We start from the raw sequence: 59,443 nt of genomic DNA on the forward strand, positions 1-59,443 counted from the left end.
TGTTCGCAGTCACACACACAGCCGCTAGAGGAAAGGGTCATACTCGAGGCAGATGGCATCCTACCTGCTGCTGTTCACGACTGCATGGCAACAGGAGTCCTTGGCGGGATTTTTAAAGGGCTCGGGGTTCTGTCCAGCCGTGACATGCACTGCACACCCTCTGTGATCAACACTGCTAACGAGAAGTCAAACCATAAACCTGCCACAAAGGCAGATCTGTCACATGAGGAATTCCTGATAAATTGGGTGCTCCGTGGGGTTGTGCTTCTGGATGGATGCTTGCCAGCTGGCTTTCAGCTGCACCCAGGCTGCTGTCTTACTCTCATATGCCCAGACCCGGTCCCACATTAGTAACACACACGCTTGTGTGACCCTTCACAGCTTCTAAAGCCTCGATGACATCCTGTCCTCGCCCGAGTCTGGTCCGGTAGGCAGGCAGCCGTAAGAAAATACTCCAAGTTAACAGTGTTTCTCTCCTAAACGGCGCTTGGGATGCACATGTTCATCGAATATGCCTTCTGACCATCCCCTCAAACAGGCTGCAGTGTATAGAGCAGTTACCACATTCCCAGTGGAGCATGATAGGATATATGCTAATCCATACACCTTACAGATCAAAGAGCTGAGCCTTGAGGGGAACCTGTAGCTAGCCTAGTATCAGTCAGCCAGCCCAGGGCAGAGACAGGCTTTGTACATCCTTGCTGGCCTGGGAGCCACTGTTCTCCGGGGACTGTACCTTTGCCCTGGTGTGTTCATCTTAAAACCTGCAGGAAAGGGCAATCTTACCTCTTCTGTTCCTGATCTCATCACAGACCTTATTATAGTTGCTGGGTTCTGAAAACAATGCCCACCTTACGAATGGGGCAACCAAAGTGCAGAGAAGTTAATTATCTTTTTCAGGTCTACGTCCCCAGCTAAAACAAACCTGGAACTCAACTGAAGACTGAGTTCTACATGAGAACTCTTCCTATGGGCCATACTGTCACCTTTGTAGGTCTTTAGACCTTGTCCTGCGAAAGCACCTTTACTTATTCAGGCTCTGATGCCTCGGCCCACACTGTGACTGGATTAGCAAAGGGCTTCAACTCCCACCCCTGACTCAAGGTTGGCACTCATAGTTCCATCTAGGAAAACTACAATCCTTTGTCACAGAAATCAGATGTGTTTTGGAAATGATTGCTAAGGGGAAGAAGGAAAGAGGAACAGCTTCCCAAAGTATACAAGTCTCAAGAGCTTATATTGGAGTACCAAGTGCTATCTGACCAACCCTAAAATCTCAATGGCTTAAAACAGTATTATTTCTTGATCATGTGATAACGCCCTGGGTGAGCGGAGGTGAGGAGGGAGGCACACATGCAGGCTTTATTCCAGTCATTTGGGAACTGAGGCTTACTAGTCTGGCAAAAAGTCCATGGCCCCAAAGGAGGTTAAGAATCCCTGATCTAGTGGTTTCTCTAGGGCCTTGTAGGCTTCCATCAGTTCCTTGGCATGTAGTGGGCCGATGAGGGAAGAAACAGTGTGACAAATCACTGGTAAAGTTGGAGGGAAGGTAAGAAATGACTTATATTACCTCTCTTATCCTTATCTGATTGACTAGAACTCAGTAATATGGACCCATGTAACTGCAGTGAACACTGGGAAATGTAGTCTCTCTGGGTGCCCAAGAAAAGGAGATGAGGTTAGCAAACACACATTATCTCTGCTACACTGTCAAGCACACATTTATTGGATTATACCAACCATAACGCAAATACTAAATGATACAATGCTAAATGAGAGAATGACACGACATGCCACAAATACTGTCAATTTGTAAAAACGCAAATACAGGCATACCCTAGCTACTGCAGGTTCAGCTGCAGACTGTAATACAGCGAATATCAGAGTAAAGTGAGTCAAATGAGTCTCTTGATTTCCCAGGCATATAAAAATATTTACACTATATTGTGGTCCATTAAGTGTCCAACAGTAGAATGTCTAAAAAACCATCTATCTTAATTAAAAAATCATCTATTGCTGGGGCACCTGGGTGGCTCAGTTGGTTGGGCGTCCAACTCTTGGTTTCAGCTTGGGTTGTGATCTCAGCGTTGTGGGATCAAGCCCCGAATTCGGCTCCACGCTCAGGGCGGAGTCTGCTCAAAATTCTTTCCCTCTCCCTCTAGCCCTCACCGTGCTCATGCGTGTTCTCTCTCTAAACAAACACATAAATTTTTTGAAAAAATTCTTTTATCGTGAAAAATACTATCATCTGAGCTTTCAATGAATTGGTGGAGGGTCTTGCCTCAATGTCAATGGCGCCTGACTGGTCAGGGTGCTGGCTGCGGTAATCTCTTAAACTAAGATGATGGTCAAGTCTGCCACACCGATGGACTCTTTCTTTCATGAATGATTTCTCCATAGCATGGAATGCAGTTTGATAGCAGTTTCCCCACAACGGAAGTTCTTTCAAAAGCACAGTCAATCCTCTCAAACACTGCCACTGCTTTGTCAACAGAATTTATGTGATGTTCTAAATCCTCTGGCATCATTTCAACAATCTTCACAGTGTCTTCACCAGGAGTAGGTTCCATCTCAAGAATCCACCGTCTTGGCTCATCCAAGAGCTCCTCATCTGTTCAAGTTTTATCATGAGATCGCAGCAATTCAAATATAATAATGATGAAGAAGCCTCAAACACTGTGAAAAATTACCAGAATGGGACACAGCCACAAAGTGAACCAATGCTGTCACAAGAAATGCGGTGTCGGCAAGGCACGACGAAGGGAGGTCTGCCTGTACTGGAAAGATGCCAGGTAGTAAACTGTGTTTCACAAGCAGCACATGATACTCTCGCAATGGGAAATTATGGAACACCACCAATGAAACAAGAGCAAACACTGGATGGTTCGAGAATACCCAAACCAGACATCTGTTCATGGACAACGCACCTCCGTGCCCTGAGGCTGGTGCAGCAGAACTGTCTGGCCAGAGACAGCTGCAAAGGCCTGGCCTCGGGGTCCACCCTCTGCCCTGCCCCGAGACATGTTAGAAGGAGCAGCCTCACTGGTAGGAGAGAGAGAGGGCCGGCATTGGAAAGGGCAGTAACACTGGTCTCCCGTGAGCTGAGAAGAACAAGGCAACGGAGGGCTTTTTGAGTTTTTACTGAGGCTTTTGTAACAACTCCCCTGATGTTGTTTTCCAAAATTATCTAACTCTAAGGCACATTCTTTTTTCTGAAGTAATTCTTTGGTTTCTACGTTACCCTTAAATAAGTTGACTGATCGACTTGATGACCCAAGTGGTTAATGTGATCACTGGCGCCTAATTCCTTGGATAAGATGGCAGCTCCTTCTGCGGAGGGCCTGGGGCTTGCCAGTAAAATGAGAAGCCGAGGAGGGCTCAGAGGACCATATGCAGGTCACTGTTCCAGACTCTACCGCAAACCCACAGCGGTATGACCCTGAACCCTAGAAAAGTTAGATGCCAAAAAGGACTTTGAGGTCAGCCAGAGTGAGCTTCTTGACAGATGTGCCAGATCCTGATAGGACCTGTTTGGCCAAAGTTTTCTTCTTCTCTTGGAGGTGTAAGATCTTCTCTTCTACTGTTCCCTCACAAATAAATCTAAAAAAAAAAAACAAAACAGATAAGCAAATAATCAGAAACCCAAAAAAGCATATTTAATAACCTAATCAAACTTGTATTTATACTTTAGTTATTACATGAGATTTCTTAAGTTGTCTTAAGGTTTAGTTAAAAACTCCATGTTTATGAGAGCCAAACAACCTTGACTAAACATGTGCCCATTTAAAATGATGTGACTCAAATTATTTTTCATTTCTTTCTGAAGCGAAGGTAATTGGGAACGTGCCAAAATAGGTAAATGCTATCCCTATCCAAAAAAATGCAGAGATCCAGCTGTCACCCAAAAAGCTCAACCTTGATCAAGTCAGAAGGCCTCAGAGCTTATCAAGTTGCTGCTCTGTGTGCTGGTGTAAGTACAGTGTCTTATTTCTTGGCGAATTCACACTGAGAACAGGCTTTACCCCCTGAAGAAATGCCACTATACTCATTCCCTCATTCAGCAAGTACTGATTGAGCATTTACAATATTGCCAAATGCTGTGCTAGGTGCAAGGATGGAGAGATGCATACAGTCCAGTCTTGTGCTCTCAAAGAGAACACAGGAAGAGAGGCATGCAAATACACAATCACACGAGCTGAAAAGCGCTACAGTCATACGTCCAGTGTGCACAGAGTAAAAGGAAACATCTCCGGTGTTTAGGGAAGTCTCTGTTGAAGACCGAGTTCGTAATGTGTGGCCTGCGGGACGAGCAAGGGTTTGCCAGATGCAGCAGAGAGTGGGCGTCCCAGGGAACGGGAATGGAAAAACCACGGCTGAGTTTAGAACAGGATTATGTCAGAGGAAGATCAGGTGGTCCAGTCTGGCCAGGGCAAAAGTCAAAAGGACTCCAACATGTTGCAGAGCAATGACAGAAGCTCTGGAGAATGGTGGGGGTCAGATCATGAGAGGCTCTGCATTTCATGCGAAGAAATTCAGACTTGAAAGAGGGAGATGGCAGTGTGGATGGGAAAGAGATGGTTTTGAGACATTTCAAAAATAAAATGAATGGACTTGGTATGTGAAAAGGGAGAAAAAGTGAGGAACCCCATCTGTGGCTCTAGGATTGGATACAGGGATCCTATTCATGTAGAGGCGGTCTTCAGAAGCATCGAGAGATCGGAGGCGGTATCTCACTTCAGTCTGTGACATTCTGAGTTCCTGGAACATGTCATAGTACTTGCTCCATAGTGAACACTTGGCAGGTATCAGATTTAGGAGCTGAATGAGACGGGTGCACGAGTGAATGGATAATGGGTACACACTTGGATTCAGAGGGTTAGCAGAGATTTGAGTATCGAGGTCTGATGCCGGAGGCCTTGGTGATGCAGGTTCAGACTTTTGGACTTCCTGGAGCAGACAGGATTACTAGGGGAGGACCATACAGGGTGAGGAGAGAGCTAAGGACAGGGAAACCAGCATGCTCACTGTGGAATTCATGGATGATCTGTAACAAGAGCGGTTTCAGTGGAGCAACAGAGGTGAGAGGCTGAGGAATGAATCTGAGAGGTAAGCAAGACAAGACAGTCAGTGATTTCTAATTCTTCAGGAAACCCGGCCCTGAAAAGGAAGGAGAAAAAGGGGTCCTTTGCTAAAATGGATTGTAGCATTAACGCTGGTTGTGGTTCTTAAGGGAAAAAGTCCTGAAGTGACGGACATTCTATAAAAATTGCTGGCTTGTGCTCTTTGAAAATGTCAATGTCATAAGACACAAAGAAAGACTGACGTATGGTCCCAAATTAAAGGAGACAAAAGAGTCATGACAACTTAATACTACGCAGCCTCTAGGATTTTCCTTTGCTGTGAGGGACCTCACTGGGACAAGTGGCAAAACAGAATAGTCCACAGCTCAGATAACAGCACTCTATCAGTGTTAATGTTCTGATTTTGAGCCTTTTACTGTGGTTATGTAACAGAATGTTCTAATATAAAAATGCACCCTGCAGTATTTAAGGGTAAAGGAGCACCACGGCTGCAACCGACTCTCAAATGGTCCAGAAAGAAGTCTACACGCACACAGACACGTGCTACAGCACACGAGCAGTTTCTGGTATTATTTTTACAAACAAGATTTTGGGGGATATTGTTCTTTTAAGAACTCTTACATCCTTTTCTGCATGCCCGAAGTTACGTCAACATAAAAGTTAAAAGCAAAAAACTAATAAATAAAGAGTGGGGAGGAGGGTACTTTCCCTAACCCTAACAAACAAGCCTTTTCTTCTCTTGCAGGGACCAACCAACCCCAAGGTCACCCCCAAATTGCTTGTGTTCCCTTCTGGACTGTGAATACCAAGGGCGCCGTGACTCGGGAGCATCACTAGTCAAGTGATCGCCAAGTATTTTACATTCTATTACAACGGGACCCAAGAAAGACTGGCGCAAAAGGAAAGCCTGTGAAGGGGCCTAAGCCCCAGCAGCTCTTCACTTACTTGTGCACAACAACATCTTTCTGCTGCCCGACACGGTAAATTCGGTCACAGGCCTGATCTTCAAGTGATGGATTCCTGTGAAAAGAGAGGCAAGGCTCAAAGGTGCTGCCACCCTGGACTGGATGGTCAAGGGCCCTGGGCAGAGGTGGCCTGCAGCCATTTCTGGATGGTTCTGCACCTACAAATGGGGTTCACAGTTTTAAAGGGTCAGAAAAAAAATAAACAAAAAGCCCACAGTGAAGAATACGGGACAGAGACCCACGGGGTCTGTGAGGTCTAAAACAGTTACCATCTGGCCTAAAATATTTACAGAGAGCTTGCAAATCCCTGTCATTGGCTACGCTGGCCCCAGAAAGGTTAGTATCAGATACCTTCTTGCCCTCAAATGAGAAACTCAGGTCAGTTTGCCAGCAGAAACTCAGCACCACCGTCAGCTGACTTTAAGTACTTTAAGTAACATAGGTGAACCGATGCTCCAATTCGGTCACTAACCAGTTGGATGAACTTGGGCAAGTCACCTCACCTCAACCCTCTGTACTTGAGATTTCCCACTTGGAAACATGACAGCTGCCTAATGAGAGGGAACAGCTTTCTCTTTCTTTCTTTCTGTAAAGATTTTATTCATTTGAGAGAGTGAGTGAGAGAGAGAGAGAGCACAAGCTGGTGGGAGGGGTAAAGGGAGAAGCACTCTCCCCGCACTGAGCAGGGAGTCGATGCGGGGCTCGATCCCAGGACCCTGAGATCATGACTTGAGCCGAAGGCAGATGCTTAACTAACTAAGCCACTCAGGTACCCCGGAACACCTTTTTGATATTCTGGGATTCAACTAGAGACTTAATTTCTTTCCTTCTTTACAGATGCTATCGACACCAAACTAGTTTCTCATCTTACCTCTTTAAAACCTTGGGCAACATTTCTCCATTTCAGAAAACAGCATTTCTTTATTTTTTGAAGATTTTAAGTAATCTCCATACCCAACGGGGGGGGCTCGAACTCACAAACCCTGAGATCAAGAGTCACACACTCTACTGACTGAGCCAGCCAGGCGCCCCCAGAAATCAGCATTTAACTCCCACTCTGCTCTCCTCCCTCAAACGTATCAGGGAGTCCTAAGACCTAAACACATTCTCCCAAAAGATGGTACTGGGTTGGCCTGAGTGTGCCAATCTGGGCCGCCTGGAAACCCAGACGAATATGCAGCGATCTCTGCTTGGCATAACTGGAAAACCCCAAACTGAGACTAATTAGGACATTTTTCTCCTACCAACACACACATCATTTATCTTATTTCCAGGAAATTTGCGGTTACGCTCCCTATGTTGATACTACTCACGCAGCCAAGGGCCTTGTGTTAAGCATATTCCTAACATGACTAGAAAATTCCTTCTCCTTTTCCTTTTGGAGTAAAGCTTCTCCTTCTTTTCCAGGGCTGAGATTTCCTTGGATGTCCAGAAATGGTGTGAAATATGGTATTCTGAAGAGGTAAAACTGAGTGATGTGGCTCTTAGCCAGGAGAAAAAAACTTCTTCCCAGTTTCCATGGAAACAGATGTAAGATTAACAGTAAGGTGAATGCTATTTTAAGCAGTCATTTGAAGCCTGGCTTGCTCAGGAATTCAGGGCCATCAACAGCCCCACACCCTGTACAGACCAGGACCTGTGCACAGGTGTACAGCCGAGGCAATGGCCCAATACAAAAAGAGCAGCCTCTCCAAAGGAAGTCAGCACCCCCTCACCCCCGCCCAGCTATGCTAAGACAAGGCAAGATAAATCCAGAGTCATTACCAGTGCATGTCCAGAAGAAAAAGGTGGTTTCCTCCAGTCAGGTTTAGACCCACACCTCCAGCTGAGAGAGATATCAGCATAACCTTCAAAAGAAAGTGAGGCATTCCCTTTACACAGATCTGATCTCCTAATACACCTCTCCCTCTGTCTCTGGTTCAAACCCAAGATCAATACAGATAAGTACCACATTCCTATCAAATTTCCCTCTGCTGTCAAAAAACTCTTTGAGATGCACTCCCCTCACCTTGAAGAAAACTGTTCACTTCTGATGTTTTTGTGACTCAACCTCAAAACATGAATTGTACGCCTGCCAAAATACACAAACACTGCAATTTAGAGCATGGGGGGTGCCTGGCTCAAAGCACTTTCATGGAACTTTCCATTAATCAGATTCCGTCCACTCCCACGGTCTCTGCACTCTCCACCCTCCTGCCGCTGCTGCTCTTCCTGCCTCCCCAGGCCACCAGTGCTTTCCACATTCGTACTGTCCCTCCAGATCTCCCCATACTTCCTCATATCCAACTCCCACCTACCCTTCAAGGCTGGCCTCATCCATAGAGATCGCTTGAGCCAACGAGCTCTGCTCTTCCTCTGCTTTTAGCCCTGGTATTTTATTCTCTTTCAATTAGCTGTATACTTCGATACGTACCCCAGTAAATGTCTAATAAATTAAAAGTACGGGGAAGGATCAAGGCAACAAATGTGTTTACACTGCAGTTCTCGCCATGTAACTGAGAACAAGGTGCTCTCCGTGACGGGTGACGGAGCTCTTGTGTGACCAGCTCATACCTGGGGGCCCCTGGAGCTGTTAAAGGCCTCCACCAAGTCCATCCTCTGTTTGGGGCTGACAGAGCCATCAATGGTGGCGTAAGTCAGGCCGTGTCTCTGAAGGTGCCTCGCTACGACCTGCAGCATGCTGGTCCACTGGGAGACCACGACGCTGGAAGGAAGAACATAAAACATCAGCATATTGCTCCCCCGAAGAGATGAAACAAATTCATCGGCAGGGTCTCAACGCCCCTGTTACTCTTAAGACTCAGTCATCAAATGTGGATCCAGAAAGGCCTTCTGTCCCCTGAGGGGCAAAGACACATGCTTAGGTCACATCTGAAGGTAAGGATGCTTCCAGTTGTTTCCAGATCCAGGTTGTCATTTGTCTCATGCTAGATGAGCTCAGAATACAGTGGTGGTCGGCCTAAAATAAGGGCTGCGGCTTTCTATCATCTGGAGATCTGTGGTCCTGCAGGGAAGGGATGCACGAGCCGCCCTCCCTTTGCCAGCCCCTGTGAGCTGCTGGCACGTCTCTACCCTCACACCTTGTGCTATGTTTCAATTAGGGTTGGAAGTTTTAAAAATCAAAATATTCCACATATACAAATGCAGATCCATAACACACATGTGAGGGTAACAACGAATGGATCCATGCACCCGGCTCGAGAACATTCCCAGCACCTCGGGGCTCCCTGTCTGACCACACACCTCACCCTGCCTTTTGCACCTGTCACTCCCCTGCTTTTCTTTGTGGGCTTCGCTACTTTTAAACACTTCTCCAGATGCTTAGCTCATTCTGATCCTCTAGGGACTTCCTTCTCAATCAGTGCCACAAATAATTTAACTAGGAATCATAAAGAATGTGTGCTGTAACCTCAGTGCTTTCTGCTGAGGAGGATTCAAGGTCCTGGATTTATAAAAAGCTGAGATTCAGAACTATCAGCAATATCAGAGTTTCTGGACTCATCACAAACAATACTTGGATAATAAAATAACATTTACCTCTTCTGGGACCCTGAATTTCCTCGGATTGCCTCCAATTCCACCAACAGAGATGTAATCTGGGAAATGTTATTCAGTATACGTTAAGTTGTAGCAAATTCGCTTCTCTCCAGCATCCCTCACCTGAACTTCTGAATGGCCTGCCTCTGGTCTGACCCCACTCTAGGCCACTCTCCTCTCTGCAGCCCAAGGGCTGTTTCTAAAATGCCAGTCTGTCACTTTCCTCCCCTCCCGCAGGGCCTTCCCACCGAGGACCGAACCCAAGCTCCTGATAACGACCTACCAGCTCCGTGCTGCTCTGGCCTCAGCTTAGCCCCTCCTCAAATGATGCTCCTGTTATACCAGAGTTCTTCCTCTGCTAAGCCATGCTTTGTCTCCTCTTTGTCCACTCTGTTCCCTCTGCCTGGAACACCCATGTCAGATCAACATCACTTCTTAGGGGTCCTCACTAATCCCAAAGTAGGGTTAGGTGCCTATTGCCTCCCTGCTACTAGGGCTCCTTTTGTTTCTAGCATTGTCTTTTCCACACTACCCACTGTGTCTTAATCATCTCTTGCCATCATGGCCTGAGGTGCTGCAAGGAAACAGAGCGACAGAGGACTGGTTCATTTTGGTTTGTTCCCGTAGCGGCCAGCACGGAGCCAGAGCAGAGAAGGTACTCTCCTAACATTTGCAGGAAGAGCAAATCCAAGAGCTTTACCCAGTTTAGGGCCCACTCCAAAGGCTGTTAAAGAAGAGACCCACACACCAGTCTGAGCGACACTTGCTAAGGCTTCCCCCCAAAGCTCTCCGGGTATTTATCAAACCCCCTCAGAGCACATCTGAGTCCACAAGGGAGCGGTCGGTAAGAACCGTGCACATGAGCATGAGTTGGGAAAGCAGCTGGATTCATCCCTCCCAACTGCTAATGCAAAAGACATTTTGAAAGCCTCTAGAGTCCCTGGAGTTTGTCCCTGGGATGGTGGAGGAGGAAGAAAATGACCAGGAATCAGGAGATGAAGAGAGCTCTTTTGTTGTACTCCTTCGGGGCTCCTGGTGAAGAGCACGAATGCCTCATCACGGAAACAAGGGCCACCCCAGATGAACTCTGAGGTGCCCTCAGCGCTTATGCCTTGTACTGCCCTTGTTTGGGTGCTCACCTCTAGAGGCCCTTACCACCCACGAGGCTGTCTTCCGATCTCAACAAATGTGCTGGACAGGAAGTGAGGACAGCACTGGACCATTCTGAATTCATAGGGAGAAAGAAAGCAGGTACATGAGGCGCCCGGCATCTTGGCGACTTGAGGTTGTGGTAAGTGCTTGGACTGCCACATGAAAAAGCTAGCGATAGGTATTTTGAGAAAACTTCAGTGGAAGAGCCGAACTCACGGTCCATGGGCAGGGGTCCAACTCCAGGAACATTCTACATGAGGTTAGGTGTGTGCTGCCAAAACTCACTTCCCTGAGTAAAACAACCTTAAATGGTTTGAACCGCTATTAAGGGGCTCACATTAAAACACCCTGTGAATAAATACTACCCAAGTATTAGATGAGGCACACAAATTATGAAGACTCGAACTTTTAACCCAGTAGCTACTCTAAAGGTGCTACGACAGAAGTTTGTCTACATACGATGCCCTTCCTGTGTTTCTCTCAGTTACTAGTGGTAAAGACCTCAGTAGATATTGTGAAAGTTTAATTAAAAGTAATTCTTAAGTAACACCATTCCCTTGGCAGTGACCTCATTTCTAGTTACATTAAAAAAAAAAAGAACCACTTGGGGCCCCTGGGTGGCTCAGTGGGTTAAAGCCTCTGACTTCAGCTCAGGTCGTGATCTCAGGGTCCTGGGATCGAGCCCCGAATCAGGCTCTCTGCTCGGTGGGAAGCCTGCTTCCCCCTCTGTCTCTCTGCCTGCTTGTGATCTCTGTCTGTCAAATAAATAAATAAAATCTTAAAAAAAAAAAAAAAAGCCTTTGAAGAGAAGCTGAGGCTGGGAATGGCAGCTTCAGACAGCAGCCGAGAGAGAGGGCCTCGCCCCACTCTCAGGGTACGTGGACTAATGGCATATACTCCAAACCAGCCAACAGAAAGGCAGTCCTCAAGTTATAGCACACCTCAGCCTCCCTCTACTACAATATTTCAGCCTCTAAAAGCTTTAATGAAAATAGAACAACATGACTAATGAAGATAAAAGGCAATTTAGGAAATAATACTCACAGATGGATGCCTTTCAACAAGTCTAAGCAAGTGGCGCTCAGATGTATTACACAGTCTCTGGGGTCAAGTCTTTGTTGTTTTCCTTTAAAGCTTTCCCGCAACAAATTGCTCACTCACTGAGGCCCTGTCACTGGTGTAAACCTGATAGTCAACTTTCCTAGTGATCCATGACAGAAAATGTGCCTTGCTGCTGGGGCTGGCCCAAATCACTCTCTGAGAGCCCACTAGGTAATAAGACTTGTTCTATTTGTGAAATAAAATAAGAACTTAAGACTGGAGGGGCAATTGGACCAGCTCACATCAAATAGTTCTAGCCTCGCCATTCAATGGCTGTACACGCTTGGACAAACATGTCGCTCTCACAAATGGAAAAAAATGTGTGAGAAAATCCAAGTTTTTCTATCAGAACAGAGGTGACAAAAGTACCTTGCTGCTCGCTCTTGTGTTCTCAAAAAGCTCTGCCTTGAACCGTTCACCGTTAAGGGAAATGATGGGAGACGTTTCCGTGTCACAGAGTTCAGACAATGTCATAGCACTGAGCTGCTCTTCCAGAGAAAGGGCGAGGTCCTCGCTTTTCAGTTCTGCCGGGTCCAGGGCCTGAGGAGAATACAGGAAGGGGACAGGGTGGGGGGTGCAGGTGGACAGCTGAGGAAGCAAGCCACGTTATTTGCCAACGAAGTGAGGACTGTTTAACATTTCACACAGCAAAATGTCTTGTAATTCATCATTGGTATTTCTTCAGAGAAACCCTGATTAAAATGTAATCTTGCAAGTTTTTCACAAGATGAAAGATAAATCAAATGATGGAACTTCTTAGAGATTTGCCAGACAGATTACATGATCATTCTGTTTTCCCAGCTAAAGCAGTATAGTTAATTAAGCTATTGATAATCAAAACACATTACCACAGCTCCTCTGAAAGAGTAACAGACTCATCTTAATTATGGATGTGCCTCTAGCCAATGTTAAGGCAACTTTTCCAACTGTATAAACACTTGAGTTTTCATGACTAGCCTTAAAAGCCCCCGTGCTGCCTGAAGGCAGAAAAAACTAGTAGCTAAACTGGCTTTATGACATCCTAAAATACCAAAGTATCCATGAATGGTTTAGCAGAAAGACACTTCCCATTCTAAAATTAAGTTTATTTACAAAAACAAAACCAATACAAGCTGTTCTCAACACTATGGGAATAATCTCAAAATCAATAAAAACTAATATAAAGTAAAATAAAGAAGCTTCCTCTTCTCTGCCCCACCAGAAAAACAGAAATACCCCAAAACGCCATTCCCCTTGATCTGGCAGGCTGGACCCCAGTTACAGAGGCCTGAAACGGACCTCTCTGGTAGCCGCTGGGGAGGGGAGCACATGAAGGGCTCCTCTTACCGACTTCAGCAGAGACAGGTGACAGCAACACTGGCGAAGTCTCAGCAACTGGGTCAACAGTACATGGGGGGTGCTGGATCTCGGCAAGCTTGCCGCCACCCGGGGCCCAGGCCCAGTGGACGCAAACTCCTGGGCCACTACCACGAAGGAACACAAAGCACATGAAAAGGACGGAGTTTACAACGGAAATACAGGGAAGAATCACAAACTGAAGGAGGCTGTTTTGAACTTCTCTGATCTGCGATTCAGTAACATAGCTATAACTGACCTCTCTACCAAGGAAGCCACACGAAATACTGGTTTTCTTTATGGACCTAGGTGCATTGTAATCACGTGGATTTCAAGAGTAACTTTAAAAAAGTTAGATCAGTAGGTCTGGCGATGGCAGATTGGCTTATTTAGCTTTGGTCTGAGTTCCTAGCTAAGGTCAAGTCTCTAATACCAGGCATTCATAACGTCCCGCAGCCGTGAATTTTACCAGATCTAAATCCACATCTCCATTACTTATGTGTACTTAGGAGTGTCCCACAGCTCACCTTTACTGAATGGATTATCAGGGCTTCTTCCAGACTGGCTGCCCCCACCTTCCTGCCCTCTTAGATAGGATCGCAGAGCTGACCTGCCTCAGATCGAAAGAGAAAATGCACATGGAATGTTTGCTAAGACCAAAGAGTTTTACTAGTGGTCACTGCTTAACCGTGCTTGAAGCAGGATCTTGACTAAGACTTGTTAAACAAAGTCAGGCTCGTGGCAAGCACTGGCCAAAGGTAATGAAAATTAATTATTTTAAAAGCCAAATCATTTTTTTTTATTTTTTAATTTAAAAAAAAAATTTTTTTTAATTTATTTATTTGACAGACAGAGATCACAAGTAGGCAGAGAGGCAGGCAGAGAGAGAGGAGGAAGCAGGCTCCCGGCTGAGCAGAGAGCCCGATGCGGGCCTCGATCCCAGGACTCTGGGATCATGACCTGAGCCGAAGGCAGAGGCTTAACCCACTGAGCCACCCAGGCGCCCCGAGCCAAATCATTTTTTAAAATAAGTGTCAATAAACACATATTATAAATACTATGTCTGATGATAGTTATTAATTTATAACATATTATAATGTTAATATTAATTAGTATTGGTTTATATTTATCAACAAATACAATAATATTACATCAGGTATACAAGGAGAAAAAAAAATTCACATTGGAAACGAAAGGTACCAAGCAGGAAAGGGTAAATCTGGAATTTCGGGAAGGACAAGAGGTTTAGAGAAAGTACAAAGAACACATGACAAGAAGGATTACAGAGGAGTTTGTTGTTTTAAGTTCCAATGAGATGCTGAGTAGCAGGTCGAAGGTCAAAGAGATGTTCTTTCCCAACATAGCCCCACAGAACCAGACACACCTGGTGTAGAGAGACCACACTGTTTGGCTTCTACGCAAGGAAGCCAATGAAGAACAGGTTCAGTGTGTATTCAAGACAGAGGTAAGCCAGGGAACAGGTGAAGGGAGAGAAAGGGAGATTTAAAAACCAAAACAAACAAACAGAAAAAGGAAGGTAGACATCCAAGTCATCAACAACACTATAAAAGCAGTCTGAAGAAACTGGACCCTTAACTCACTCCCAAGCAAGGACAGGAATCACACAATAAATGTGAGGTACTTCCTCATTGCACACACCTTGATCTTGCCAAAAGGACACTGTAAACATTCTCTTCATCTTCAGAAAGCTTTAAATGGTGCACCTGAAATTTACGCTGGGGCAGCATCACCTGGAGGAGAAGAATTCAGCTACAGAAGTCCGACAAATGACCTGGGCATTACAGAGTACATTCCCCATGGCGGACCCTGGAAACCTAGTCAAGCCCTGGGTAGCTCTCCCACCTGCCCTAAAAACAGGATGACTATGACACATGACCACTTAGGCCCCCTCACAGGGAGACGGGACACTCAGAGGCTCCAGAGCAAAGCAGATGGCTGTTCAAGCCAAGGCAAGGACAGGTCAGCCTCCTTCCCTGGCCTTCCCCAGGGACAGGGACAAATGAGATTACCAAGGGCTGGCCAGTGGAGTCCAGCTGGTCTTTTGTTCTCCTCAGCAAAAGGCTCTTGGTTAAAATACTTAACCGTTCTCCTCCTTTCTTTGAACCATTGTCAACCTGGCTCTTCCACAGTTGGAAATCATCGAATGGAGAACAACGGAGAAATCTTTTTTTGTTAAGGAATAAGAGGGACAGTAGGAAAAAAGAATTAGAGAATGGTTTAAGGAGCAAATAAGGGTCCAAGGAAACACACAAGATGAGAAACAAATCCAATTTTCTGTTATATCTGTCATCAAATCATTTTTTAATAGTGAATTTCATACTAAAGCTCTCCAAGACACATCAAAAGAATCTAAGTTGATAACAAAACCACGTTATAAAATGTGAGTTTTCCCATTAACGATATCTGTATCATCATAACAGGACATACAACCAATAGCTGGAATTTATTCCTAAAGCTTCAAAGGCCAGCAAAGAAATTCCGTATCCTCTTATGGGCTGACTTGAATAAAAGCAAGGGCTTAAAAATCCGCATTCTTTTCTGTTTGCTTCGAATAAATAGCAGGCCTGACCCTAGGCCATACACTTTAAAACAGAAAAAGCCCAAAACATTTATTGGACTGAAGAAAGAGGGCTTATGTTCCTTTTAATCCATCCTGTATTTTTCCATATATAGGGCCTGGACAGAATCCTAGTCCTGTGTCTGCCAGGCCATCAGCCGATTATCTTCTCATAATATGAATTCATTTGCCCTTTAAAGGTCGAGAAGCTTGCCATCCCCTACGTGAGATAATCTGGCATGTTCTGGAGCTTTGTTGTGAGATATGCAATAATGATGAAGGGTTAACTGACTGGTTCGCATTTACATAATCCCGAGGAGTTTTACTCACTTCAGCAGTGAATACATGTCCAACAAGGTGTTCTGAATGGGGGTTCCAGTGACAGCCCAACGGGCCCGGGCCTGGAGCCTGCACACAGCCATGGAAGTCTGAACTCGAGGATTCTTCACACAGTGAGCTTCATCTAGTATGATTCGAGCCCAGACTATTCGAAGCAAAGGTGTTTTTGCACTATCCTGGAAGAAACCCAAATGACATCATCAACAGAATGGAAAAACATACATGTCTTCAAGAAGAGGAGGGGAAACAATGAACGAGTAGTGAGGGTTCACTCTCGCCATCCAGTTTGAGGGCTCAGATTGGGTATACTGAAATGAGAATTAAGCTGAAGAAACCAAAAGTGGAGACTCTCAGTGGGTAGAAATAAACAAGTTGATTCGAGGGCCCCAATCTTTGAGTTTAAGATGCTTAAGAGTAGGGGCACCTGGGTGGCACAGTCAGTTAAGCCTTCAACTCTTGGTTTCGGCTCACAGGTTGTGATCTCAGGGTTATGAGATCGAGCCCCACATCAGGAGTCTGATGTGAAATTCTCTCTCTCTCCCTCTGCCCCTTGCGCTCGCTCTCTTTCTCCCTCTCTCTTTCAAATAAGTAAATCTTTAATTTAAAAAAAGATGCTTGGGGCGCCTGGGTGGCTCAGTGGGTTAAAGCCTCTGCCTTCAGCTCGGGTGGTGATCCCAGGGTCCTGGGATCTAGCCCCGAATAGGGCTCTCTGCTCAGCAGGGAGACTGCTTCCTCCTCTCTCTCTCTGCCTGCCTCTCTGCCTACTTATGATCTCTGTCAAATAAATAAATAAAATCTTTAAAAAAAAAAAAAAGGTGCTTAAGAGTAAAAATCTTTTAACTTGAGTTTTCAAGTTAGAACTTCAAAGTGAGCAACAGCTGTGGGTCAGGACTGCACTAGGTGTCGAGCCTGGAAATTCACCCTGAATTTCAATCAAATATTTACTAAACTGACAAAAAAGTCACTGCAAAAAAATTCACTGCCAAGTCTACTTTTATAATGTAGGGTACGAAATCAGCCATAAAGGACAGTTCCTAGCCTTAAGGAGGTCACAATGGAGCGGGAAGAAAAACAAGCAGAAAGATTAATCACAGGCGATGTTTATGTATGAAGTCCCACTGGATAACCCAGTAGATCCTGGAGGACTCTCGTCAGTGTGGGTCACTGCTGTATCCCTAACACCCGAAACAGCAGCCGGCACAAAGCGGATACTTAGTATCCACTGAATGTGTGGAGGGCAAGGACATAAATAAGCTCAAGGTGCTAAGAGAGGCATTTAAATAAAGGATTAAAGGATTCTTGAAGCAGGTGAAAAAAACAAACCAAATTAACCTGGAAAAGGCATGGAGGCAAAGCCTTCCATTCAGAGAGAATGAAAAGGCACAGAAGCCATGACAGAGCAGGGCAGACACACATCCCCAGGTACTGAGCATGCGATGCTGCAGGGAGGGCTGGGCAACGTCATCAAAAGCCTCATACATCACATACAGGAACTAGGGTCTTATCTTGAAAGCCATGAGGAACCACTAAGGGATGGGAATAGCTCATTAACGAGAAGTCAGAATTGCTGTGCTGGAGAAGCATTCTAGAGATTACCGCAAATATGGAGATCAGACAAAAAATAAGAACGTGCAAAAGATTTGTTCTGGGAACAGCACTGTATTTTCAGGAGAAAAACGCCCCACAGTAACTACACAAAAAAGCCTCCATGCTGAGTAACTGAGAGGACCCTGGGAGCCCTCGAGAACAATCAGACAATCAGGGTTTTTGCCTGGTTATCATTTAGCCTCGGGCCCCTTTGTGGCCTTATCGTTTGCAACCTCTTTCCCTGGGAGGCAGAAGAGAGACAGGCAATTACCGCTTAATACAAAAATACTCATCCTAAAATACTAGTCTTTGGGGGGCCTGGGTGGCTCAGTGGGTTAAGCCTCTGCCTTCGGCTCAGGTCATGATCCCAGGGTCCTGGATCGAGCCCCGCCTCGGGCTCTCTGCTCGGCAGGAAGCCTGCTTCCTCTCTCTCTCTCTCTCTGCCTACTTGCGATCTGTCAAATAAATAAATAAAATCTTTAAAATAAAATAAAATACTAGTCTTCACAGTAAATATAAAAAATATCCTACAATGGGACGCCTGGGTGGCTCAGTTGGTTAAATGGCTGCCTTCGGCTCAGGTCATGATCCCAGCGTCCTGGGATCGAGTCCCACATCGGGCTCCTTGCTCCGCAGGGAGCCTGCTTCTCCCTCTGCCACTCTGTCTGCCTGTGCTCACTCTCTCTCTCTCTGGCAAATAAATAAATAAAATCTTTAAAAAAAAAAAATATCCTACAAGTACACCTGGGAAGACTCTAAGATAAACAGTGCAACAGGTGGGGCTCCCACAGTCAAGTGATGTCTAGAGTAAAAGGAAAGGAAGAGAGGAAAGAACTTTCCCCTTCCATTGATAGAATGTTTAGGCCACTCCTGACCTCATAGGAAGGTACCTTTGCTGTGTGTGATGCTGTGGATAGACTCTGGTTAAATTATGAGGTATGGGGGCGCCTGAGTGGCTCAATCGGTTAACCATCTGCCTCCGGCTCGGGTTGTGATCTTGGGGTCCTGGGATCGAGCCCCACGTTGGGCTCCTTGCTAAGCGGGGAGCCTGGTTCTCCCTCTCCCTCTGCTCCCCCCGCTTGTGCTCGCTCTCTTGCAAGTGAATAAATAAAATCTTAAAAAAAAAAAAATTACGAGGTGTGGCTCCCAGACTCACCTTCCCCACACTGGGGTTTGCACTGGGGGTCACTCCCTCTTCCTTCTGTGTAGGAATCTCCTTGGCCAGAAGGTTATAGGTAGTGATCACGATGTCGTATGTAGAGAGGCTGCACAGATAGGACACAAAGCAAATGGTAAACAATCCCTCCATGACTGACAGGAGAGGTGGAGAGGATCCCTTTATGAAAATGCCAGCGGCTGGAGGCAAATCAGCAGAATTCATTAATTCATGTCCTATATCCACATATACATGGTTCAGGAGAGGTAAATTTTACTCATTGCCTTATGTTTTACCTCTGGTCATTTTTATAGTCTGCTTACTATAGCTAAATGGTCTCCCTATTCCCATTGCATGAGTCAGAAAGAAAAATCTCTAGCTGGAGTCATACAAAGCTGGTTAGGATCTGGCAACAACAGGAGTAGGGTAGGGTTAGGAATTAACATTTAGTAATGCTTTGAGCTAGATCCGTGCTAACGTCCCAGGCAAGTAAGAAACCCTCAGAGCACTGTTCATCTAGATCTGATCTTTTGCCTTATCTTCCTATAACGGATTTCTGAAAACCCATTAATCCAGCCTTGACATTTGGGTAAAAAAATACATGCTGTAAGCTTTGAGTTTACCTTGCCTATGCTCTTTACATGTAAAGATTCTTATCAAAAGGCACAATCTTTTTTCCAATGAAACTTAATACTGTGCACCTGGGATAATGTCCATAAATACTTTGATAAAAATGATCTAATTCAGAGGGAGCACTGTTTACATGTTGACTTAGCATAATATAGAGAAGAAGAATTAAGAATGACTCCAATCAGTCAACTAGTACATTCTGAATACCAAATCACATATGACTAAAGTGTAAATCAAGTAAGGTACAATTTATTTTTAACAACTATCTATCTACAACAGCAGCGTCTGGGTGGCTCAGTCGGTTACGCATCTGCCTTGGGCTCAGGTTATGATCCCAGGGTCCTGGGATTGAGTTCTGCATCAAGCTCCCTCCTCGGCAGGGAGTCGGCCTCCCCCTCTCCTCCTGTCACTCCACCCTGCTCATTCTCTCTCTCTCTCAAATAAATAAGTAAAATCTTTTTAAAAAAACTATCTAGAACAAAGGTCAGCCACTGACAGTACTCTGCTGGAGAAGGGACACAGGCCTGTCACTGATGCCCCGACACCTTCCATCTGCTAGAGTAACCCTCACTCCTGAGAGTGGGTATAAGACCTAAGGCCCCCACTTTTGCAACTCACCTCTAAAAGACTACCGCTCTGTTCTTTAGGAGATAAAATAATCCGATAGGACAGGTTGGGGAGATTATTTAGAAGCAGAAACAACTCTGTTCTTGATTAGATCAACAAGTATTCAACCCAGATCATCATATTACAATTAAGAACAAAAAACAATTCCTTTAGGGGTTCCTGGCTGGCTCAGTTGGTGAAACATGTGACTCTCGGTCTTGGGGTTGGTGTTCTTGGGGTTGAAGTTCGAGCCCTACACTGGGTGTACAGATTACTTAAAAATAAAACCTTAAAAAACAAAAAAATCCTTTAAAGCCAAAAGGCAAAGACTAGGACTAAAATTACCATCTGGGGAAACATTTTCCTTCCTTCTTCCTGATCCTCCTCCTTGAGGAGTTCAGTTGGACCTAATCCTAAACTCTTCAATCTAAAACTTCTTAAGATGATTCCTATGTGAAAAACACAGCCAGTCTACACCAACTAATCATTAATATTCTACCAAGATGCTCTGTAAGACTGGGCTGGTTGCACTTACATGAACGGAAAAAGAATATGAATTTGGAATCAGAAATTCCACAAGAATGCAATAACTGTGGCAGACCCCTGTGCCAGGGCTCCCTGGCCGACAGCTCAGCAGCTCGGGCTACCTTGTATGGCCGCTCTTGCTGAGGATGGTGTCAAGAACAAAAGAACACCATTCTCTTCAAAGATGCATCTCTTAGCACAGGTGACGGATGCTGGGTGGTGACAGTGCCTTCGGTCTTCACAAGAACCATGAGTCCTGACTATCCGAGAGCTTGGGGGGAACAGGAAGGCCAATAGGGCCGCTCAAGCCAAGAGGCTGAGGGCTCGCACCCACTGCCGTGTTTCTGCACTTACACTTTTGCACGTTGATCCCGACTGGGCCCGTGATAGAGACAGACTCTTAGCGTGTTGTTGCTCACACATTTCATCACCTCGTTTTTCCAGTGATGGATCAGGGAGGCAGGACAGATGATCAGCGTTCCACGGGAAGTGAACTCACAGGAGTCTTGAGGGGAAAAAAAAAATCAACACCTCATTGCTCTCATTAAATAGTCTTAAACTCCTTCAAGGTACCTCCTCTTCCTCTTGACTTTTATTCTTTCAATCAGTATTTTTAACAGACTGCTGCTCTTATTTCCACACACAGCGTAGAATAGAATGGGAAATGAAAGGGGAGAACTTTTGACTCAAACCGCTTCTTAATTTTCCCTTGTATAAAGGTTAGACAGAGAGAGTAGCTAGAGGGAGAGGAAAGGGTGTAGTCTGTGGCCTCAGTCTAAAAAACCCAATGTGAGGGGCGCCTGGGTGGCTCAGTGGGATAAGCCGCTGCCTTCGGCTCAGGTCATGATCCCGGGTCCTGGGATCGAGTCCCACATTGGGCTCTCTGCTCAGCGGGGAGCCTGCTCCTCCCCCCACCCCGCCTGCCTCTCTACCTACTTGTGATCTCTGTCTATAAAATAAATACATAAAATCTTTTAAAAAAATTTAAAAAAATAAAAAAAATAAAAATAAAAAACCCAACGTGCTTCCATGGTGGTCAAGAGGTAGAAGTGGGATCTTTTCCTACCTTGTCCTGAGTTGATGCATTACAGGGGATATTATTACTTTTTTCTGGAAAGCATAACTTAATTATATCCATGCTATAACACAAGTACAAAACCCCTAAGACAGGCCACGTTTGATGTGGGGTTGCTGACATGTTACACATAGGACCTTGAAAGTACTCAGACAGTTATTTTATCTTAACAACAGCGGTTGTGGTGAGACAGAAATTGTCTAGTATTGGGAAACTTACTGAATTTCAGAAAACTTGGAAACAGCTTCTGCTAAAATCAGAGGTTGTGATGGACCTTCCTTTAAAAAATTACGTATTAACTCATTTGACCCAACCCTGTACTTGTGTCCTTAATGTTAACAAGAATCATCATCGGAGCCATTCCAGCGGCTTGGCTTTCTCTATACACTTTTTTCGAATCACAGGCAGGCTACGTTTATGGCAAAAGAGGAAATGATCACTGGTAACGAGCAGATTCAGCCTCAGAAATGATGCCAGAGGACAGAGTCTAACACTGGTTTTCTGATCGATTAATGACACAGGACCAAAAGTATTCTTCCATAGCTAAAACACGCCCACTCACCCCTGGCTCAGACAATTTAGGAAATAAGAAGCTATGAAGGCATTTGTGTACCATCTCTGGAAAGCCAAGTCAAGGCCGTGTTTTTGTCCTCTTCTTTGTTCTTCTCTTGATTCTTCTGGGACAGGATGAGTGCAATCATCGTCAGGGTTTTCCCTAATCCCATATCATCCGCTGGAAAAGCAAAACCGAAGTCAGAGAGTTTATCACTTAGAGCAAAGAATCACCTCCACTTCCACAGAAGAAACCACTGGTAGACCTGAGTCCTTAATGCGCAGCCGCTGCTGGTTCAGGCACTATTATTTCTGACCCAAACAAATCCTTGACCTTGGGAACGAGGAGGAACCCTCGCCCCTCCTCCTCATTATCAAGATCAAAGACATTTACCATGATCTTTGCAAAACTCAAAGTTTATTATTTAGACCTCACTCCTGCGTGCATTGTACTGTTACTTACCTAATGCATTCACTGGCTGTCTGTCTCAGTCTGCTGACACTGCCCCGTCTTTTTTCACTCCGCCAAATCAGAAAGATCCAGTAGATGGAGTTAATTCAAAACAGTCCTCCATTCCCTTAACTTATTCATCAAAGAGGAGCATAAACTAACATTTCTTAGACACTGTCATTGTGCCCATCACTGAACCTCTCTCCCACTGAATTTGCTATTTATACCCTAAAAAATATTCTCACCCTCACTGTAACAGTTTAAATAATCATTCTAACATAAGCAGAAGTAAAATGTCCCAGCAAGGGTTCTGGCTCACATTCTGGCTGTGAACTCCAATGCAAGCAGGGTTCCCATGACTCCCAGAACTTCTTAGGGCAGCTCACTGTGCCTACACTGTGTGCACAAACACTACGGTTTATGCTGAACACCTGCTTTCCTTCGGGAAGCCTGGCATTTCAGGACAGACCAGGCCCGAAGTTACCGGTGTGATCAGCTCCCAGCAAACACCCGGGGCCCAAACTCCCATGCTTGGCAACATCTTACGAATGTCATCACCCTGTGTGACTTCACTGGGAAAGGCCTCTGGAAGCTTCTACCTGGTGTCCCCTGAACTTTGCCCCGTGGTTTTCCCTTTGCAGATTTCGAGTCACAACACATCAAAATAATTTATTTTTTTATTTTGTAAGAAATCCTAGCCACACATATGACTATATGCTGTGCCTCCTCCTTGCAAATCGTTGACCCTGGAGGTGGTCCTGGGGAGCCCCGCCACAGCCACTTACTTCCTAGCCACTGTGGCTACCTGTCATGTTTTCTAGAAGCTGAGCACCTTGGAAATTTTTAGTTTGATGAGTCTCCAAAGCAGAGCATGGAAAATTTGCTTTTGAGGGTTCCCTGCACCTAAGGCCCTGGCAGTGTGCCTTGGCTCGGGAGAACACACGTACTCCCACAAGAGCTCAATTTAGATGCAAGCAACTTGAGAAAAGAGGCTCCTGTGAATCCCTTTCTGCAGGAAGGGGTGGAGATGGGAGTCTCTGACTTTGGGGTGGCAATGCTTTCTTTTAGAGTCTGATGGAGCAAAGTAGCTACGAGAGTTCCCACAAGACACTCAGGTTTGTACTTGGCATTGGCCATGCTCCTAGACATCTGGCCTCCAGCCTGCCTCTCCACACCTCCTAGAAACTCTCTGTGCCACCAGAGAATGAACTCCCCCTGCTTAATTAGCCACGTCAGCTTCTACTGCCTGCAGCCACGACCTGCCTGATCCTCCAGCTGCGTACTCTTGACCATGTTGCTTTACCATCCTGCACCTCAGTTTCTTCGCCTATAAAAGGGGGGCAGCATAGTGCCCACCCCAGAGCTGTCAAAAAGATCAAATGAAACCATACAATACACATGTTGCTCTTAGCATAACACCAGACTCACCCAGAATTCCTCCATGTGGCTTCTGACTTTCCCGCCATGACAACCAGGCCAATGCCTGCTTCTGGTGTGGTAGCAAAGGGACCTGACAAAGGAAGAACCAAGAGCTGAGTATAAATTCCTCAGGAGGGGCTGGATCCCAACTCCACTGACTCCATGCTCTCCTCTCCTCTTTCCTATAAGTGATCCTACCAATATTCCAGCTGTCATGGGCTGCCCACAGCACCTTGGAGGTCCCTGACCCCACCTCTCACCTCAGGTGGCCGTATGTCCTGGGCTGCCGAGGACAGACTTACCCCTACTGGCCAGCATGTCTATCAAGAGCGTCCCCTACCCCCTCAAGTGAGAGTCTCGCTCTGTCTGCTTTAGTCAGCCAGGCAGTTTCTACTGCTTGCAATCAAGACCTCTGACTGGCCACCTTCCTTTCACTGATGAAGCCATTCTGATGGTTCTTCCTCATTCACTCTCTTCTGGGGTGCCTGGGTGGCTCAGTGGGTTAAAGCCTCTGCCTTTGGCTCAGGTCATGATCCCAGGGTCTTGGGATCTAGCCCTGCATCAGGCTCTCTGCTCAGCAAGGAGCCTGCCTCCCCCCTTTCTCTGCCTGCCTCTCTGCCTACTTGTGATCTCTGTCAAATAAATAAAATCTTTTAAAAAAAAATGTGACTCTTCTCTCTGCAGGCAACATCCCCCTCGCACCATGAGTCATAAATTTCAATAGCCTTTTAGCGGACACCCCCTTCCAGTCTTTTCTTAACTCCAGTTCATCTTGCACTCCATGACAAAAACCACCTTCAGGAAACTACCTGGCTTGAGATTCTAGATGATTTCGTCCCATCTCTGGAGCAAGTCTCTCTGAGCTGCTTCCCTGTGCCATGCCACACTGCCAGGGAGACCCCCGCTCCAGGACGTCACCCGCTCCCCACCTGCACTTGCTGGTCCTGCTCCCGGTACCTTCTCTCTACCCAGAGTGTTTGGGTTCTACCCTCTCTGCTTCCTTTGGGCTTGCACCTCTGTGAAGGCACAGGGCAGGCATGCGACAAAGAATGCTTGACCTACGGGGACTTCTCCCTTATTCGGTATACTGTCTGAGGTCCAGTACAGTGCACACTTTACCTATGTTCCTGTGTCCTTTTCTAGCTGTTTCACGGATGTTTTAGATGCACTTCCCCCGCAACCAGTTAAGAGCAGCAAGTCCTTTGCATCTTTGTGGCACCCCTGAAGCTCAATAAATGGGTCTTTTATTGCTACTGACCTACAGAACCTTATGGCTTTAAGAAAAAAAAAAAAAAAAAGTGGGTGTTATCCTTTTTTTCTCATTGCTAAACAGGAGGAGAAAACACTCCAAGGGAAGCCACGAAAGCATTATGTGTAGGAAAGATCCATCAGGAGGGCGCTCCACCAGGCAGCCCCCAGGGTCTCCCTGTCCGTGGTGCAGGGACACTCTTGGAGGACATGCTGCGCCTCGAGTCTCCCCCAGCTCACCTTCAGCCCGGCTGGGTCCTCCGCCGTGGCTGTCTCTCCTGGCCGCGACTCAAGTGACGTGTGCAGCTCATCGATGGCTTTACTGATGATTCTCCACGTAGCATGAGGGCCGTCCTGGGCAGGGCCTGCAGACAGACAGGTGGTATGGAAAGGTGTCACAAGTGCTGCAATCTCGCAACTCACGATCCGCCAGGTAACCGATCTGCACAAATTACAAATTCTCACTCCGAGATTTTCCTTTCTCACAGGCTCCACGAACCCCATTTTCCGTTTGTTTAACCACACGCTTCCAAAAATCAAGGGCAAAATAACAGAAAATAGATGAAAAAGAGAGCTTAGAGTATTTTTGGTGGGCTTTTTCTCCCCCTCCAGTTTTGAAGAGGTAGTGGAGGAAAAGGTAACGCCACCATTATTTTAGGAAGAAAAGCTCCTTGGGGCTGGATGCAAAGAAGGGAAGCCAGCAATAGGGAAGGCTGGGCTAGTGGAAGTCTGTGGACTTTTAGGGAGACAGAGGGACACCCCCCTGATGTGCATGTCACACACTGTGCCGTCAGGATTTTGAGAGAGAACGAGCATGCATATGTGAGCATGCAAAGTAGGGGCTGGCCCACCCCCAGAGAGACAGAGACAAGCAAACTCCCTGCAGAGCACGGAGCCCAATGCACGGTTCGATCTCACGAACCTGAGGTCACAACCTGAGCCGAAATCAAGAGTCGGACACTCAACCGACTGAGCCCCCCAAGCACCCCGAAACAAGCGCATTTTCTGTTTTTTAGGCCGCCCTCAGTTGTATCCAGCTCCGTCTATTTCTTACCCCCGTTAACTATTGCTCTTCCACTTTCTCCCTTTCCTTCCCTTTTCTGTTTCCTTGCTTCCTTCCTTTTCCCCTTCTAGATCCCTAGGGCTCCTCAGCTGGGAGAAAACTAGCCTTAGCTTTTCCAGTCACTGCCAGCCAACCAGACCAGCAAGCTCGGGTACTGTCTCCTCATCAGCAAACCAACCCATCCTAACACACACGACCTAGTTACTTCTGAGCCACAGTTTTCTGGAAAGTTCAGGACAGAAACTCATTTAAATAGGGTGTCACTGCTCTCGGTGGGTCTTTGGTCATCAGCTTGACTTCTGCTGCTTCTCCGCTCGGCCTTAATACACGGGGTGCAAATGTGCCTGCTGGTGTGCCTACCTCACTGTGGAGTAAGTCTGAGTTTTCATTCACAAACATTTACGAGAGGATTCCCACATGCCAGCCCCCGGGTTAACTGATTACGGCTCATGATCAAGGTCAGTGAACACAGCAGGCACGGAAATCTCAACATCGTACAAGCTCAGCTAAGCATCACAATCTGTATCACGTGGGCAACTTACACCTCCAGAACGACTTCTCCCTTCACACGGGCACAGAGACCTCTCCTAGGCAACTTGTAGGAGTAGCCATTCACACTGGGCCCAGGCCCTTGGATCTTACCTCCATAGCCACGACTGGATCCCCCAGCAGCTACTGGGCAGGCAGCCTTCCAACCTTTAGAACCCAGAGGCTCGAGACCCTGACCCTGCAGGGGCTGGAGGGACACCCAGGGAAGGGACTCAGTGGTAGATTTGGTGAAGTTTCTCTGTTGCGGCACTGGTGTGTTACTCTTCTCATTGGTGTCTGCTCAAAAAAAAAAAAAAACCAAGGAAAGAACAGGCTATAATTCAGGAAAGCAAAGGAACTGTATGTGTGAGCAGAGGTCAAGAGGGGGTGGGATCACTACCACTCCTATAAGCTGGGGAAGACCTCAAGGGCACAGCATTGAAAAGTTCTTAAACCATGGAAAAGAGCTGAATCCACAGGAAATGAAGGAAGCTCTTATAAATCACAGGGGTCATTTTGAAAAGCTCAGAAGTAGATAATCAAATGGACAGGTAAATGGAGCAACAGATTCTTTACTGAAAGGGCTTGTCAAATGTCTCTTTTAAAGTTCCTGCAGACCCCGAGTTCTGGGGCGTAACCCATTTTACCTGGCTCTGGGGAGAGGGCAAGAGCACCAAGGGCTTCCTCTAACTCCTGAATTTGCGTGAGCAACTTCTGACCCTTGTCTGGAAGAGCCTGGATGTTCACTGACTTCAGTGTGCTCTGAAAAACAGGTCCTGTAAGATGATCTCTCGTCTCAAGTCGTTAGGTAGTTTCAGAATAAAGTAATCTAAAATGTGAAAACTCTGCAATTAGGGTCCTTTGAGTATATGTGTGAAAACCTGGGTTTGGTTTTGTTTTTTTAAATCCACAAATATAAACCCAGGAAAAGACAGAACCTAACTATCCACCTACAAAACCTTTCTCACACTGACACAGCTGACTTGTCTGTAGCCCCCACCAACCACTGCTCAGACCTTAAACACAAAGCACACGGTGGGTCAGGAGTAATTACCTTCTTTTGCTTCAGTTGTGTTGTGAGGTACACACGTTGGGCTGCTGGGTCTGAAGACTCCGCCTTCCTGGAAACACCTGAGGCATATGTTTCTCTTTGCACACTCTGACCAGGGAACGGGAGGCTCTCCTTCTGTGAGTCCGGAGTCGAGTCAAAGAACAAGGGAGGCTTAGAGGAAGTGAAAACGGCATTATTCTCCTCACGGTCACCACAGCTGGAGGCTGCTTCTGGCCTCTGTCCTGGGGAGCGGACCATGGCCGGTGGTGCACACCGTGCGGGTGGTCCTCCAGGAGCAGGCCCATCCCCAGGCTCCAACTGTCCAGTGGTCTGCGAGCATGAACCGTCCCTTGCCTTTGTTTCTCTTACCTCCTGGCTCTTGGGGTGCTCTTTGCTGACCTGTTCCCCTTCCTGGGGCTTGCTTACTGGGTTCTGACTGTGAATAATCCCAGGCAAAGGATTGGTTCCTTTTTCCCTCAGAGGCTCTGACGTTTTTAGGACATGATGACTCTCAACGTGTGACTTCTCCCGAAGAGACCCACATGGTTTCCTCGGCTCCTCACCATGGCATTGCTTGGATTTAACCTCAGAAAGGTTTCTTGTGTGCGTCCCTTCCTTTTCCTTGGCTTCATGCTGAAACTCCGTCTTCTCCCCTCGCCGCTGCTCTTGAGGTACAGGCTGCTTTTTCGTTCCCTCCACCAGGCCAGATGAGAGATCGTTCTTCATCCAGCAGTTGGATTCAGGCTTCCGTTCTTTCTTTTGATCCACGAGCCCATCTCCCTTTTCCTTTGGCTTATCAGCCACCTTTTCCTCACCTTCGCCTTTGCTGAACTGCTTCCAGAGAGATGGTGCTTGATTCTTGTCCAGCACCTTGAAAGGGTTTCTCTGCTGGGTGGAAAGACAATGAAGAGGTTCAGAGGCACGCTGAGACTTGTTGGTTACAGAATGTTCTCTGGAACAAGGCTCCTAAAAGACAAAAAAAAAAAAAAACAAAAACAAAAAAAACCAAAAAACCTTAATATAAAACATTAATGCGAGCATCGTATCTAGAATGCCTTTTTTTTTTTCCCCAGAGGAAATGGAAACAGTAGTCCAATATTTCTGAACATTCCGGGGACCATTTTTGGCTCTCGGAAGGACTTATGTGCCTAACTCACGAAGTATTAGTGCCTAAACAGTACTTCTGAAGCCTGGTTCCTTCTCTGTCCGTGACCACTGCTTTCCTGGGCCTCAAGGACAAGCATTGACCCAATCAAGTGCTTCTGCAGTTGCAATAGCCACAATATATAGCTTTCACAAAAAATTATTCTCTCGAGATGAACTGATCCTCAAACATATACAATGTCCTATGCTTGGAGTTTGGCTTTAGGGCAATTTCACTATAGGAAGCCAGAGTGACAAGTCTGCATTACATTTCGACCAATGAAAGTCTTGCTGCTTCCCTGGGTTGAGCCTCTCATGCTCTGGGCATCTATCAGTCTCTCACGGTCTAGGAGCTTACAAATAACACCCTGTTTATACCAACATCAAGGAGATACCAGTCTATAACAAGATGCTGAAATCGGTCAAGTAATCCAAATTTTTTCCTAAATAGAACAGTGACTCCATTTAAGACCTTGATTATTTAAGTGAAACAGGAGGCAAATGATTAAATCTCCACTATAACCAAGAAGTCCTTTGAATTAGAAGACCCAATAGGGTCTACGTTGCTTCAAGAAAAGAACTATCTTTCAGAGACAGTATGATGAAGACCAACCAGTTTATACTGGACTTCAAGGTCTTTTCTGGTGACACCACAGATTAACCAGTCTTGGGAGAGCAGGCTGGAAGACGGGAATAACTCCTACCTGCCACGGGATACTTCCGCACCATTGCTTCCCCGCCGCCTTACTTCTAACGCACTGGAAGAACAATCTAGTGAAATATAAAACACAAACAATCAAGGCTGTGGAAATCCATCACAATGAGACAAACTGCTTTTTCATCCAAAAAACATCTTGCAACTATTTGGTGCCGGTTTTGAAAGGTCACTTGAAACCAATTACTCCTATATTTACATTTAGAAATTCTCTACTGCACAGGGTATGTAGAAGGACTACGAAATGGAAAAAAAGAAGCGTCATGGAAACCAAGATGTACACAGGTTTATCCTTTTTACTCTGCAAAGAATGACTAAAACAGAAACATGATCAGCAGTGGCTGCTAAAATCAGAAAAAGAGAGAGAACCAGACATTAGGTATCCCTGAGGGGAAACCACGATATGACCTATACAGTAAAACAAAACAAAACTAAGCCAAACCAAAACAAACAAAAATTAACCCAGATCAGGTCAAACCCCCAGATTCAATTACCAATTTACGGAAAATACAAACAACAGGAACACACAGAGCTCGGCCACAGGGATGTGATCTGTAAGATCTTGACCGTGAGAAATGATCTATGACAAACAACTGCCTTCCTTCAAAACATAAATTACAAGGGAGGGGAAAAAATGGAGAGAGAACTCCGGAGACTTCACAGACACATCAATCAATTGTAACTGTGAACCTTATTTATTGATTTAAACATATAAACCTTATTTATTGATTTAAACATATAAACATTAAAAATAAACTATGACATCTATGAAGCTCCTGGAAATCTGCACTCCAACTGGTTAAAAAGAGAGAGAACCCCTATCTTAGAGCCATAAAGTGAAATATCTACAGAAGAAATGATGTTATCTGGGATCTGTTTGAAAATATGGCAGGAGATGGCAGGGAAGAGTGGGTAGAGTATACACAGAACAAGACTGGCATGAGTTGGTACCTGTTGGAGCTCATATGCTCTAATAGTCTATCTTGTCTACTTGTATATATTTGCAATTTCCCATTTAAAAAAAAAAAGACTGTACTCAGACATATATTCCAATACAAGACTGTTCCTGTACCAGTAAACACAGCCTACAACCCCCCCCCCACAGAAATGGCTATGCTGCTCCATTCACGAATGAAACCATGCATGTGCTCTCCGGCATGCCAGATTTTGCATGTGATTCTCCCTCCATCCAAAGAATGTCTTCTTCATCCCCATCACCAGTTGTCAAAGTCCTACATGTCCCTCAGTGTCCAGTTCAAGCCATATCTCCTTTGCAAAGTTTTCCCATATTGCTTTCCCTGTTCATCCACGGTATTGTTTCTGTATTTCTGTTGTACTGAGTCGTATTATACTCGTATCTGCCTGTCTGCCCAACATTTTCAGTAACCAGAAGGCTATAACCATATGAGATCTCTTTATTACCAACTATGTCTTGCCTTTTGTACGTAACTGTTAAGTATCATGGAATTAAATAGAGTGAGCTGATTTTTTCCCAATTTTTACCCAATATGAGTCTTCAAAAACATTTAATAATCAAAGAAAAGCAGCTTTTAAATATCATTTTACTTAATTGTTAACTAGGCAACAAACTCAACCAGAAAGTATAAAGCCATGAAAAGGACCCTCTCCTGGTAACCTATATGCCCAGTTCCCATCCCTTCCAAGTACCCATTCCTATTAGCTTTCTGTTTACCTTTCCAGATATTTTAATATATTCAGATCAATATAAATATATGAATCATAATTTCCTTTTCCACACAAATGGACAGCATTAGTATACATTATACTAAATACATTGCATTTTTTAAACAATGTAGTCAAGATTTTTCCAGAACACATAAAGGGTTCACACATATATATGTGCATATATTTTATGTGTATATATGTGTGTATATATATACATATATATAACATGTATGTGTATATATATATATTTTTTTCCTACAGCTGCACAGTTTCCCCCTATTTAGAGCACCATTATTTATTTATTAAGAACCCTCTTGATAGACAGTTTGGTTGTATCCAATATTATGCTACTAAAAACAATGTCACAATGAATCTTAATGTACCTGTAGGGTAACTGCTTATTTCTCATATTGTATACTAGGGCCTTCTCGGTTTTTCTTGATCAATTACCTTCTGGATTTTATTTATTGCTGTTATCTGACTCATTAAATTCCATTTTTACCTACAGTAATCCTTTCTTTCTTCTTTTTTTCAGTTTAATCTCTTGCTCTTTTTCTAACCTCTTAAATTAGTCCCATGATATACAAAATGAATCATGACAGTCCGAGTCCCAATTCAAAATCCCCAGACATCATTACCTCACCTGGACATATAAGCAAAGATAAGCCTCAAATGAACAAGTGTTCCAGTCAAACTGAAAAGAAAATAGGTCCAGCCCCCCCAGTATAAACTCACAATTTTCCCGTTCAAGCTCACAATTTTCTGAAAAAAATTTGCTGGTCTCTTTAGTTTTTCTCACCGCAATAGGATATTATATTGAACATGTATAATAAAATTTCTGAGATGCTTCAAATGCATAACAATTTAAAGTACTGGCAACGATCAGGCAGTACCACTCCTTATCAAAGTGAATCAGGAATAAATTTCTGCTGTTATTTTAAGTGTATCAAGTACTTGAAATCTTCACTGACAAGAACATTTCATAAATGGTATCTATTTGAAAGCCCAAGCGACTGTAAAGCGAGTTTGAAAAGGGCAGGACTTAAGAGGCCAAGAAGGGACAAAACAACACATCTCTGATTTAACAACTAAGCATCTACTATGTTCTAGGCATGGTGCTACAAATGCCGGTAATTGTATTTTTATTAAAACCAATCTGGGTGGGCTTCTCTGTTTTTAAGATAAAAAGTTTGTTATCTTTATTAAATAGCAAATCAACAAAGAAAGCAACGGAAATATATTCTCAGAGAAAGCAAATATTGATTCTGCCACGAAGAAGAATGTAATTTCTGCAGTATATTCATTATCTCCCAGGATGTAAGCAATAAACAGTAATAATGAACACAGCTAGAGGAAACCAGACCTCTTCAATGCTCCCCGAGAAGGCATATCCTCCCTTCCTTCTACAGGTTGATCGTCCAACCCAGATTTACACTGTCAGGCACATTCACTTTAGGCAGGCCAGGATTCCCTTGGGCCCCAGAGTCTTCCTCCATTAGTCAGAATCCCAGCCTCACTACATTTAGTTCTGAATCCTCAGATAACTCATTTGATTAGCCTCTGTGCCAGTTTCCTTTTCTCTAAAATGGCTAAAAAAAAAAAAAAAAAAGTACCTCCCTCCTATGATCACTGTGAAGACCACATGCATTAATACCTGTAAAGATAAGGTTCAGACCAACGCCTGACCCATATTAAGGACTTGCTAAGCAATAATAATCATTACTTCACGCTCTCTGACCCTCTTGCTTATTCCTATATCCACACTTCCGCTTATAGCCCCCAAATACTTCCTTATCTTTATACTGTATCCAAATTATAAAGGTCATTCAAGGCCAAGCTCAGGTGTCAACTCCTACACTTTCTCACTAACTTGCACCAGCATTAACTCCCTCCTGCAGGTCTTACTAGATCAGAGAAGCGCCTGCATTTCAACACATCCAATGTGCTATACATGCAGATCATGCTGGGCTACAGCCTTCGTGTGTCTGACTCTTACCCAGTGGTGTCAGAGCCCCTTAAGAACACAGGTTCCCTTGTTTATATGCACCAGCACTAGGAAAACCTGAAGCTGGATTTCTACCTCGTTCTCCTACGTTAAAATTCAAGATGAAACAAAAACGTAAATGTAAAAAATGCAACTGTAAATGTTCTGGGGAAAAAAGAGAGATGAACAGTTTTCTTAATCCTAACGCAAGCAGGCTTTTCTAAATAGGACCTAAAGCCCTGCAGCTGAGGGGTGAAGGATTTGGCAATTCTGGCCACATTAAAGTTTTAAACTTCCACCTGCGGGAGCCACTAAGGAGCATGGCTCTCCTCTACCCTACGGCCATGAAAATAAAGTTTTAAACTTCCATGTGGTGAAAATACCATTAGCAAGATTATAAGACAAAAGGCAAAGTGGGAAAAGTGTGACACTTAGAGCTAACAGTCTTCATATATGAGGATTCCTTCCATTACACAGCACAGTGTATGATACTCTACCATATAAATACACTACAAGATGTACTAGCTTTATGGAGGGTGGGTGGGACTTCAGGTACTTCTGCACAGGCCTGGCTTAGACCCAAATTTCTATCATCTGCCCAGAAAATCATCACTGGGCCATATCATCTGCACCCCAATCTTACCCAATAACCAACCACACAAGGAATCTGCTAGACATACAAACTCAAATGTTATTAAAAATAAAATAGATTTTTTTCAATTTAAATTTTAAATTTATTTGAGAGAGAGACAGTAGAGAGAGTGAGAGTGTGCATGAGTTGGGGCGGGGGCGAGGGGGGCAGAGGGAGAAGCAGATTCCCTGCTGAACAGCAGACCCATCTACTGGGCTCAATGCCAGGCTCAATCCCAGAACTCTGAGATCATGACATGAGCTGAAGGCAGCCACTTAACCGACAGCCACCCAGGCATCCCTAAAAATAAAATATTTTGAACATCCCACAACAATCAGTTATTTAAAGAACTAAAACTTGTTTTACGTAGTTACAGATAAAGAATACTTCCTTCTGTTTTGATTCTAGATCCTTGAGAAGTTGAAAGACAAAGGAGAGGAGGGGGAAATGGGAGAGGAGCAAACAAAAGCTCAGGAAGCTCAATGACAATGTCCACACTTGATTTGTAAATCAAAGTGTTAGTATCACATCATTCATGTCAGGGCAAGAGTTCCTTCCTCTGGTTCTACTGAAGTGACTGTTTCTTGTCCCTAAACAGAGGGCCAAGGCTGAAGGGCCAGTCAAATGCTGGTGAGTGCCACCATCTGGTGTTTAAGTTAGAGAACTGCACACAAATGCACCTACATGCCAAGGAATGAAAAATAGGCATCTCTGCCTCATCTGGGTTTATACCTCCTTCCCATTACTTGGCTGCACCTGTCACCTAGTTGGGTTAAGCTTCAAACATGCTGGAATTAAGTCAAAGACACAAGTACTTTAAGTTCAGTTTTCAGAAGAAAAGGTTGTATTCCCTGAGGTTATTCTCTAGAGTACAGGGGTTCTGGCTAAAAGCCCTTACTGTCTGCTACAGAAGTCATCTACTGATGTACTAGACGTATATAATTCTGTTAAAATTTCCAGTCTGGACTATGTATCAGGGTACTTGACTGTTTCTTGTTTTTTATTTATTGTGTGTTGTCGAACTGTATTTTATTTATCCTAAAACAACCTTTTAAAACCTCCAGTAAGTACCTCCTAGTAATAATGTTCCAGACTTGGGCTAAAAGAAAAACATTGGCATACTTTACTTTTCTATTTTATTTTTTTTAGAGGGGGGAGGGGCAAGAGAGGGAGAGAGAATCTTAAGCAGGCTCCATGCCTGGCAAGAAGCCTGACACAGCACTCCATCTCACAACTCTTGAGATCATGACCTGGGCCAAAATCGAGAGTCAGATGCTTAATCAACTAAGCCACCCAGGTGCCCCTTTACTTTTCTATCTTAAAATAATGATCACCTCTCAGCCTCATCTACCTAGTATGAAGACTATTCATGGTAAATTCTCAGAATTCCATCTTTAGCCTAGACCTTTCTTTGGAGCTGCACTCACTTCTCTAGCTGGTCTCATATATACGTAAGATGTGACTAGTTCAAAGCTGTCTGTTGTCCACACATCCCAACCCTCCACTGATATTACCTTTCTTTCCTTGTCTTGCTTAATGGTAAACTCATCACCCATAAATCCCAACTTGAGCAGCATTTACTGACCACTCACAGTGAGCCAAATGCCAGACTGCGTGCATCATACCCACGACCTCACCGAATCCTCAAACCCAGGGAAGTTGGGACTGCCAGGATCACTGCTCCTGAGGGGAAAATGAAGGACAAAGGTACAAGCTTAAATGCCCCACCAAAGCTTTTTGCAATCTAAGCACACCCAACTCCACTGCCAATGCCTCAATCCAAGCACACCTTTCACTTAGAGACTAAAGGGGATGCATCTAGAACCGGCAAGACCAAGGTCTGAATCTCAGCAATGCCGCTTCACGACCCTGGGACCTGCTTCCTTTCCTAACCTCTCTAAATGTTAGTTGCCGCATTTTCCTATCACAGAAGAGTCTATGGCGGTAAGTGATACCGACTACGCCATTTACTAGACATTTAATAGCACCTCTATATTGTAAGTCTCCTTGCCTCCACCATCTTCCTTTCTGACCAACCATCTTTAACCATCTGTCTTTTATTAATGCAGTTGGAGCAAACATTCTTCAGTGGCTTCCTACAACCTTGAACAGTCTTCCCATATGGTAGAAGGGCCCCCCCAGCAGCGTGTAAATGGTTTTGGGTGTCAGGACATCCTGACTTCACGCTCTAGAGGCTTACCAGCCCCACTGTACTAACAACAACAACAAAAACAGTCAAAAGGTGAAAATTTCAGAGCACCTGGGTGGCTCAGTTGGTTGAGCATCTGACTCTTGGTTTCGGCTCCGGTCATGACCTCAGGGTCATGAGATTGTCCCCGTGTGGGGCTCTGTGCTCAACGGGTAGTCTGGTTGAGATTTTCTCCCTCCACCCCTTCCCCCACTTCCTCTCTCTCACAGATAAATAAATCTTTAAAAAAAAGTAAACAATTTAAAAATACCATTTATAATAGCATCAAAAACCTTAACACTTTCTGAGGATTAAATTTAACAAAAGGAGTAGAGTACTCTACAATGAAAACTATTCAACAATGCTCGGGGGGGGGAAAAAAGCCATAAATACACCATGCTCGTAGACTGGAAAATCAACATTAATGTCAGTTCTTCCCAAAAGGATCTATACAGATTTGGTATAATACCAACCTAAGGAAATGTAGAAGTTGATGCTACATTTTATATGGAAATGACTCAGAAGAGCCAATCTTGAAAAACAATGCTGGAAGACTCACACTATCTTACCTGCTTGTGTCAGGATAGACAAAAGGACCAACAGAACAGGTTAACAAGTTCAAAAAACAGATCTGTAACATGGTGGTCACTGATTTTTTACAAAGTGCCAAGTACTTCTATGGGGAAAGGGAAGCCTTCCATGATGGTGCCAAGACAATTGAATAATATATTCACTCAGTAACATACGGAAAAATAAATGAACTATTCCTATCTCATAAGATATCCAAAATTATTTGGAGTAGATCACAAATGAAAAAGAAAAGCCATTAAGAAAAAAAATAAACAAACAATAAAATCTCTATATCACTGCAAATAGAAGGAGAGGTAAAAAGGTTCCAGGAGGGGCGCCTGAGTGGCTCCGTGGGTTAAAGCCTCTGCCTTCGGCTCAGGCCATGATCCCGGAGTCCTGGGATCAAGCCCTGCATCAGGCTCTCTGCTCATCAGGGAGCCTGCTTCCCCCTCTCTCTCTGCCTACTTGTGATCTCTCTCTCTCAAATAAATAAATAAATAAAATATTTAAAAAAAAAAAAAAAGTCTAAAATTTAAAAAAAAGCTTCCAGGACAAACAAAAACTAAAAGAGTTTGTAAACACCAAACCAGCTCTACAGGAAATATTGAAAGGGGTCCTCTAAGCAAAGAGTGAACCTAAAAATAGTAGACCAGAAAGGAACAGAGACAATATACAGTAATAGTCACCTTACAGGCAGTACAATGGCACTAAATTCATATCTCTCAATAGGTATCCTGAATGTAAATGGGCTAAATGCCTCAATCAAAAGACACAGGTATCAGAATGGATTAAAAACAAAACAAAACAAAACAAAACAAAACAAAAAAAACCATCAATATGCTGTCTACAAGAAACTCATTTTAGACCCAAAGACACCTCCAGATTTAAAATGAGGGGGTTGAAAAACAACTTACCATGCTAATGGACATCAAAAGAAAGCTGGGGTGGCAATCCTTATATCAGATAAATTAGATTTTAAGCCAAAGACTATAATAAGAGATGAGGAAGGACACTATATTATACTCAAAGCATCTGTCCAACAAAAAGATCTAACAATTTTAAATATCTATGCCCCTAACATGGGAGCAGCCAACTACATAAACCAATTAATAACAAAATCAAAGGAACATATCGACAATAATACAATAATAGTAGGGGACTTTAACACCCCCCTCACTGAAATGGACAGATCATCCAAACAAAAGAAAGGCCCTAAATGACACACTGGACCAGATGGACATCACAGATATATTCAGAACATTCCATCCCAAAGCAACAGAATACACATTCTTCTCTAGGGCACATGGAACATTCTCCAGAATAGCTCACATCCTGGGTCACAAATCAGGTCTCAACCGGTACCAAAAGATTGGGATCATTTCCTGTATATTTTCAGACCACAATGCTCTGAAGCTAGAACTCAATCATAAGAGGAAATTTGGAAAGAACCCAAATACATAGAGGCTAAAGAGCATCCTACTAAAGAACGAATGGGTCAACCAGGAAATTAAAGAATTGAAAAAATTGAGGGAAACAAATGATAACAAAAACACAACTGTTCAAAATCTGTGGGACACAGCAAAGGCAGTCCTGAGAGGAAAATAGTGTTTAGTAGTGTTTATAGCAGCAATGTCCACAATAGCCAAACTACGGAAAGAACCTAGATGTCCATCAACAGATGAATGGATAAAGATGTGGTACACACACACACACACACACACACACACATATATATATACAATGGAATACTATGCAGCCATCAAAAGAAATGAAATCTTGCCATTTATGACGACGTGGATGGAACTAGAGGGTATTATGCTGAGCGAAATAAGTCAATCAGAGAAAGACAATTATCATACGATCTCCCTGATATGAGGAAGTTGAGAGGCAAAGTGGGGGGTTCTGGGGAGTAGGGAAGGAAAAAAATGAAACAAGATGGGATCGGGAGGGAGACATACCAAAGCAGACTCTTAATCTCGCAAAACAAACTGAGGGTTGCTAGGGGGAGGGTGGGTCGGGAGAGGGTGGTTGGGTTATGGACATTGGGGAAGGTATGTGCTATGGTGAGTGCTGTGAAGTATGTAAACCTGGAGATTCACAGAGCCGTAACCCTGGGGCTGATAATACATTATATGTTAATAAAAAATTAAAAAAAAAAACTATAAAACCTCTAGAAGAAACCCTTGGAGAAATTTGTGATCTTTGGGCAGGCAAAGATTTCTCAGAGAGAACACATAAAGCACAAAGGACAAAAAAATGATAAATTGGACTTTATAAAAATGAGAAACTTCTACTTTTCAAAAGGGAGTTAAGAAAATGAAAACCAAAGACTTGGAGAAAATATTTATTATACATGTATTTGCCAAAGAACTTGTATAGGGAATATATAAAGAACTCTTCCAATTCCATAATAAAGACAACACAATTTTTAAAATAAGCAAAAATCCCCCAAAGTTACTCTTTATGATTCCATTGATGTAACATTTCTGAAGGAACAAACTTTAGAAATGGAGAGCAGATTCCTGGTTGCCAGAGACAAGGTGGAGGGAGTGAGGGGCAGGGTAGAGGAATTTAGTGATGAAGGAACTGTCCCATATCTTCACTGTGGTGGTGCATACAAAAAACTACACATGATAATTGTATAGAACTAAATCTACACACACACACACACACACACACACACACACACTACTACAAGGAAAACTATCTTCACAAATAAGATCAGTGGACTGAATAATATCCTAATTGTAATATTATATACTATTTATATATACTTTGCAAAATGTTACCATGAGGTAAAAAGTCTACAAGGGGCTCTTTTTGTACTATTTCTTATAAATGCATGAGAATCTACAATTACCTCAATAAAATTTTCAATGAAAAAAATGGCCAAAAGATTTACACTGATACTTCACCAAAGAAGATATAGAGGGCAAATAAGCCCAAGAAACTGTGATAATCACAAAATGGAACTCAACTCAGCAATAATGAAGAATTATTGATACACACAACCATGTGGATGAATTTCACAGATACTGTTACACAAAAGAAGCCAGACATAGAAGAGTAACAGTTGTTGCCTACGGTGGAAGGGGAGGATTAACTAGAAGGGAGTCCAATGGCACTTAATGGGGTAATGGAAATATTTCTCTATTTTGACTGAGGCTTGGTTATATCAATTACTCAAACATAACCGTTGAACATTTAAAATCTATGCATCCTACTGTATCTACAACCCAATTAAGAAAAACAGCAGTACTGGCATTTAAGTGCCATATGAAGATGGTACTTAAATGCCAATATGGGGGGTGGGGATTGATCTGGAATATATATGCATTCTGAACTGCACAGAGTATCATATAGTGACCATCACACCTGGCCTCTGCCTCCAGGCCAGGCTTATCTTCTGAAATCTCTATTCAAACACACACTAAAATTTTTACCAAACCAAATGCTTGCAATTCCCGGTTACTTCCTAAATCTGTACCCTAACGGAGGGTATTGATCTCTTAAATATGATCCTTCTCTTGCCCCTATTGAATTGCTACTAACCTTTCAATACTCATGATAAATATCACCTGCCATCTATATAGATTTCTGTGCCTTACCTCGGAGTTTTCACAAAACAGAAGGAAAACTAACATTTATTGAGTACTTAACATAATTTAGACATTTTTAGACATTATTTCATTCTATGACTAAATGGAAAAGTTGACAAGTCACCGCAAGTTAATGACTATTGGGAGGCTGACAGTATTGGCTACTGAAGAGCTGGAGAGGGAGGAAGGAAAAGCAATTGATCCTGAAATTAACCAGATTCTCAGATCAACCACTTGCTCAGCAGTGAGGAATGACAGCTCAGTAGGTATTCAATACACACAGAAATCCTCTTTGTTAAAAATCGTTTTTACAGAATAGTCAGTTCTAGAAAACATGCCTGGCTGTAACTCTTCCAGGGAAAGAAAGAAGCAAATACACGAAGATTTTCCCTTTGGACACTCACCTATGTTCTTCCTTGCCTGGCGGTAGAAGCAAACCTTGAAGCCCTACTACACAGTCCTCATGCAATAAACAATGAGAAACAGGAATACTAGAGGGGAGAAAAAAAAAAGGAAATTTTGTTTTAGGAGATAATAGAAATTAGCATTCTAAAATTCAATCCAATCTATGGGTTTTACTTATTTATTTTTGAGAGAGTGTGTGTGCCTGCGTGTGCATGCACGAGGGGGAAGGGCAGTGGGAGAGAGAGAGAGAATCTCAAGCAGGCTCTACAACCAGTGTGGAGCCCGACCCAGGACTTGTTCACATGATCCTGAGAGCATGACCTGAGCCAAAATCAATAGCCCAATGTTAAACTGACTGAACCACCCAGACGCCCTTAAACCATGGGTTTTAAACATAAGAATGCATGTATGACCTCCACTAGGTTTGAAAATCCCATACATTTGTACATCTATGCACATCCCTCTGGGGAAAGGCTCCACAGCTTTCGTTTTTCTTCGCTCTCCCCTAAAGACAGGATGACGATAAATACACCTTTCTCCTGATGACTCAAAAGCTCAAAACTACACCGTGTTCTGTGACCTCTATGTTGTGAGACACTCATAGCTGAAGTACCTAAGACTGGCTGTGAATTTTCCCCAAGTTCTTCCATCATCCTTTGTCCTATAACGATCTGTTTAGGGGCAGGCTCTCCTAATCTGCTTCATGCCTGGCCTAAGTTTTCTAACTCTCCTTTTCCAGTTTATCATGAGCGAATGTATATAGAACATTTGAGGTGACACAGTTTTGAATGAAGACCTAAAGTGCTCTCCTATGATATGGGGCGCTTGTTTCTTTCTTTGCTTTGCTTATATTGTGGTTATCAGACATACTGCAAATTGGTCAAGTTTATTAAGTAACTGTCAAGTCAGATATTATATTGTACTAGTTTGAGAGCAGTGCATTTGCATAAATGATATTCTATATAAGGGTTTCGTTTTTTTTTTCAAGTAACCTCTGCAAAGGGGGGCTCGAACTACATGGGGCTCGAACTCTCAACTCTGAGATCACATGCTCTACCAACTGAGCCAGCCAGGTACCCCAAAGGTATGTTTCTTTTAACATAAAGCTGAGTCTTATGCTACCATTAATGCTTAGGTTCTTCAAGTCTGAACATGCTTCCATGTCTCCTGAAACTTGAGCAAGGTACAGAACCTAAGAAACTCGGTATAGAAATTAGAAATAAATAGTAAATCCTGACTGAAGGATATGTTGTTGATAGCTTAACTGGCTTATCCCTTCTATCTTAAGATCTGACACTGCTTTTTTCAAAACCATTTCGTATTTAACTAAATTGGGTCGCGGTAATTTCTTTCCAATAAAAGGACAACTAACTAGAAGACTAAGAAAGTATTTTCTCTGAAAATTTATCTGCCAAATCTGAAGACAGATTCAAATTCCTTCGCTTAGTTTCAAAGCACAACAAAGACACAAATAATGTAATCATGTAAGGGAAACATAAATTAATACATACATGCTAAAAAATAATTTATTTTCTAGTACTGATATCCACTTTATGCCTTACAGCAGATGGAGAGAATTCATGATTCTCTACCAAATAGAGTAGAGAGCAAGAAAAATGTTTAATGTGATTAGGTTTAAAAGTGCACATAGGCTGTGGACCTTATTAACACTTTATCACAATAGTATTAACTTTTCTCACTTTAAGGAGATGCTTAACATTTCTGGGCCTCAGCTTCCAATTTTGTAAAACCAGAATGCTGATCAGATATCTGATTTTCTTTCAGCATTAATCCCAAAAGTAACCTGTTTCTTTGGATTATCAATCTTACACCTTAAGTGCAGAAAATCCTTTTTTTTTTTTTTTTTTTTCCGAGAGACAGAGAGACAGAGAAAGAGAGAGAATCTTAAGCAGGCTCCACACCCAATGCACGGCCCCAAGCGGGACTCTATCTCAGAACCCTAAAATTATGACCCCAGCGGAAATCAAGAGTCAGATGCTTAACCAGCTGAGCTACTCAGGCACCCCCAGACAACTCTCTTTTAAAAAGGAGTTGACAGGGGCGCCTGGGTGGCTCAGTGGGTTAAGCCTCTGTCTTCCGCTCAGGTCATGATCTCAGGGTCCTGGGACCGCATCGGGCTCTCTGCTCAGCAGGGAGCCTGCTTTCCCCTCTCTCTCTGCCTGCCTCTCTGCCTACTTGTGATCTTTCTCTCTCTGTCAAATAAAATAAATAAAATCTTTAAAAAAAAAAAAAGGGGGGAGTTGACAATCTGACCACCAGCGAGTTTTAACCTCAAACATTTAAAAATAAATTCGGCCTGAAACTAGTGCAAAACAAGAACCACTTATTTTCTACTATGTCTGCATGTCCTCACTTAGCAGGGAGAAGCAATGTCCTAGCAAAAGGCCCGGCAAACAAGAAGAAACCCAGAACGGGAAAGGACCAGAAGGTTCCAGATGTAGTCGACCTTCCATTTTACAGGTAGGCGAAATGGAGGCCCAGAGAGGGTGATTAAGCTGCCCAGGGCCAAAGAGCAAGCAGGAACGGAGCGCCTCCTGAAGACGCCACGCTGTCCCGGGACCACCAACTACTTAAAGGCCCTGGCTGCAGAGACCAGAGTCCCCACCTCTCCTAGTGCCAGTGGCGCAGGGCGGAGGGGAGCTGGCGGTGGCGGGCAGTCATGCCCAGCTCGAGACTTACTCGGCGGCCAGCACGAAGCTGCAGGTATTAGCCGGGCACACGTAGAAGCTCTTTCCTTTATTCGGGCCATCGCGGACGCCGGTCTTGAGAAAGCAGACGCTCCCTGAAAAGAGGAGGAGGTTGACAACGATTACGCCAAGCTACACCGACACACCCCGAGAGCCCTTAAAAGACCCGAGCCCCTTACCATGCTCTGAACACCTAACCAATTCCATGAGCGCTCCGGTCTCCAAATCCACGGAGCCCGCCCCCAACGCCTGCTTCCGCCTTTTACCCCGCCCTCCTCGCTCAGGAGCCAACCAGCATCCACCTTCTGCAGGCTCAGCCCCCATAATTCACCGCGCGGGACCTTCACCAACCACTTTCGCGGGCGCCCTGAGTTTAAATAGTGGGGCGTGGCTTGGGCAGCGGGACGGTATTTTGGAAGGTGGGGGGGCGTTCCCGGCGAGGGGCTTTCCGGGGGGAGGGGCTTCGCTTGGCGGGTGAGGGGAGTGGACCCGGCGAGGCCGAGTCCGGGGAAGACCCCGGTTTATAATTGAGACCCGGAGGCGGCCCTAGAGGGAGCGCGCGTTACACCTGCAGTGGGGCCCTCTGCAAGGAAGGCTCCATTCTCCCGGTGGCAGACGGTGCCCGGAGCTTCGCTGTCGTCTCCGAGCCCGGCCTGGGGCTCCGTCCCTTGGGAGGCAAGGCCGGGAGAAGCTGCTGCCGCGAGAGTAGCCTGTGAACTTGCAGGGGTGAACCGAGAAGTCTGGGGGAGAGCAGGCGTGAAGACTTCTGCAGGGAACCCCCCGCCCCAGCAGTCCTTTAAGTTTGCCTTGGGCTTTAGACTTCACAGAGTGCTCACGCATCCCCGTCTCTTTTGACTCGACAGCCTGGTGAGATGGGCAACATGATAAGGAAGACCTCGAGGTTCATAGACATTTGAGTGACTCAACCAAGGTCACAGAATTAGTGAGTGGGCGATTCGCCGACCGGTGCCCAGGGGACTGCGCAGCTGCTTCTGTGTGTACTGAATGTTCTCTAGGCCCTCCTGGTGCAGGAACCCTGAGTTGTACAAGTCAAAGTGGAAACAGCAGGGAAGAAATAGATAACCTTTAATGAAAAGTACTCTATTTTTTGTATTGTTAAACTTGTCTTATTAGTATGCTTTTGTAGTGTTAAAAATTGAGGCTGAAGATAAATAAAAGAAAGGGAACTATACTTGAAATGGTAAGCAGAGCTATTAGTAAAAAGGGAGGAATAGAAATCAGAGACTTATTGCAATAGAGATGGATTCATATTACAGCTATTGAGGACCATATGCCCAGACATCTGGTGTGGCACATGCAACTGTTCTTAAGGGACAGTAGGACAGAAAATCTGTAATGTCTAGGAAATCTGGGTTATATGATAAATATAAGTGGTGGGGAGACAGGAGGCAGAGGCTCCTGGAAAGGAGACAAACCTGAGGTGTCATTATTAATTAAACAAGTACTTATCAAACAGCTTTTCCTGTGCCCAATGTGAGCGAGGTGCTTGGGAAACTGAATTAGTTTATTCACCCACAAAGTCTGAAACAGTTACTCTAACCCACAAGGAACTCAGTATATGAAGGAGGCTGAGTGAACGCATAGCGAACACTTAAATAACAAAGTAAAATAGTATTTAAATGTCAGGATGAGTGGAGTTGTAAACTCTGTAAGGCTAGATAAAGGTGTGTTTGGAACCAAAGTGGAGGTAGTTTATACATAACTACCTCTCTGAAATACCTATAAACTTAGAGATAAGGCAGGAGCAAAAAACAAACAAATAAATAAAGGCATTTTCTTTTCTTTAAACCCAGATTATCATTCTCGCATTGAGAGATTTTTGTGTACATATCTTCTCGATGCTGTATTGGGAGAAGTAGAGCGTGAGTACTGGAGCTGAAGGATGAGGAGCGTAGTAATTTCATTATTTCTTGAGTAAGCCTTCTGGAACAAAGAAGACAAAATCAGAGCCTCTTAAATATCCCATTTTCCTCTGCGGGATGTAAAGTAGTGTTTCACATCCAACCCCATGGAAGTATGCACAGCCAAATTACAGAAAGGGGGAATATTTCTTCCATAAATTTGGGATATGCCAGATCAAAATGTTCAGGCTCCAAGCAGTTTATCCCACCTAACCATATCTGTAAGAGTGAGAAAACAAATAAGGTGATCCTTGGGTGAAATGTGGCCATAAGGTTGGCATAAACTAATGAATTATGTAATATATGCTTTTCAAAATATACATTAGTGTACATGTATTAACTTTTATTCTTAACATATAGGTTTAATTTATATTCTAATTAGCCTGCACAGCCCTGGAGAGAATGTGTTTCATTGACCTCTCTTTGGAGTAAAGTTGAGAGTTTCACTTTGTTTCCCTTTAAAGCTTGATTTATTCAAAAGGAATGCCTCTGCTAGGTTCTAGAGCCAGATGGTTTAAATCCACAAGGTAATGATCCAGTAAATTCTTTCCCTGTGGGGCTGGTCAGATGCAAAGTATATGATGGAATTGTTCTAAAACTGAATTGTGGTAATTGCTGCGTAACTGTAATACAGTTACCAAAACTTGGACAACTGTATATGTTAGGGAATTCTATGGTATCTAAATTATCCCTCAATAAAGCTGTTAAAAACAAACAAAAAACTTAATGTATGAGTCATGCCAGAACATCTGCCTGGAAAATAAACGCTACGATCATCTCGGTATTTTGACATCCTAAGGAAATAGAACGGGTGAAGGAGTAAAATAGTAGACACTCGTTAGTTTTGGATAGTGTAGCTCCTTATGCAGCCTAGTCCTCTGACTTATGGAATAAAATATCAAATGATGCAAACACTCATTGGAAATCTTGGGAAAATGAAAGAATTCTGTTTCCCTCTGGTCAGCATTGTGCTGGCTGGCATATAGTAAACAGGGCAGGCACCTGTAAGGTACTAGAAGTGAGAGGATCAGCTCCAAGTCACCCCTTGATGTCCTTGTCACTCTCTGTATTGTTTAAAAATAATCAGTGAGGGACACCTGGGTGGCTCAGTCAGTCAAGCTTCTGCCTTCAGCTCAGGTCATGATCCCAGGGTCCTAGGATGGAGCCCCCACCCCCTGCCCCAGCATGGGGCTCCCTGCTCAGTGGGGAGCCTGCTTCTCCTTTTCCCACTCCCCCTCTTTGTGTTCCCTCTCACTATCTCTCTGTCAAATAAATAAATAAAATCCTTTAAAAAAATAATCAGTGATCCCAAGTTATTTGTAAAATTCCAGCTTCTGTGCAGCCTTTGGCTTTACTCGGTATTTTAGTAATTAAATTGTTCGAATGTGTTTTTCCAAGCAGCTGGTAATTCTAAGAAATATATTTTGTTTTCTGAACTTCTGTCTTTCAGGGGTTTGGCTTAATTTTGGGGGGTGGGGTGGGGTGGGGAGAAGTAAGTACTTCGGAATGTCAGATAAAGGATATTTGCCCAGAAGGCACACAATTACTGGTGGGAACCATCACAGCACACTATTTTCTGACATATATTCTGAGATAAGTGTTTTCACATGCATTTTCACACTTGGTTCTCACACTGACCTTGACAGTGAGTATTCTTTTATCCCCATTTTAAAGAGTAGAAGAGTCATTAGGAACTTACCTCAACACCAAGCTCCTAATCGCTAACTTACAGAGAGCCTCTGCTTGAACTTTGGGACCAGGTAGGGCCCATACATTAATCCCGTTTGGGCTCAAAGTCACAAAGCTGACTGACACCAGGCAGATCAGGGGCTGGAAGCTATTTTTTGAGATTCCCAATCCAGTTCTGGCCCCTACAGTTTGTGGGTTTTTTGCATAAATTATTCAGCGATCCATTCAGATATTTAACCTACACACAGCCAAGCATTGAGATTTTTGTGGTATACAGACAGGGCTCAAGGGGGGGGCGGTGGGCAAGCCAAGTGGCGCCATTTTATAAATGACCACGAGGTGGCGGCATAGGAACATAAAAACTAAACACAACGCTCTCTTGTGCTGTTTCATTCTTTTTGTCTAAGGGTATGCAATGGTAACTCAATTTCCTTCCATATTGTGCCTTTCAAAGATATGGCCGTTTTAAAAATTCATCTTTTGACATAGGTACCGTTGCGATGAAATTATGTTAAGGATAAATCTGGTTATCATCTGAAAAGCCAAGAGACTACAAATTCTTTTGTTGTGCCCTATTTCTTCTTAGGCTCCAAATTTCACTCATCTTAAAATGGTGTCCCCAAAATGGTTCAAAGCGCCCTCTCCTTCATCTACTTTGTGTGTGTTTGGTTAAGTGTACAATTCAATACTTCTTCAGTAAACTTATAAAGTTGTGTAGTCATCATCATAACCCAGTTTTAGGACTTTTCTATCACCCCCAATATGTCCCGCAAACCTGTGCATAGGAATCCTCATTAACACTCCCAGCACCAAGCAACCATTGATCTGCTGTCTATCTTTATAAATTGCCTTTTCTGGACATTTCCTGTAAATGGAGTATACAGCGTGCGAACTACCGCCTTGTCTTCTTTCATGAAACACAAACCATTTGAGTTTCCTCAATACGTGTTGTGGCACGTATCTATACTTTATTCTTTTTATTGCAGAAGAGTATTCCATGGTATTCATTCATCAGCTGATAAACATTTGGGTTGTTTTCCCTTTGGGGTCATTAGGAATAACGTTGTTATGAACGTTAACAAGTGTTTGTGTGGGCATTTGCTTTCATTCCTCTCAGGCGCATACCAATGGCTGGAATTTCTGGTCGTGTGGTAAATTTAGGTTTCACTTTTTTTTTTTTTTAAGATTTTATTCATTTATTTGACAGACAGAGATCACAAGTAGGCAGAGAGAGGGGGTGGGGAAGCAGGCTTCCCGCTGAACAGAGAGCCTGATGTGGAGCCCAGTCCCAGGATCCTGGGGTCATGACCAGAGCCAAAGGCAGAGGCTTTAACCCACTGACCCACCCAGGTGCCCCTAGGTTTCACTTTTTAAGAAATCGCCCAACTCTTTCCCAAAGTGGCTGAACCACTTTATTTTCTCCCAAGTAGGGTATAAACATGCCGCCTCTACACACCCTCACCAGCACTTGTTATTGTCTGCCTTTTTTTGTGATAGTCATTCTCCTGGTGAAGCGGTATCTCCTCCGGGTTTTGATTTGCATTTCGTAATGACTTTTGACCATTGAACTCCTTTTCATGTGCTTATTAAGCCATCATCTTCCTCTTTTTCAGTGGTTTTGAAAGGCTTTTTCCTTTAAAGGATTTTGTAGGAAACTTAAACTAAAACCCAAGTAAGAATGACATCAATCGTTACTAATCCTAGGAGATCAAAGAAAGAGTTATAGTTTGTATAATGCTAAGTAACACAATTACATATATTATGATCATAGTCATGTGAAAATGCTTGACTACAACAAACTATTAGCTTTTTCTTTTCTCTCTCTCTCTCTCTTTTTTTTTTTTTTGAAAGGGATGGGGAACCCCTGAGCATGGGATGGGGGAGGGGCAGAGGGAGAGGGAGCAAGAGAGTCTTAAGCAGGATTCATGGCCAGCACAGGACTGCACAAAGGGTTACATGCAGGGCTTGAAGGGGGATGAAGGCGGGAGTAAAGGACTACTGATCTCAAGACCCTAAAATCATGACCTGAGCAGAAACCAATAGTCAGATGCTTCATCGACTGAGCCTGCCCCACAACAAACTATTAACCTTTAAGACTATACACTGTATGGTTCTGTTCCTATGGCTTTGAGAGGTTGGGTTGGATAGGATTTTTATTTCATGCAACTCACATGTAGGATTGAAAAAAAAATTCCAAATGTCTTTACATTAAAAGCAGATGCATAGGAAAAAATAAGGAGGGAATGGCCCAAGCAATAATCATGCTAATTTAAGATGGTAGGATTATCGGTGGCTCTTTTCTTTTTTCCCATTTTTCTGTGCAGCTTGTGATGCTGTTAGCCTGTCAGCGGAAAAGCCGTTGGAGGACCCATATCTCCACACCTCTACCGCAGCTCCTCTTAAAAACTCCTTCACTTCTCAGCCTTGCTAGTTAGTCCTGACCTTCCTATTATCCTTTCTTTCTTTTCTTTTTTCCTCCCGCCCACTTTTTGGTATCTTATTTCAAACCTTACAGCATGATTATCTTTTCCCCAATTCCCTTCATTCTATACTAGTTATTTTGCTTAATTCCAGCTTTATCTTCAACCCAGATTCCAAATAACATTAGAAAGCAAGGACACTTCTTACTTGTTCCCTAAGACCCTTGCCGCTTCACAAGTTACAGACACCACAGTCTCAGGACCTCGGTGACTGTGCCCTGGTGTCACCTTGAGCTGTGTTTCTTCACGAATAACAAAGGGCACTGGGGTAGATTCCAGGTTCTTCAAGTGGAGAATGAGAGTGAAGAATCCACTCTGAAGACTTTTGCCATGAAGTTTTGAGCCTCCCCAGGTGCTGGGATCTTCAGGCTTGAGCAACTCCAGCAGAGTCCTGGCAAGCTCCCCCTCTACTTCCTTGCTAAGCTGACCTAGGGGCTGGGGCAGAACAGCCTCTGTTTTCTGCTGCTGTTCTTGTGTACTAGAATGTTCTTACAGAACTTATCAACCTTTTAAAAACATGAATCGGATTCCGTTACTCTTTGCTTAAAACACTTCGGTGGATCTCCACTGAATTTAGAAAAAAATTTAAATCCTCATCCTGGCTCACGTGCGGGGGGAGGGGGAGATGTGACCTTGACCCTGTTTGCTTCTCTCTCTCTCTCTCTCTCTCTCTCACCCTCTGCCATTCTTTTCCGTGCCCCCTAGGTTCCAGCCATCCTGACCAGCTCTACTTGCCTCACTGTGCCCTTGTCTTATACTAAGGCTATTTTTCATGTTGTACTTTTCTGCCTGGACTGTTTTCCTAGTTCTTTCAAAGCCTAGCCCCTAGGTCTTCAGGTCTCAGCTGAAGTATCACCTCAGAGAGTTTCCATGACTACTTAATCTAAGGAGACCCTTCCTGGCTCTTCCCCACCTCAGCACTGTTTGCTTTCTGCATAACATTGATTTAGCTTTCTGCTGTTTCCTGGTTGATGGTCTGTCTCTTCCTTGTGGATTATATACATATGTGCCAAGAAAACAGGGACTAGTTCCGTTTTGTTCCCCACAGTATGCAGAAATTCAATACATACCTGGTAAGTGAAATAAACTGTGCCATAGAGCAGAAGGGACATCGGGACACCTCGCGTGCCCACCCAATCCCCTCCCACATCACCCCTAGTGGATTCAGCAAAGGAACTTTGGGTCACAGTAAATTCTTTCTTAGAGTATATCAAAATGACAGTTAATTCTAATGTATACGGAGAAGGACTCTCTCTTTCCATCTGAACCTTCCACTTACTAGTAATCTGGAGTTACATATCATACACTTAATTCTTCTCAATGTCACTTTCAAATATCTGAATACGGCTCTCTGCTCCTCCCCTCATCCCTCGTATTTCTAGTCCTCAGAGAGTCTGCTCCAACTGCTGCAATCATTTCTCTCCCCTCCGGACCCCCTTACCAGCACTTTTCAATGAATGTTTGCTTCATTTGAGACATCGCAGGTAGAATTGAATATGAAGAATCCTGTGGGATAATTATCTCCTTTATTTTGGATATGACCATGATACACATGCAATATAAAGCAGCAAAAAAAAAAAATTCTCTCTCCTTTCTAACAAATATGTCATGCTAGTAATTCATATCAAGTGTGCAATCAACCAGAACCACAGCTTTCATTTTTCACGCATGAACTCGCATCTCCTTTACCTGGCGCATCTAATTGCCTGAACTTAACTCCGGGTTCTATCTTTCATCCTGTTAGTGTGGCTCCATCATTCTAAGCTGTCTAGATCTCTTTGAGTCTTGCTCCCATCCCCTGACCTATTAGTGCCATCTCCTGACTCCGTGTCAGCCGAACAGTTGACAAGCCAATTCCCTCGGACGCCATCTGAGTTGCCAAGAGAAATGCTGAAACAGGCAGAGCACTTGAGCACGACCCGGAGAGCTCTCCTCCGGGCAAACACGGCGCCCGAGGTGCCCTGCCTTGGGGGTGGTCCTTCGGGCCTGCACCGAGCAGAGCGCCAGGCCGTTCCTCGCACCGAGAGCCTCGCAGCAGCTCGCGCATGCTCTGTATCTGTCCCTTGACTTACCAGCCTGCCAAGCGGAGCGGAAGAGGAAGTGAGGTTAATGTGGGCGATTTTTTTCTGGGTCGGCGGCACCGGAAGGGGCCTGGAAGCTGCGGGGGGGATGTGGTTCTTCAGGACAGAGGCCCTCGCCAGGCATCAGCCTAGTGATTCGTTCAGCCGCACCATCTCCCGTCCTGTCGACTTGCCTGACAGCATCTGTCACTTCCCACTTCTTATCTAATCTACCTCCCTGCTGGTTCTCTCTCCAGTTTTCCATGCATTTGGATGAGGGCCAGCCCGTTCTAGGTGGTGGATTTGCTCCCGTCCCACTATGAGAAGGAGGAGAGTTGGTAACCCTTTTGATGGAGATCTGAGGCGGCCTTCCTGGGTAGCCCAGGGTGTCCCCTTCAAAAGATGCAGCTCTTCCTGGCTCTTCGTTTCTCCTTTAGAGCTTTCTCACCCTCCCTTTTCTGGACCGACTTCCACCTTACTCCAAGCAGAAGTCCTCTGCACAGCAAACAGAGCTTCTCGTCCTCTAGGGTAGCGGGGAGACAGCGAGGCCTGTTCTCTGTGCCGAGGGGCTTGCTGCCTCTCCTGGCATCTGGAAGATTCTTCCTGTAAGTAGGCAGCCTCCTTCCTTCTCCCGGTCAGCAGGTGCCTTCAGACCCTGCTGGTGCCCCGTGGTGGGGATGTGACCCACCCACCGGAGCCCCAGAGAAGAGCTTGGGTGGGGCTGGGGGCTGTGAGGTTGTGCTTTCAGTGGTTTCTTGTCTTTTATTTCTGCTTTCGCACTCTTAAGCTAATTGCCTCGTTCTCTCCAATTCCTCTTTTGCTCCTGCTTTCCCCACTCCCCCTCCTGCCAACCCTCAACACTTCTCCTTTAGTCCAGAGGAGACAAAAACAGCACTAAAGAGGGGCTGTGGAAGAGGACTCGCCCAGGTTCTGTGTATGCCCGCCCGGAGCTCTGCATGCCTATTTAAGCAATCCCTTTCCAAGCTCACGCTTTTTTCCCAGATGACACAATTCCTGCCCCTTTCCTACTTGCCTACGTCTGACAGGACAGCTGGAGCATGGCTAAGTGGAAGGTGGGGGAAATTCTGCCCACTTGAGCAGCTTTGCTGTTAAGCTTGTATACCTTACCTGAGTGTGTGCATGTGCAAAAAAAAAACCAAAACCAAAACCAAAAACAAAAACCAAATAACTTACTCCCTCTGAACCCTCTGAACCATGCTAACAGGCCTGGAGACCACGGTTCAACTCATTAATTACACCGTCGGTTCCTCTATGGACTGAGTTGTGTCTCCCCAAATTCATGTGACAAAGCTCTATTTCCTAGTGTGATGGTATTTGGAGGTGGGTCCATTGGGAGATAATTAGGTTAAGTCATGTCCTGAGGATGAGGCCCTCAGGACCAGGATTAGTGCCCTTACAAGAGATAGCAGAGAGACTCTCTTCCTGTGTGTGTGTGTGTGTGTGTGTGTGTGTGTGTGTGTGTTCCTGTTTCTCTTTCTCTGTCATATGAGGACATAGCAAGAAGTTGGCAGTCTACAAGCTGGGAAGAGAGCCCTTGCCAGCTGGCTGGCATCTTGATCTGGGACTTTTAGTCTCCAGAATGGTGAGAAACTAAAGTTCTGTTGTTTAAGCCGCCCAGTCAATGGTATTTTGTTATGGCAGTCTGTGCTGACGAAAACAAATTCCCAAGCTAATTATTTGCTACCTACCATAACATTTGTTTTCCAAATGTGCCATTTGCACTCAAATCTACATGCAAATTGAATTAGTTAGTTAATACAGGTATAAAGTATCTCAGGATAGGAGTCTCTAGTGACTCCATTCCCCATTAATTCCCATATATTTATATATCTTCACTTGGAACTCCTGGATTAAACTACCCTGGCTCTTCATTTAACTATAGAGCACTCAGACAATTTTGTCCAAATGCTCCTCTGTCCGCATTGCTTTGATAGGCTGACTCTTTCCTGAAACTTCATACTTATCTTTCTCTAAATTAGGCTCTTGGGCTGTGGACCCAAACAATGATCCCGTTTTGTAGCAAAGCCCATGCTTGCATTCCATGTCCATACCCAGTTCTGTCCACTATCATGTTAAGAATTAGAATGTCAAATGCAGGTATCTGGTTTCCTTCTTAGGGGTAGAAAGGATTAGAATGTCCAGCTTGTCAGTGATGATAATGGTGATACCTAACATTCAAGAATTCTAACCCCCATACACGCAGATCTCTTTAACCCTTGCAACAGACTCCATGAAGTAATGGGCTTCACCTCGTATGGATGAGGGAAGTGAGGCAAAGGAAGATTAACTGGCAAAGATGACACAGCCAGTGATGGATGTCAGGATTTGCATGCAGGCAGTCTAAATCCGGAGCTCACTGTCCTGACTTAAAAACTGGATATATTCATTGAGCATACTATCTAAAAGGAGCAAAGAGTCAAAGTGGAGAACCCTAAGAAGGAGAAGTTTAGCAGCCTCAATTTTATCTCGATGCCTCTTACTTCCCAAAAGGGCCCATGTACTGATGATTTCTTTTGTGTGAGACAATTACTAAATATCACAGTCCCCATTTAGCCTGCTGTTGCCAGGTGAGGCGTCTCTTGGTTTACTGCGTTTGAATGACCCATAGTTAATACTATCCTGAATACCTTCCCTCAATCAAGAAAAGTTTCAAGCGAGGAATTTGGACCTGAAACTTAGACTTTAGAGTTTGGTATGTGTGTGTTAGGACCCAAAGTTGGACAGAGCCATAACTCTTCTTCAGTATCAAAGCCAAGTCTAGCCACTCCAGACTCCTGTACCACTGCTCCAGCTTTGCTTTAATTGTGATAGTTTTTGAGCAGCATCCCCATTTGTCAGTTCTAGGGCTAGAAGGTGTTTGGTCCACATAGAGTAATAAAGGCCATTCTGACATGGCGCCATCTTATTGGGCTGGTCCTATCTTGGGTACTGGGAACAGAATTTTCTGCTGCTAGCAGGGCATTACAAGTAGCTGCCATCAGACCATTAAATACAAGTTTCCCTAAAGACAGACTCAAGAACGTGTAGCATTTGCCTTCAATCATGGGAGCCCATAACAAAAACATGCATTGGGTTGAATGGACATCTGTGGGAACCAGGGCAAAGGATGCCAAGGGGTCCCTTGTTTTCTAACCCAAATTCCTCCCCACTTTTTAGAGCAAATGGGCACTTAGCATGTGATAAAGCAAGCACCTATCATTATTTTTTCTATCCCAATGGTCCTCTTGTTCTACCTTGTGTATGGATCTTTGCTCAAAATGAGACGGTAGAGTCCTTACAACTAGAGGAAGCACACTGTGATAGAGATACTGTTGCTTTTGGAATTAATGCACCTGGGTTTAAATACTAGCTCTGCCACTCATACTTAAAGGCATGATGTTTAACTGCTTTCTCTGGTTTATGGTTTAATCTCAGCTTCACAAGTTCGTCATAAAGATCCAGTCCTCATAACTCGTGATGGTTGCTCAGTATAGAGAACATTAACTCCTTTCTTCTTTCCTCTTAGAGGGAGTGGATGATTCCCTTTGTTTCTGCATTCCTAGCTCCTACCATATGTCTTGGCACATGCAGAATATCAGAAGATGTTTCTGAAATAAATAAATCTTATAGCACTCTATATTAAAATCTCTCACTCTGGTTGGTCATCTTGTTGGTTCTCAAATACTTTTTTAAAAGATTTTATTTATGTATTTGTCAGAGAGAGAGGGAGAGAGAAAGGGAGAGAGAACTGTGGGGTGGGGGGGTTGCAGGCAGAGAGAGAAGCAGGCTTTCTGCTGAGCAAGGAGCCTGACTCAGGACTGGATCCCAGGACCCCGGGATCATGACCTGAGCCAAAGGCAGACGCTTCACTGACTGAGCCACCTAGGTGTTCCTCAAATACTTTTTGAAAGAGAGATGTTATTTTTAAAACATAGGTTTAAGTTATTTACACACAGTGAGTTAAGTTATATATTATTATATTTATATAACTTGTATATTATTTACAGATATTCTTCAATCTTAATAGCTTAGTAAATTTTTATATGGGTATACACCCATGAAACCACTACCTAGATAAAGATAAAAAGCATTTCAGTTGCCCCAGAAGGTTCTTCATGCTACTTCCCAGCCAATACCCCTCCCGCCAGGGGAGCTGATTGTTCAGACTTATGTCACCATAGACTCCTTTGCTGGTTCTTGGACTTCAAATAAATGGAATCATATAGTGCATACCCTTTCATGTCTGGCTTCTTTTACTAAAAAAACATGCTGTGCTATTCATCTATGGTGTTATGTATGTCAGTAGTTTGTTTTATTTATGTATTATTTATTTATACTGTAAAATACTATATTTATACTGTATTATAGAATATAATACAGAATATTATACTGTATTATAGAATACTGTGTAGTATTCTACAGTATAAGTAAATTCTGTATCCATTCACCTATTGATGGACAATGGGGTTGTTTCCAGGTTTTAGGAATGATGGCTAAAGCTGTGAGTATTTTTATTGCATCTTTTGGTGGATGTAGGTATTCGTTTCTCTTGGGTAAATGCAAGGAGCAGAATTGCTAGATCATAGGGCAGGTATGTGTTTACCTTTATCAAAAACTACCAATCTATTTTACAAAATAGTTGAACTATTACACTGTTACCAGCAACATATTAAGTTCTGGTAGCTCTAAGCTTTTACCTGTGTTTGGTATTTGATATTGTCTTTTACATTTTAATTATCCTGATGAGAGAGATATCTCATTGGTGTCTTACTTTGCAGGTTGCTGATGAATGATGATGTTGACCATCTTTTCAGATGCTGTGTCCTTGGAGCTGCACAACTCAAATCTCCATTCAAGAGAACCTTCTGCAGGAAACATAGCTGACTGACAGCTTCTAGCAGCTAGATCTTGACATCCGTTACCATGCTCATGCCTACGCCACATTTTCCCAGTTCTGCTTTCCGTCAAAGACTAAGTGTGGCAGGGATACTAGAGCTAGGCCATTTTTGCCCAGTGGAGCACTCCTCCAACAGCCAAACTTTGTTCAAGAGACTCCCATCAATGGCCCAGATTATCTCAAAATTACACTGAATCTAAAGTTCTTCCTACACAATCCTCCTTCCTTCCCTGTTTCCTTTTATAGATGTCCAACCCACCCCAGTCCAGGCTCTCCCTACCTTCTCCTGCTCCACCCTCTTTTCCTTCATAAGCATTTCCCTCAGTAGACCCACTGCATGTCTAATCGCATCTTGGTATGTTTCCTGAAGTGTGAACTGATACATATGATTACTGACAGTTCTGATAACTCTCTTTTGTAAAATCCCTTGTTCAAGTCCTTTACTTATTTTTAAATTGAGTTTCAGACTCCTCCTCCTTTAAAAAAAGTGGATGTATAGGAGTTCTGTATATATTCTGGATGTAAGTCTTTGTTAGGTATGTTTGGTGACTATCTTCTCCTCATCCATGCCTTGTGTAATCAGTTTATTAATATGTCTTTGATGAACAGAAACATTTTATTTTAGTGATGTCCAATTAACTTTTTTCTTTTGTCGTATAAAACATGAGGCATATGCCAAGGTTCATTTTTTTTCATACAATTATCCAATTGTATCAACACCACTTACTGGAAGAATGATTTCCCTACTGCAATGGCACCCATAATGGAAATTAGGTAAATGTACATATGTAAGTATATGTACATATGTAAGTATATTTCTGGATTCCATTCTCCTCCTCCTCCTCCTGTACCTATAACACAGTTTGTTTGTTTTTTTAATACTATCACACTTTATTTATTTATTTTTAAAGTAATCTCCATGCCCAACATGGGGCTCAAACTCATCACCCTGAGATCAAGAGTCACATGTTCCACCAAATGAACCAGCCAGGTGTCCCATAACAGACTTTTTAAATTATTATAGCTTCACAGAACTTCCTGGAATTTGAGAGCGTAATTCCTCCAACTTTTTCTTTTTAAATATGTCTATCCTAGATTATTTATATTTTTATTTATTATTAGAATGAGCTAGCCAATTTCTAAAAATTACCTGGGATTTTCATTAGGATTCCATTAAATCAGGGTTTCTTATCCTCAACACTATTGAAATTTGGGGCCAGGCAATTCTTTGCTATGGGGAAAGGTGTCTGTCCTGTGCACTGGGGGAAGTTAGCAGCATCCCTGGCTTCTACCCACTAGGTACCAGTAGCAATTCCCTACCCCAGGCTGTGCCACACAAAAACATGCTTCCATAAATTGCCTAATGTCCTTCAGAGAGCCACAACTGCCATGCCCTCCCTCCCCCACTGATAACCACTGCATCAACTCTATAGAACACTTTGGAGAAAATGGACCTCTTAACAGTACTGAGACTTTCAATCCACAAGAATGGATTATCTCTCCATATAAAATTGAAGCACACACTTTCAACACCCTGTACCATTGTAACCTTAAAGGCATAACGAATTTGGGTTTTCATTTACTGGTTATTTAATGACACATGAACTTATTCATACCTCCTATCCAAAGTGGTCTTCCATCTCTGCAAATGGTTTAATGTGATAATTAAGCTTCTAGTCAAAATATCTCTATTTGAAAGTCAGAGCTGATCCAGAAGGAGCCTTGGATTTAAAGATGACATGGTAGAAACTGCAAATATCTAACAAGTAAAATAAACATAAAAGCAAGGATCAAAAAGATAAGGTAAGGGCACCTGGCTGGTTCAGTCAATAAAGCATATGACTCTTGATCTTGGGGTTGTGAGTTCGAGCCCCACATTGGGTATAGAGATTACTTAAAAATAAAATCTTAAAAAAAAAAAAAAAAAGATAAGGCAGGGGCACCTGGGTGGCTCAGTCTGTTAAGCATCTGCCTTGGGCTCAGGTCATGATCTCAGGGTCCTGGGATGGAGTCCTGTGTAAGCCTCTCATGGGGCTCCCTGCTCAGCGGGGAGTCTGCTTCTCCCTCTCCTTCTGCCCCTCCCCCTGTTCATGCTCACTCACTCTCACACTCTTTCTCTCTCGCTCTCACAGACTCTTTCTCAAATAAACAAAATCTTTTTTAAAAAAAAAGATAAGACAAAGGGAAAGCCAGGTAAGTGAAAAGATATTAACTCTCTTACCTCTACACTTACCAATAGAAAATCAGGTAGACAAATATTTACTGAACAGAAAAAGAATCTCATGTTATCATTATATTTAACAAATATACATTAGCTACCTCTTTGAACTCGATGTGATACTTGAATCTTTCTGATAATTTTTTTCAGTCCTCAAACCTCACAAAATTGATTTTATCCGTTACACGAATTAGGAAAATGGAGATTATTTCCTGAGGTTGGCTGCCCTGCTTCATCTTGGAACTGTTCTAGGCCTCACTCAACTCCTACCCATCATCTACGCTGCTGTTCTTTCAATTCTCCTAAAGGAGAGCTGCTCCTTCCATGCTAAATAACATTCAATGACTCACCATTGTCCACCAAGTAAAGTCCAAGTTTTTGTGCACGTTCAAGATCTGTTCTCTTGCCCCTCCCCACTCTAACCTTTCCATATGTAATATCTCTCATTGCTCTGTACATCTGACACTTAAATCAAACCAAAGCTATTCTACATACTTTGCTTTTCATGGAGCTCCCTCTGCCTCCAGACTGCTATTTATCCCAACTTCTGCCCTGTCAAAATATTTCCT

At 43.8% G+C, this 59,443-nt stretch overlaps 1 protein-coding gene across 1 annotated transcript; it reads right to left on the reverse strand.

Annotated features, from left to right (window-relative positions):
• Positions 1 to 1,697: 1,697 nt before the first annotated feature.
• On the reverse strand, positions 1,698 to 43,866 carry TTF2 (transcription termination factor 2). Its single transcript, XM_080801159.1, has 23 exons — positions 43,788 to 43,866; positions 43,601 to 43,703; positions 40,900 to 40,986; positions 29,827 to 29,893; positions 27,983 to 28,945; positions 27,576 to 27,690; positions 27,043 to 27,225; positions 25,578 to 25,702; positions 24,099 to 24,180; positions 22,281 to 22,400; positions 20,947 to 21,097; positions 18,832 to 18,940; positions 16,080 to 16,264; positions 15,202 to 15,355; positions 14,831 to 14,922; positions 13,699 to 13,781; positions 13,163 to 13,299; positions 12,206 to 12,376; positions 9,584 to 9,642; positions 8,600 to 8,750; positions 7,811 to 7,893; positions 6,027 to 6,101; positions 1,698 to 3,600 (listed from the first exon to the last, which is right to left on the reverse strand). The coding sequence occupies exons 1-23, from the start codon at positions 43,813 to 43,815 to the stop codon at positions 3,456 to 3,458; spliced, it is 3,468 nt and encodes a 1,155-aa protein (XP_080657285.1). The 5' UTR covers positions 43,816 to 43,866; the 3' UTR covers positions 1,698 to 3,455.
• Positions 43,867 to 59,443: the final 15,577 nt, after the last annotated feature.

Source organism: Martes martes (assembly GCF_963455335.1).
Source record: "Martes martes genome assembly, chromosome: 4".
NCBI classification, from domain to species: domain Eukaryota; kingdom Metazoa; phylum Chordata; class Mammalia; order Carnivora; family Mustelidae; genus Martes; species Martes martes.

Bases quoted from the DNA above. Each gene is read 5' to 3' on its own strand.
- TTF2 (XM_080801159.1), bottom strand. From the start codon at position 43,815: ATGGAATTGGTTAGGTGTTCAGAGCATG. The intron at 27,226-27,575 runs GTAAAATGGGTT...TTTTTTGAGCAG, and splicing joins TGCCCTCTCCCCAGAGCCAG to ACACCAATGAGAAGAGTAAC. The intron at 12,377-13,162 runs GTAAGAGGAGCC...TATTCTCCTCAG, and splicing joins ACCTGTCTCTGCTGAAGTCG to GCCCTGGACCCGGCAGAACT.